Below are 65,211 nucleotides of genomic sequence, written 5' to 3' on the forward strand. Positions count from 1 at the left end.
GAAGATTAAGATATTAACAACGCGCTATCACTGAAAATTTCATGGGCTTCATTACTTGTCGAGGTAATTGGTCGTAAAATTGAACAGCATGCAAAAATAACACATTCTTGAAAAAGAAAGACCGTTTTGATTGCATTTTCCATCATTTTTTATAAAAAAAATTACTGTGACGATTTGATGCATGTGAGGAAAAAAGATAATACAAAAATGTGATTACGGAAAACGACGCAATTTTCTGGCAGAAAATAGCAATCCAAACAGGATTGATATGAAGATTCTGTCACAAAATCAAACGCATTCTACAACAAACGCAATTAATTAATAATTTGATCAAGGACCACCACAACTGTACAAACACATCCTTGTGATCATACTCTCAATTCCTAAATACATACGAGTAATAAATTTTTGAGTCCAAGTCAACAACAATTTCATGAAAATGAAAATGGTGGTATTTGGCAAGGGCAGTATGGAGAATTTAAACTAGGGCAAATGTGAAAAAGAACCTCTCAGCCCACTTCCCCCAAAAACAAAAAAAAAAAAAGAAAAAAGAAAAAGGCATAGACCGTAGTGAGTGAGGGAGGAAGGAGGGACCAGGAGCATTGAAAATGAGTCTGGAATGCGGTTTCTTAATTCCAGACCAAAGTTCTTAAAAAAAAGTGAATGCGCGCATGATAGCATTAGTGGACCTTAATTTTGACGCCTTTATCAATCAATCTTTGTCAAGTGGCAGTAACGCAACGCTGCTGCCAGAATCCTTCCGGCGCAGACAATCGGCGCACGTTATCTCTGGTCGGTCTCTGTTTACGCCGGGATCCGCTAAAATTACTCCTAATTTTTACTCCCTCCCTTTTTTTATAACTGACGTTTAAGAAATTTGCTCTTAAGTACTTTTATCTGTCGTTGTATTATCCCCATGCAGCATTAATTATTTTTTCACAATTTTACCATTTTATCTCTCTTTTCATAATTGGTGAGAGTTGGTTTGCATTGCTTTTGGCCTAGTAAAACAGCACCATTTAATACTCTAGCGAGAGAAAATATGGGTGAATTGGATAATTAATGAGGGTACAAAAGGAAAGTAGTGTATAGATTTAAACAATGAAAAACTTTTCTTAATTGGTGTGCAAAACCTTAAACGTCAGTTATAAAAAAAGGGAGGGAGTACTGGTTAGTAGTACGCTTTTGTTTACATTTGATTTTTTACCTCCTTTTTTTCTGAAATTATGTATACTACTATGTATTTCTTTTTCATAAAAAATAAATTATTATTAACTAAATTACCGAAAATCGTCTAACACGAAATGCTTAATAAAGCTGGGTGAGAAATTCCATAAACATTCCATAAGGTTGAGTATTTCTTTTAGTAGTATAAGGAAAATAAATTTTTAAATTTGTGAGAGGAGTTTTACTTCGTGATAACAATTTTATATCTTTAGAGAATATAGATTTTGACGGGCCTCAAAAGCTAAGATAAAAAGTTAATGTGAAAATAAAGGATGTACATTGAGACGTTCTCTTTGGAAAAAGAAAATCTTTATTTTTTCTTTTACTAAGTAAGTATAGACAAATAAAGCCTGAAGTTGATGCCAAAAAATTTTGATATGCACCGATATCTATTTGATTCTCTAAATCACAAATATATTAGTTTTGGACTATATAATAAACAAAAGTATCGAGTTAAATCCTCTTGCTTGGTACCCAATTTGTGATTTTCTTGGTTATTTAAACAGGGCGTATTTATTAGTAGTTAAAAGGAAACTTTAAGATGCAATTACTGATTGTAATATAGTAGTGGTATTTGTGTAAAAGAAGGGACAAAATCAGAAATGACTATAAAAATTAAAAAAAAAAAAAACAATACTACATAAACGACAAAAAACAAGACAACAGGTTGTGCACTGGATTTAATAATAATAATAATATGGAATTGTGGATAAAAAATTGTGTAAGGCATTGCATTTTCATGCATCAGCTTTTGGCATGCGCAAAAAGAAGAACTCACGTGCGTCCCACACATCTCACTGAAATCTATTTCTAAATTTTGCTTCCCAACACAAACCATTGTTCTGACTTCTGACCAAAAAAAAAAAAAAAAGTCCTATTAAACAAAATACTTTCAAATTAATGCTTTTATTAATTACGAAACAAGACATTTTTTTTTTTTTTTTTTTACTTCTTCCTTTCTTAAAAAAGAAAAAAAATTTGCATAATAAGCAAGCTGGAAAGGAAAAGGAAAGTCGGAGTGTAGGATCATGTAGTATTATATATTTAAGGGGGTCTGGTTAAATTGCATCTTTTGGAATCAATGATTGTGTACCGTCTCAGGAAAATTTTAATCATTTGTTGCGATTAGGTTAGACCTAAATCTGAGTGAGAAAGATAAAAACCCTTAGTTTTACCTTTTTAACCTTAACCTCCTTCCCTTTTTTTTTTTTTTTTTTTTTTTTCTTAACGCTCCTTTCTTTCCCCTACTTTTTCGGTGAGATGAGGATGTTATGCTGTATTAAATTCAATTATCAACTCACTTTAAACATTCGGAATATTATACTTAAGTGGGGGAAAAAAAGTTTGATCGGGATTTCTGATAACCCTTTGGAACTCAATTTCTAGTAGTATTATACTAGAAAGTAGCCTATGTAATTAAAAAATTTTTTTAAAAAAAAGTCCTCGGGATTAGGATATATGCACACTTACGTCGTAACGGATTAGGATATTGACCTAAAAATTTTGAAGTTAGTAATTTTTTCGACTCTTATTTATATATAGTACTTATTCAACATTTTTACACAATTATCTCTCAAACTAAATATGGAGCCAATAACCCGATACATAAATCTAACACTTCTAATCTGGTGGATGATTATTATTTGTAAGAGATGAGATGTTACACAATTATGATGCTGTTGTACTTTTAGTGACATCTTCTATGCCATCGAGTGAGTGTTCGCTCCCTACATGCAATATGGCTATGCATGAAACTAAATGTAGCACGGAGTTCATTACTCAAATGCCATTTTGGAGAATTCCTGTTTGGATTGCTATTTTTAGGAGTTTTTTTTTTTTTTTTTTTGTAGAAAAATATACTATAACGATTTAATATATATATATGAAGTAAAAAAAAAACATTAAAATCCAAAATTATATTTACGATTTGATGTACATATAATTAAGCTGATTGTAAAGGGTATAATTTTCTTTCCCTCTTTTTTGTGTTTTGAGGCGGGGGGTGGGTGGGAGTCGAATTTAGGAAAGAAGTATGGATCATGAAACTGCCCAGCGTCAAAGTGAAAGATTTTCGCAATCTTCCCAGACATGACTTTGAATGTCTCCTTTGGAGCATGCCAACCGCCTAAAACCATGTGGCAAAATTTTATACGAATAAATATATTCAAAGGAAAGAAATCCCAGCCACTTTCGGGAAAAGGTTTTCATGCTTCATATATATTTGTTGCTGTCGGTATCATTGTGCAATATATGTATATGTGTGTATCTCAGATTCAACCACAATCTTCTTTCTCACACTCTGACTCACTGTGTGAGGAGGCTATGCGTGTCCGCGAAGCAGTACTACGTACTACGTAGCAGCAGTAGCGTAACTCAGGATATATGCCCGCACAACTGTTGGTAGTGAGTGTTACTGTGCGACTGTGTGAGTATACTCTTCTTCTTCATATATATATATGTGTATCTATGTATCTATGTGTGTGTGTATATATGTATATATACAGAGAGAGAGAGAGAGAGAGAGAGAGAGAGAGAGAGAGTCGCACACCGCATTGTTGTGGGGATCATGTGCTTTTCTGATACAAAAGAAAAGAAGGGAAGGCTCGATCGAATATGCAGATAATTGCTTGCTTTTCCCTCCCGAGTCCTGATTGCCTAATCACCTATCCATATATAAAAACGTCAGAACTAATCTATTTAATCTCTCATATGGATGGACCACTTGATGATGAGTCCATATCTTATTTCTTCTGGTTACAGACTTATTTTTATTTTTGGTCTGCTGCTAAAGTTAATTATTTTCTTTTTACCTAATTTTAGCTTTTGATCCTAGAAAATCTTTTGCGTAACGTTCTCGATTGCTTTTTCCTTCGCCTTTTAAAAATATTTTTAGAGCTAAAAGGGGGTCAAAAATTAATTTTTATAAAAATCAGAATCAGTTGAGAACAGACCCTTTTTTGTACAATTAAGGTTCAAGACTAGGATAACTGGCAAGTGGAAGTTAATTTTAGCATTCAAGAAGGACAGTAGTTGTTAGACGCTAGGAGCATTAGGGAAAAAGGAAAGGAGGAGGTTGATGTTTGCTACTTCGGCTTTATTAAGGAGAAGATTAATTATCTCCTGTCATTTATACATCTTTTGAAGCTCGAAGGACCAAGAGTGCTCAACTATATCCCCAATTATTGTCCTAGCTACTAGTAGTATAAAATTGGTTACGTATATATATATATATATATATATGTATATATATTTTTTTTGGGGGGGGGGGGGTTGTTGAGGAACTATTGAAAGAAAGACATGAATGAAATACCCCTTTGAATTTGCATCATCATCAATAAAAGAAGTGAAGGAAAAGTAGCAAGTAAGGGACTGCTAGTGTTTTCCAAGGGCATGACACAAAGAAAGATTGACCAAGATAGATAGATGGAATGGAAGCAGAGCAGACAATGCAAGTTCCATCTGCTTAGTACAATCAATGGTTTATGATGAGGAATAACAAAGTCAAATGGACAGATCCCATAAGAGAGATTGATTTGCTTTCCTTTTTACAACTTTAGGTGATGGGATTAACATTCTCCCACTTTGTCTCCTTCACTCCCCTTTGTTTTTTTCCCTCTTTTGTTTCCTTTCACCTTTTTTTTTTATTTTTTTTTTTAAAAAAAATTTTTCCCCTTCATGTTCCTCCTGATGGGTGGAGGGTTCCTATCTCTGCTTTTGTCTTGAGCCATTGCTTTTTTCATAGGGAAGGAATAAATGCCAGTGCTTCCTCAACCCCAGTCGGGCCCCTCTCCCTCCGGTCCAATCACAGTCCCCACCTTCTCGTGGGCCCATCCTGTCTGGGCCGGCCCCAAAGCAGGGGAAAATTTTTTTTATTTAAGCAGGTTGCGTAAATTGATAGAATGCTGACATGGACCTTTGCTTTGATGGGTTTTGGTGTCGTTGAAGTGGAGACTTGGCCCCACCACCTTTAGCCCATTTACACATGGATGTGATATGACTCTCCCTCTCTTTTGCCCTCCTCATGCCTCATCGAGCCTTCACCTTTGCTTGTTTAGTACACTTGTTTCAGCTGTAGCAATAGTCTAGTACTTTTCTTCCCTCTCTTTTTATCACATCACATAACCACCCTTCCCATTTGCATTATATTCCATTCTTCCACTGTTCTTTTTTCCCCGTAAAGAATTTAACCCACAAATGGAAATAGATGCCACCATGGTCATTTTGGGCATTGTCCAAGCACAAAATAGTTCTTTTCACCTCAAACATTTTAACCCACAAATAGAAATAGATGCCAATCATGCCATGGTCGTACACCCCCTCCCTCCCCTTCTTGATTTTGGGCACTGTCCAAGCACAAAATAGTAACTTCAGCCTTGAGACTGAGGAATCGCGTCCATTTCCAATGTGTTCCTATATTTGGGTTGGGATCTACCATACAGAAAGAATATCCCTGTGATTTTCAAATCAGGATGGGATGTATATACAGCCATGCCATGTGTACCTCTATGTTCCCACCTACCATTTATTTGTGGGAACATTTCATTCATATTTCTCAAATGAGGATAATATATCTAATCTACCTACGTCAACTTGACTGTTCTTGATTGTCATTAGGCTAATGCGTGGCGTGCTTATTTTTGCACAACTTTTTAGTGTACTAAGCTGCTAAATGCATCCTATCAACTATGGATGACAGCGAGGGAGGCCCAATTGAAGTGGCCTAACACTCTGCTAGCCTGATTTAGGTACTCCAGAACCAACCATAATACTATCGTTAACAGCAAATATTATTATTAGTTGCAGAATCAAGGAGCATGAAGGCAGGTGACTAATGGATGACCAGTTTTCATGTACAGGTCAACGACAGGGAAGAAAAGTTCTGTACTTTTGACTTTGATACATTTCAGGACGAACGTTGACCAGAACGAAACAACTGATATATAGGGCACGCAGTTTGGGGAGCTCCCATAAGTTCGGGGAGTAACAACAGTAATCATTTACAACTACCTAAGCATTTTCAGGGCACAATCATGAAATCGACCAACATCCATGTTTCCCACATTTTTAGAACCAAGAAAGGTATGCATCATAGATGTTGAATTTGGATGCTAAGGACAATTACCCAGCGGCAGGCAACTTCGCATTCAAATGCATAGAAAATGAATGCACATGCTTTCGTTGCTTATTTAGTTGGCGGATGGGTGTATGACTTATCACTGCATCTTTTAGCGACGTAGCATACAAATTTGGGAAAGTTGCTCAAGAACTTTCACGCACGTTAGCAAGTCTCCAAAATTGTGTTAGCTATTGATTATGTACTACGAGTAACGTTTAGTGGTTGCGATCATTTATTATGCATCTACTTTCACCTCAGAGGCGAGACATTGCATGAGCTGGTACTTGGGAATATATGTCACTGGAAGACACCAAGTTTGGCTATGATAAATGCAAGGAAGGCTGGCTGGCATCATCGATCAAAGTCCCTTGTACGATGCCGAGAAGTCATTATGCTTTGATCACTTGTGGTTACAAGGATTGGACAACTCTTACAGGTCAACTGCAGCAGATGTCCAGTTCTCAACGTGCCTGCTCAATTTAAATCGATTACACAGGATTCTATTCTCGTTGATGGTACCCGTTATTTGTTTGGTTTGCCAAGGGGAAAAAAAAATATTGTTTATGCCTGCTCATGTTGAAGAATAGTATGGGGCTTTGGGGCCTTTCCTGATTTCCCGTTTCCAAATTGAGTTGAGATTCTTGGGCCCATTTAAGCGGAAGATTTGTGCTGGTGAGGATTGGTCTCCATCTATTTTGGTTTGAGCTCCAGGCTCTTTCTTGAAGAACCGGGCTACCCGCCCGCCTGCTCAGCTGTAGTTCTTGGTGAAAAAACTCAAAATGAATCAACTTTACCCCGGTCCAGATTCTCATCGTTTGTTTCTTGCTCTCATGTAATTGTGCTAAAAGCAGCCTCGTATCATCTTAATATCTGCCCACGTCACGATTATATTTCGTAGAAGATGGGAGTAAAACGGTTAGAAAAGGATTACAGAAAGTGAAAATTTTCAAAATCCTGAACTGCGGCGAAAGCACCCAGAACTACTATAGATGTCTCTAACTCTGATAAAGCAAGAAATTTGCTGGGAGTCGACAGGAGTTGCAGCGGTAGAAGGGCGATCTTCTAATTCAGTGGAAAGAATTTCATAAGATAGATAGGTTGTCGATAGCCTTGAGGCCCATTAGATCTGTAGACATGGACCTTAGCAAACATCTCATAATCCGATAGAAGCATCAAAGACGATATTTTTAATCTTAGAAGCAGTGACCCTCTTCCATCATCCTCGCAACTGGGAGAGTTCTGTAACATTGGTACTAAATTGACAGGCAGTAGCTGAAAGTAAACTATGGTAAATGAAGAACACGAGGCACTCGTATCAAAAAGCTGCAAGAGACGGAAATGCAGAGTAAACTCATACACAAAACATAAGTAGTACATTCGTATCTCTCACAGTTACCATCAAATTTCCAGATGTTCCAAGCACTTCAAAACTGTAGATTCATTTATGTCAATGCTTGGCTCACTTCCTGATTCTTCAGCATGAGGTGGTGATTTTTCTAACAAGCTATAAGCTATACTACTTGGTAATTCTCTCTTTGGGGTTGCTGATGGAGCAGCAAATACAGGAATAGCTTGCCTGATACGAACTGGGGGAGCCATTCGCACAGGTCGAGGCTGCATTGCTCGAGGGTGACTTGCAGATGGTGCTGGAAGGGGTGGTGCAGAGTAAACTGGTACTGCTGTTCTGATTGTAACAGGAGGAGCAATCCCTTTGTAAGGTGTCCTGTACTGTGTAATAGGAACATAAGTTGCCCTCTCCATAGTAGGAAGCTTGTGGCAGTGAACTGAACGCGCCTCTGATGAAAGAGACTGTGATAATGGAACAGGGCTGTCATTTGCTACTGCTTGTTTATTCTGAGAAACAATATTTTGGCAAAACAAGGGGAGGATTTTAGATGCGGCTGTGGGACGACACTGTGGACTTGATGGCCGAGGGGGTGGAATAAAAGATTTCTTCTGAAAGGGAATAGTGGTTCTGCTACTGTTAGACATATGAATCTTCTCCTTCAACCTGTAGTTAAGTAGGGCTCTAGCTATTCTGATTTGCTCCTGTTCATCATTATTCTCTGGCTCTGACGATGAACTAGAATCTTCTTGTGCCACTGAACCAAAAGAAAATATGCCCTCTTAAGTTCACCGTAAGTACCCCAACTAGTACAATGAAAATACTGGGAATTGATAACTGGAACCTAACATGTTAGGGATCAAGCATGGTGATCTTTTTTGTACGATATGTTTCCATATATCAAAGAAGTAAAGATTTGTAGTATGATTCTTCAACATGTTTGGTTAATAGTTTTGGAGAAGAGAAATTTGTCATGCATGGGAAACAATACCTAATACTGTATATCTTTAAACTCCTATCACGCCCCCCTGTATTTCATTTTGAATTAATAGAACCTCAAAATGTTTCTGCATTTTAACAGTATGTAAAAGTCCAGCTTATTAAAGTCGAGCATGCAAAAAGGTACACGGAGATAAAAGATAGATTTTCCCTCCAATGTACAAAAGATTTATTTGATATGGCTGGAAGATACAAACATGTAAGAGAAGATCCCTTCTAGAAGTATTCATGATCTAATGGAAATTCTTCCAATTCAAAATGTGAAAGAGAGGACTCACGTTGTTTCAATGATGACCAAGCTGCCAGGGCAGCATTCTTCTCAGCTTGTTTTTTGTTCTTAGCGGGTTCTCCCGTAAACATTATTCCAGCCAGTTCCACTGTTCCTGTAAAGACCGGTAGGTGCCCCAGACCTGACCTGAAAGTTGTATACTGGGGCAAAGGCGATCCAACTCTTTGTGAAATCTCCTGTAGGAGGTTTTTGTAGACACCCGTCTCATCCTAACATGCGTTAAACCGATTGAGACCAAAACAAAATTTCAATTACTCATTTAAATAATCATGCCACTATCAAAAGATGCTAACTAAAGTGAAATATTTTGGAGAGGACAAGGGCTTGCATATTCCAGCATGCATAACAGCAAGAAACTCCATACTAATTTCTTCAAACATACCCATCTGGTACTCATACATAGTATCTGAGTATCTATGCTTTTTTGAGAATCTTTAATTATTTGCTTGGACTATTGACACCCAAATACTGTCAATGGTAACTACCTGCATAGACTATGATCATCCGTGTGCCATCAATGTCAAATGGTAGAATCTTATATGCACAAGCAAGCTACATCTAAGAACCAGAAGCATCATAACAGATACTACAAGTTTGTACTGTATAAGATCAATAATATTATGTTTCAGAATCAGACATGTGGTACGGTACACAACTCAACTTTCTTACTTACACGGAAAATAAGACTTGGTTGCTTGGTCATTTAAAAGCAAACCAAATTTTCCAAACACCAGATAGTAAAATGACAGATATGCACACTGTATATTGCTAACTTAAGGAAAACAGAGACGATCTCAATGATCGTATCTACAAAAAGCTGAACATATTCTACACAGATGGATAACCTCCTAGATCCTTAAGAAAAGAGAAGGGTCCGGGTTCAAGACCTACCATTTACATTTAAAAAAAAAAAACACTAGAGCCTTCCATTAGCAGCTCTTTTTGATCCATTTAAGAGGAAAGAACCTCCTCTAGCTCTCATATAGATTAGTCAGAAAGAAAGAATGGGAAACTTGGAAGGTTCTACGTGCTCGATTAGTTCTGAATCATATAATCCTGCCAGCCATGAAACCTTTCCACTGCCTACACTGAGAATTCCATGACCTCAAAAGCTCAAGCCAGAGTCACATATCTGGAATTAAAATCAGCAGTAACTGAGACATCGATTTCTTTTATGTTGATTATTGAACATGTATCAGTTCTGAATCATATAATCCTGCCAGCCATGAAACCTTTCCACTGCCTACACTGAGAATTCCATGACCTCAAAAGCTCAAGCCAGAGTCACAGATCTGGAATTAAAATCAGCAGTAACTGAGACATCGATTTCTTTTATGTTGATTATTGAACATGTATCCCGCCACGAGAAATTACGTGGGGAAAAGATACTCTCATAAACTTCAAATGAATACATTTTGCAGGTCATAAAGGGCCAACCATCCATGCTAGTGTTAAATAGTCATGTGCAGACTATAGCGTTGTATGTATCTATAAGTACATTAAATTGAGGGAGACAAGACCATAAATTTGCTCTAGACCTCCCACATGTGCCACCATGACTATTCTCCCAGCATAGAGTAATACAAAAATTCATCATTTAATGCTTGACCTGTAGTCTTTTTTTTTTCCCCATATAAATAGTGGTGTATTTTCTTGACTTCATTTTATCATCCTTTTTCTGCACAGAAGTTTCTATTTGGTCTCGGAGAGTAATTTGCATGCACTAACCGGAAAAAACGACCTATGCAAAATAAAAAATCAACCACTAATTTCCAGTCATCACAAAACTGCAAGTTTACTTGGCATGAAATTAATTGCAAACCAGAGAATTCTCTACCACGTGACCAGCCTGAAAGTTGGCTAATCTGAATTGAATACCATAGTTATTATAGTTAGGTAAAAGTGTCCCCCCAAGATTTCAATGTATTCATACTCACATCAACGTCTTCAATTTTTGCGCTTTAAATAAATAAAAGAACAAAAACCCAAAAGTCAGCAAATTCAATTGTCAATCTTCGTCACATTACTATTTTATATCTTCGTTAATTAGTGAATCCGCCCAAAATTCAAGCAAAACCCACTTCTTAAAATGTCATGAATTGCTTAGAAAAAAAAAAAAAAAAGTGTCTCCACTACTACTTTGAACGGTCTCACCAACTATTCCACAGCTAAAACCGTGTGTCATGGAAGAGAAGCCAATTTGGTAGCTTCTCCTTTCACACTCCTACCAGGGCAGGGAGGAAAAAAGGGTCTGAATTATCTAAACAATTACCGCTTGACCAGAATACCCCTTGCTCCAAGATTGGATTACATTTGCAATATAGAAAACAGCTGTTTACCAACATGTAAAGGCAAGATGGGGGCAGTACTACTTAATTAATTGTATTATAGGAAAAAAAAGGGGTCACTCCCATAATCCCCTCAAAAGCTTCACTCTCTTTGTCCCAGAATATGACCAAACACCCGCCCAAATTAAACTTTGCAAAGAAAATCCCACTAATCCGAGAAGCCCAAGAGAGGGCATTTTCGTCATTTCATCATCCGCACGCACTAAACTAAAACAACCGGAGCAAGTACATCTGGGTAAATAAAATTGCCAGTGAAACCGAGAGAGAGAGGGGGGGGGGGAACGAAATTTCAAGAGTAAGAATGGGTATGCGTTTTTGTCATCTCCTTGTCCCCAAACATGAAGCTAAGCAGCCGGTAGAACTACAAGAAGAAAAAGGAAAACTTGCAACGCAATTATTATTTTTTTGGTTTTGGGAAAAGAAAGTTTCTAAAATTAGTCAACTGCAAGGACCCAAAAAAAGGGGGAAAAAAAAAACAAAGAACTTACAATGATTCTAGCAGCGAGGGAATGAGAAGGAGCACGAGTGGCGAGAGAATTGAGGGCGACCTCAGCAGCGGCGTGCTCGGCTTGACGGAGAGTAGAGTGGTAATGGGGACTTTCGAACGTCTCGCCGTTAAAGTTAACGGAAGCCTTGAACCTGGGAGCGTGGTCTGGACCTTCCCTAATGCAAGTGTAGGAAGGCAAGTTAAAGCAGCTTCTCTGCGCCAGCTCTTGCAGCTGGTTCTTATACATAGCTCCCTAATAAGTACAAATTTCTCTCTGTATCTGTGCTTCGGGCTGGGGCGGCGGATCAGAGAGTTTGAAATGGGTTATGGGGTCGTTAATGGAGTTGACGAAGAATGGGAGGAGGTGTGCATGCAGGAAGGAAAGGAAATGGTCCGATGGGTTATGATGGGTTCTGGGAAGGAGAGAAAGGAAGGTGGGGCTGGGGGAGGAGAGGGGTGGAATGGATTGTAGTCAGTCAGCAGTGATTTTTAATGGGGAGAATTAAATGCTTGATGTGGGGTTTCTTTCTTTGCGATGAGTGGGGAACTCTGGGAGTCAACCGAACGTTGGGCTTGCATGTAGGGGTGGGATGTTGTGATTTTATTTCATTTATATGCATATATACTTTTTTTTTTTTTTTTTAAAAAAAAACCACCTTCAGTTTGTCAATCCTTTATTGTATATTTTGCCTGTCATTCTTGGATTTTATGAATTAAATACTCCATATGTTGTTTGTGGACCAATCTAACTTGACCATAAAAATACGAGTTAATATTTTATATACATTAATCATATATATAATGACGGTGTTACGTACATTAACGGATATGAATACATGCAACTTAATTTTAATATGAAATTAAACTCCAAATCTTGTACATTTGACTTGTGTTCTTGCTCACTAACTCGTGTAATTATATATTCACTTAAAATCTTAATTTAGTTGTATAGCTTGCAAAATGTTACATTATTATTGGTCCTATTCCTAAACAGCGCATGTAGTGAAAGGTCGATTGGTGCAAGTGAAAACATGTAATTATGCTACATGGTGGGTTATTCTCTGTATTCATATCTTTATGAATAGCCCACATGAGCATGTGCCCATCTTTGTCAGCAATTAACAAAAATCGTTGTTGTAACGTAGAAAGTTGAAGCACCACCAACTAATTGGACTCATTTTTATTGTCCAGGAATTAAATTAGGACTCTATCTTAATCTTTAGGGATCAACCGCTATTCACGTAAAAAAAATAATAATAATAATCTGATTATCGTTCCAATGTTCTTATCAACGAATTGAACTAAAAGGCAGGAAGACAGAGAGACGAATGGCAGGCACAGCTTTAGTAGGACTTGTTGAAAGTCCTCGGTGGGGCAGGGTGAGTGGATAAATACACACAATTACTGCCGTAAGTTTTACGATGTGGATAAAGCTATGATGACCATTCTTCAACAGTCAAGGTAGGATATTAATATCATTACTGTTACTCTGGTTGAAGTTAGGCCAAATCATAAATGAACCATATATTATATTGTGTGTCATTTACACATTAATTTCCCAAGCCGGAGCTTGGTGCCATTATTGGACATGAAATAATGACTTAAAGGAAGCAAATAATATGACATGATCAAATAATGACTTTCCTCACTTAAAAGGAAGCAATAATACCTCACCGTTAGTTTAACATTTTTCATATCATGTTTTGGGATTAATTTTAATGCATAACAGTTAATCTGAGTTCAAAATTAAAACCAAAATTGTTCATATGTCTCATGTCTCTGGTAGCATATACATTATTAGCATATACTATAAAGTTAATTTTTTTTTTTTTGGTTTAACTATTATATCACTTCCCCCCCCCCCCCGGGGGGCGCCTCAGACAAATTAGAAATTGAGACCGTGAGCATTTATGTGTTTTCGACCGATGTACTTTGGATAGTTACCGATTACGATCCACTCCAGTGCTCAGAAGAGGAAAATAATGGCGTGTCAATATCTAACTCGGCTTAATGTATCGATTCCCATCCATAAACTTGAATCGAATCCCCCAAAGAAACATATATATATATATATATATATATATATATATATATTGCCGGAACGGCTGCACAAATCATTCTCTCGACCACTTTCACAGAATCAAAGGTCTTGAATAACACACACACACACACACTAGCTACCCTTTTGACTCCAATAGCTAAAGGAGTCCCATCATTCCTAAAAGAGCCGTGGAATATTCAACGTGGAGAGAAGTCCAAAGTACAAAAGCATCGCTATTAACCGCGTTTTTTACCAATGCCCGACTCCTCAAACCATAATTCTGGAGGACCATTTTCGTTATTAGTGGGGAACAACTTCATTCCAGTCTCCGAAGAAGGTTAAGTTGACCCCCCCAAAAAGCAGACTATAAAGTGCTCCTAAACGATCTCTGAGAGGGATCTTTTCATTCTTTCTCGACAAATTGAAAGGCAACTCAATGTCAATCATGCGAACCGAATGTCGACTGTCTCAAGAAATCAGCTAAGAAGTGAGATGCGTGCTCTTGAAACCGAAAAGCTTGTCTTGTGAAACCGCATATAGCCGCCCTGCGAAGACAGAACACCAAACAGAGCTTGCCACAGGCATATTCCGCAATGTTGATTAGTAGATTAAGAAGAATATACTATTTCATACCTTGATATACTGAATAAAGGGCTACAAAAGGATCATAATCTGAATACAAAAATGACTCTGCTATAGAATTGGCATATAATGCCGCGTGAAAAATATAAATATGGAAGCCCTATAATACAGAGCCCATCAAAAAATCAGGCTAGATTTTATTAGGACGAGGCAGTAATGAACTCGAGTGCGTCCTGTATACCTATATAAATAAAGAAATATCACCACGAAAAAGGGCTTGCTCCCAACAGGAAAATTTCATTCTCCACGTCTTTCACCCATTGACAAACCCGGTTGCAAGCTTTTATAGCCAAAGCCTGTGAATTATAGTGCATAATAACTTAATAGAAGGAACGACCAACCATAGACGAGATTAAAGGGGAAAAAAAACGGTAGCGTGCCAAACAATGAAAGACACTAACTACAATTCTTGCATATCAAACAAGGTTAAGTTATCATTGTAGATACGCTTTTAATAAATCTATTCAGCAGCTTTTAATCAATTTATTCACTAACAAATGGTGATTTGTCTATTCCGTTATGTGCAGGCATATAATGGTCTTACTCAAAATAATCCTATGCATAACACTCTGATGAACTGCTGACTTCAGACAACTCAGGCTAAGATTTAAGACAAGTTGAACTCAGTCATAATAGAAAGAATCTTCATCATCTAACCTTGTCTGCAAGGGGATCAAATGCCGCATATAGCTCAAAATCTTGAGTGACCCAGCAAAGCAGTGCTGCCACGTTAAAAAGGACCCATTCCAAAGTGAAACTCTTAAATGAAAAGATCAAAAAATAATCTTAAAGAGCACATCAATAAAGTGCATCATTTGACAGAAAACCAAACTAACTGAACAAATGTAAACAATCAGCAGACATGACAAATCATCAAAATCAAACATATGGAGCCTATTCCAGCTAAAACAGAACAGGAAGAAAGAGAAACTCATACTGACAATATCGAAACTCTATTGGTGCAGTATAGAGAAGCATTAATACAGACAGAGATTACCAGAACCCAATATGAAGTCATCTAATTAATGACAAACAACTATACATGCATATTCTCGAAAAGTAATTTGAAGAGATATATGTTAGGGGCAATCATAATGCAGAAAGCTACACCACTACAGAGTTTGAAACTAGGTAATATATGGTGAAAATGCTTACATATCTGAATAATGACTTTCACTAGCTTTCCATAAAAAATCAGTGGCTTAACAAAACCTGGGCCAACTTAAGAAATGCTCATGTATTATTTTATAAAATTACAAAGTGAGAAGTATTTAACAGTCTATTTGTGCCTAACAATGCTTCCTACTGCCATCAGTGTACTCATCAGAAGTAGATTCTTCAAATTGTCCAGTACAAAGACAGGCAAAAGATGCCACTTTCTCAGTTTTGCTTTTCAAGAGTGAGATTCCTAATTTCAGATGCTAACTAGTTCCAACATTAGACCACTTTTAATTTCTTTATTCAAGTAACTGAAAAAGTTTCCACCATCAACTCTTGGGTCAATCTCTAAAAAGAGATCTCACAACTTTGGATACCAAAAGAAGAATAACACAGCCAATTATCCATGAAGAATGCCAACCAAATGGAGCTTCTTCTCACCATAGTTTTCATCCCTTCTGAACTGGGTTTTATGTGGTCCAACATCTTTTTCATGCATGGATGCATAAAGCTTCTGATAAGCTCTATATAACCTACAAAAGAAAACTCACATGTTCACACCAAAAAAAAAACTTTCCGATGAACAAGATTTGTCACTACAATCTCCAGCTAAATAGTACAAAATTACCTTTTCTGCTGTCGCAAGCTATTGATTGGCAATGCAAATTCAGATGATACATACTGGTTAAGATAAATACTGCGGTACATGAAATGCCATAGCCCAGCAGGACCACCAACACCAATAAACTCTGTCAACCTCTCTGTGGAATCAGTTGCAAGCCTAGATTGACTTAAGTGAGGGGATGCAATTCCAGGATGAGAAGCAGGGTTCGTAGACAAATCCTCAACATGCATGCGACCTTCCAGCATGGATTTCTGAACTTCGACGAGTACATTCGACTTCAAAAGTATAGTCTCAATACGAATCCTATGCCATATATAGAAGATATTTCAATCTCGAAGTTCAAACGAGATACTTATTTGAATGGAGCTAGACGGAATATATAACACCAAAAATGAACAGATAGAGGAAGTGACATTTTATTCTTGACCTATCAAGAAGTGTAACAGCCAGCAAAATAAATCACCTGCAATCCTTAAGGTGGTAAAAAGCACCTGAACTTGTAGTGAGCAGTATCAAGTAGGTGTCAACCTGCAAACAAAAACATCTTTTATGTGTCATTTGTTGATAATCAACCAGCAGGAACAGCTTCTTATCCAGAGTTACCAAACTATATTGAATTCAGCAATTTCTTATTTTAGAGTAACTATCAATAGAATAGTTCAGAATACACTGGAAATTTGGGTAACGTACATCAAAATAGTGGACATATGCATATAGAAATGCCATGGGATTATATCTTGGTAGGCAAATTGGTGAGAAAGATTCAGATGTCCTATACAAAGACAATACTGATATGAGAATATAGTCAGGGCAAAAGCAGAAGCGCCATAGAATGACATATAAAAGATCAGTCAGTGATTGCACATACCTAAATGATTCAGATGATACAACAAAATTAGAGAGAAGAAGCATGTCATCAGGATGAAGGGATGCTTTTTGTGCACCAACGAGACAGATAACCTGCATTTATGTCAATTGAGTAGTCTCACCAATAAGTTACTAATATCACATTCCAACCTCTTTCTTAAAGCACAATTAGATAAAGAAGATAGAAAAAGAACCTTGTGTCTACACATTAAAATTGCAAACAGGACACCTGAATCAGCCACATCTTGTAATATTGCACCAGCAGCTTGTCTTGTTGCATAAGCAAGGGGAAGACAAGTGTATGCATGGAGAAAAGTAGCTGGGTTCCTACAAGTTATAGTAAAAACTTTCATCACAACGGCTGAAGGTTGGAAGATTAGGAATGAATTACAATGTCAATTACAATGAATATTTACAAGCAGTATATTAGTCAAAAGGTTGGAAGATTAGGAAGACGGAATTGACATCTTGTCAGCTTTAAAAACTGACGGATAGTAAACAGCATTGAAAACTTTGTTAAGCACAATATGTTTTCTCCATTCATCTTTCAAATTATATTGCATAATCTGAGACCATTCAGCAAGTAAAGTAGCCAGAATTTCTGGAATATAAACATTCCAAAAATTTCAGAATATATTGTTCCTGGATCTCATTTTAACAGCACGACACCCTTTTAAGTCTTAAAATGAAAGGAAAAAGAAGTTTATTAGTTCCTTGCTTAACTGCATTTTTCTTCACACTCAAGAAAGTACTACAATCCAAGTCAATAAAAGACAACTCCTGAAAAGGGAAAATATAAATAAATTGCCACAAGTTGATCTTAAATTATTATGACAGGGAAGAGAGAATAAATAACAAACCAATTGAAAGAATGGATGAGAGAAGAGAAGACCACATCCGTTCCTCCAAGCAAAGGCGTCATATCAAATTTTGGATTCTTCTCGAAACATCTATTTACAGACTTTGTAAGAATAAGTATCATCTGCAATCATATTGAATAATAAGTAGCTGCATTAATTGTTGGAAGACTTCTATTAAATGAATCAATCAGACATAAAGTAGAAAGGTAATTAAAACTTTCAGACAGCAAAGTTTATTTTCTCTAGGAATACATCTCAGAGTCAAATCCAGCAAATTAGGAAAAAAGCTACCTGACCATAGAGAAGCTCCAGTTGCCCCCTCAGTGACTCGTATGGCTCTTCTGTACAGCTTATACAAACGAGGTAAATTGGTCCTTTAACAAGAAAAACAACCTGAAACACGACGGACAAATTAATGAAAAGAAAGAAAGATATCACCCTATTTCTACATCCCATCCCATAATAAACAAAATACCAAAAATAAAAGTAAAAATAAAATACATAATCTACCACAATGGCCTTTACTTCTATAAACACTTATGAGAGTAAAGTGAGGCCAGGACATATGTATGATGCAGATGCGCCCTGGAAAACACTACACAACTTGGGTCGTCCCAAACTAGAAAAATGAAAGCAAGGCATTTGCAAAAGAATTTTAATCTCTCAAATTTGAATTGGGCAAACAAACAGTTGGAGATACTACACAAAAACTTTCCCCTGAAATAGATCTTGAAGCCTCAATTATTCAAGATAAAGAGGGCTAAAGTTCCAGGCAAAGCATCCTTTTACAGCAGCAAATTATGGAAGAATGATTTTTTGCTGTCATATTCGATTACTATAGCAGGATACAGATGAAACCGTGCTAATAATAGCCTCACAGATAAATGCATTTTCCCTCATAGGAGAGAAAGCAACATCTAATGCCTAAACCTATTCTACTTTCAATAATAAGAAACTGTTTAACAAGAGGATGCTGACGACTTGTTTTACGTTTCTTACAAACCATAAGATATTTCCATCCTATTATGGCTCTAAAACTGCAAATTGCCCAAGGACAAAAATCAAGTGCCCTACCAAGCAATTTCCCTCGTTTAATTCATGCTAAACCTATTAAACTTCTCTAATTTGGATTTAAAAAGAAAAATACAAGACTATAGCAGCCAACTACATAACATGAATTGCAGCTCAGCAAATGCATTTTTGGTTACATAAAAAGGTACTACATGTTAGGAGTCATTTCCAAGGATAAGTAAACCACCAAAGTTTTTGTTCTTCCTTTCTTTCTTTCCTTCTTTTTTTGCTGGAGAACTATCATTCACATCTCAAACAGCTCTGTCTAATTCTTAACGTATTCAGATATAAAAAAGAACCTTCAAACAAGTTCATGGAAGCTTGAAAAATTATCCAAGGCTTGGAAAACACACGCACACACAAAGCAATGCTATTTTTTACTTGTGAAGACAATTAAATTCAAAACAGAAACTTATAATCTCTAAAAAAATAAACTTCATGAAGGTCCAGAGAGGAGTTTTACTGACCTGGTGCTTTCCTGCTCTTACCAATTTCACACGATCTCCCCTGAAAAGAAGTCAATGATGCATAACTATTGCGATTTAAGCTAATCTTTGTTGCTAAAAGAGGTGGAACAAATCGATAAGTAGAAAAGATCAACCACAATAGAATTTGAAGTAGATGTAGCTATCAATGTACCCATTCTCCACAAAGGAAATAATGGCCTGTAGAGTCGCAGAGAATCCAGCTAGCTTGTGTTCATCTCCATATCTTTAAACATAATTAAAAAAAAGGGAACTAATTAAGAATGTCTAGATCCAGGACCACACTGTGCTGCAAAATAAAACTCTTAACTCTATGTCCCAACGAGACTAAATTGTGCAGCATATACACACCTCGAATATATGGGTTTTCCAGAGTGACTCAAAATAAAGAAATGTTTCTTCCTTTTTCTCCATGAAACAGAATCATCATCCTGCACTTCATCGATTTATCAAACAGAAAGATAAAGCTGCTAATCAAATAAGATACGAATCAACATAAGAAATTACTACAACCATTCATATAAAGTAAGGGGAAAAGTACGTGCCAAAATTGTCAACATCTTCAGAAAATGGAACTCTTCATGTGTTCCAATGGTACAGCATTAAAGCTATATTCCACAATTCCGCTAAAGGTTTTAATTATGAATAAGTTTACATATATATGCATACATCCCATTTAAGTCAAAACCTTTCCAATTATCAGGAGGGGAAAGAAGAGAGAACCACTATCAACTGATTAGCGAATTAATCTTGGGCAAACACCAACACTTATGACATGATTTCAAGCACAACAAATAGCTTGACACTTTATATTAATTCAGAAGGTTAGTTGAATAAGCATTTACATTACACAAATAATGTCAAATATTATGTACCAAAATCAATTAACCTCCTAATTACTTGAAAGGGTCATTTCCAATAATCTATAAAATCATGCATTGGTCCCAACTTATCTTAACCATACATTAGTTTAAATATAGCTATAAACAAAACAGGATACCCTTCAGAAATTTGAGCCAAAAATTCTAAAATTTCCCGTATACTGACCTCATCGCCATGGCGTTTCCCGGGAGTCCAGGGAGCCGGAGAATGTGCAACTCCGTCAAAATCACCGTTACTCCGAACCTCGACAATCTCGTCGTCATTAAAATCATCATTTCCATACTCCTCAACTCCACTGGTAGCACTACTCCCTCTCTCACCAGCATACCCACTGCTACTCGGACTTGACGGCGCCGCCCCTTCCTCCATTTCCGAAACATTCGCCCATACTCTCGACGAGCTCGCCTTCAACTTCTCCTCTGAGTTCCCGGGCAGCTCTTCGATATCATTTATCGATCCATTCACCAATTCCTCTCGAATTTCATCATCGTTGACACCGAACTCCGACTCGGGCTCCAGCAAGGAACCGGGTTGAAACGTTGAAATTGAGGCTAACTGATTCTCGATAGCGTCGAGGGACTGGTCAATTGAGGGAGGCTTGGGGTTAGGGGCAGAATTAGGGTTTTTCTCGTCGGAGGAGGAAGAATAGGAAGACGAGTTGGAAGGCGAGGGCATTATCGGGAGTGTCGAAGATATTGGATTATAATTCAGAGGAAAATCCTGGGAAGAGAGAGGGAGGAATTACCGATCAAGGCGAGTTGAGCTAGCTACCAGTTGTGGCAATGGAAATGGAGCATCCGGTGAAAGTTGATGATTGAGCTACCAGTCGTGGTAGTTGTTTGACCAATTGTTTGTTTCGGTTCGGTTCGGTGGCGCCCCCGCTCGGGCTTACGGGGGAGCCAAGAACCAAGATTAGATAGCAAGACGACTGACGACGCGACTGCCTGTTTGGTTCTAGCTGTCGTCTTGGGCTGTTTAGATGATGGATCGTGGATTAGGTTTGGGTCTGGACCAGCACATGGGTCGTGACTTTGATGGCATGTCACCAATTCTTACGCGAGGTAAAAGTGTATATACAATTTCAACGTGAAAAGAGGGCAGGTGAGAGGAAAATTCAGGGCTTAATGGAGGGCCGGAGGAAGGAAAAAAGAACATTTTAATTCTTACTTGTTAGTTGATTATAATCACTTTATTTTAAAGTTGAAACATAGTTGTGATACAAGAAAAAAAAAATACAAACATCAATTAAAAGAAGGAAGAAGCATTGCCACGAACATACAAGATGTACGTGGGGTGTGATGGATGAGTATCAAAGATAAAAGAATATTTGATTAATCGAACGTGTTTGATGCATTAATCCTTTGCAATTAAGTTATGGTTGATTGAGATTTTTCTACGTAAGCACGAAGTTTCAGCTTCAATTGAAGGAGAGTTAGGATGGAGGATAAATTAAGGGGAATTATAAATAATAAATTATTTAAAAAAAAAACTTCGACTTCAAGTGTTATCCAATTTGAATAGGTTATATTTGTTTAAATTAAATTCTTTTACCTCCTTCTTAGTTCGTCCTTCTTCTTAGTTTGTTTAGCTTTAAAATGGGGAAAAAAAAAAAGCAACAACTCGGATTGCCTTGGGAAAGGCTCTTAGAATTTCTACACTGTTCAGGTTAAGAATTTGAATTCTATACTTAAACAGTTGGTGTGAGAAAAGACATGCGAAGAGGTTGGAATGGTTTTAAAAAATGATGGAAGACAAAAGAATGTTGAAGTTCGAGTTTTAGTGAAACAAGTTTACTTTAAAAGAAAAAACTAAAAGAGAGAAAAAGTAAAGTGATAAACATCAATTGAATTAGTTGACAACATTGGACGTCTCTTAAAAATGAACAATGTACAAGAATAACATTTCTTCAAGCCAAAAAAAAAAAAAGGCAAGCATAACCTAGCAATTCCTTTCCTGGTCCAATCCATATGCACCATCAACCCAAGAAGTACGCCCATGGTGCTTTTGTACACAAACCAATGTTATACGAAGAGGGCGTTCAGCCACTGTTCTCGCTCACCAAGGAGGGAAAGAATTCTCAGGTGAAGCCCACCCAAATGGCCTCTCAAGCAGAAGAATAAGCCCATTGTCAATCAAACGTGCTCTTCATCGTAAACAGCCCAACTTCTGTATTTCAGTTTTTTTTTTTTTTTTTCAAGAAGCACTGACAAATGACAATTTCACAGCAATCTGGTAGTAGTTTGCTTGTTCATTGCGTATGCATTGTTGGAGTAGATTGCGGTCCTCACATGCATGGGTGTCTCCATTAATCATCATCCAAAGATCGAGGGACCAATTATCAATTTGTCTGAAAACAAGAAATTAACCTAGTTGAAGTACAATACAACTCATTTTTTTCTCTAAAAAAAAACAAAAAGTACACTTCATGGATCTCAGGAAATTACTCGAACCTGATCTTGCTGTCCTAGATTTATCGGAAAGTTCATTTTAGTACTACTAAGAAACTCACAACAATGCACTTAATCGCTTTGGAAACACTCCCAAAGCCCCCTTGAAAGTTGAAAGCCACCCCCTCATTGTGATTGTGAATCTATTTACTTGTGCAAACTGGACAGCACACACCCCATATGCTCTTTCCTTGATTTCCTTCTTTTTTTCTCGTATGCTTCAACTCGATACAAATATCAAAAAGATTTCGTTTAGATTAAAAATCAATCTCAGTACTGGAATTCCATTCCTCTGTCAGTTTTTACTTTCACAGAGAGTGTTGTGATATTTGCGCCATGAAGATAAGCAAATATCTTTCTTTGGACACTGTACAGCCGCCTCAGCCTACAAACAAAATCTGGGTTATTTTTTCCAGATGAATGGCGTACATATGTAGCATATACTAGTAGACAACTTTTGATACTTTTTTGAGGGAAAGTCCCTTTTTTGTCAAGTACTTAAGGATTTTGTCTCATAATAATAATATATAAAAAGCTGTGTTGATGTCTTGCACGTTATGTGATCCTCCCATGCAGTTTAGAAGCCAAACAAAGTAAGTTCCCTTTTCCGGAGAAGGATAGAATTGGACTTTATAGTAATCTTTAAAGTCAAATTTAGCCTAACTTGCTAGATCTTTAAGCACACTAATGAGATCATTTCCTTGCCTACATTCTCAAATCCAAGTTTCTTGAAAATGTTGTCAGCGGATGCGTAGACACCCGTCTGGACCGGTGGTGATTCAGTCCACCCTAGATTGTTCTTGGGTCTCTTCAGATCTCCCTCTCCTTAATATAGAATAGTGTAGGTCTATCGTGTCAGACAAAAAAATAATATTAATAATTAGCTTATTTAATTTGCATTTAAGGACTAATTAGTAAGCTGCATCCAATTCTCAACAGTAATAAATATGTATTAATCCATCATTTGTTTTTTCTTTAAATGAGAGAGTTTGAACTCAGAACCTACTACCACTCGCAATCTCTCTCACCTTATCATTCAATCCAATCCAATCCGATCCAATTATCCAACCCTTCCCTGTATCAATCCATCTTGAATATATATGCTATATAGTAATCTTGCGGGTCAAAAGAGAACAATAGCGTGGCAATGAACTGCTACTACTTTAATATGGTCCAGCTTCACCCACAAACTTTAATTACTTGCACTCGATTGTTGTTGCTCTCTTGTCATTACCTGGATCTCGAGTTTCCTGTTTTTAATATACTTATCTCCTAGACTTTGGCCCCAATTTGGCAGTCTAGCCAGTCATTAACTCCAAATTAAGATGGGTTCTAGGATAATCTTTCTAGCTAACGCAATCACAATTCTCGTAGGCCATACAAACCACATCCCTTTCCTATCCAGACGCAATGCCTGCCGGCCTACCCTCGAGGGACAGGACAACTATCCCCAGATTCCCTCACGGATTAACTCATTATTCACGGGATGCATCTGGAATTAAACCCCCTACTCCACCGATACTACAGATTAAGGTGCGAGAATAGGAATTGATGATTGACCCAAAAAAAAAAAAAACAGATTTAGTAGTATTTTGAAGAGTGTTTTTGGCAGTTAGAGTTAAACTAAAGACTGGAAACTTTGAGTGAAAATGTACAGCTGCTATCTTGCCTTCGGACTGGCTAACTGTTTCGCTTTTGCTATCTGCAACTGGAAGTGGCAAAAAAAGTTAGGGAATTATTGATGAAGCATGCATGTTATCCATTTGTCATCCCAAAAGTTTTTCACTGACACTGAGATTGAGCCCTGTCACAAGTTGCAATTGCTTTCTTTGTAGTTGCAAGTTGTCAGTTGCAATGATAGGCGAATGAGGTCGACAGGCACTTCCCTTCCTCATCCAACACATCTTTCGCCTGAAATGAAGTTCAGATAGAACAGTCGCAAGAAATCTCTCAGATTGTTGATCCTGTAAACAAGCAATAATAATACTTCTACTGTATCTACTCCTAAAAAGTCGTACGTATGCATGTATAGCCGAAAGTTAATGGGCACCCTCCATTAAAAAAAAAAAAGCTACTAATTTTAGGTCATGGATCATCAAATCATGGATGGACTTGGAAGAATCTTTAGGCGCCTCTTTTGGCTTAGACTTGAGTCACCATTGGAGGGTAACGAAGAAATCTGATGAGAATCTAAACTTGGTTCACCATAAATCATGGATGTAGCACTTTCCAATCAAGAACCTTGCATAACTTTTTTTTTTTTTTTTTGTCGCAACAATAGAATTCCTATAAGCTAATTTAACATAATTTAGAGAGAGGGGAGGAGGATTCAATGTGATGTGAATAGAAATTCCATCGAAAATGATCAATTAAGACTGCCATATACAGTGACAACTTGACACCTTGCACAACTTGGAAAGCTAGGTTTTTGATGCATCTCAATCAAGTCAAAATTGAGGTGACTTTGATTTTGTCAATTTAATGGATGCAGAAATTTCATATATTGCAACTCCAATTATTTTTTGGGAAGCTAATATGAGTGTGACACCTCTTGCTCAAAAGAGAAAAATATCACTAGCGTCACCTCAATTTTGGCTAGCTCCGTTGGCTATTTTAAATTTCTAGAAATTCTTAGGAAAAAAGAAAAAAGAAATAAAGGAGAAGGTTGAGCGTTAAAATTAATTTGTACATCTGTGTAATCAATCACGGGAACCAACTTCAAAGAATAATACACCCAAAAAAAAAAGAAAAAAGAAAAAAGAAAACTTCAAGGTTATACAAAATGCAACATCAATGTCGACACTTGTATTCCATTTCCATGTCGCCATAAAGTAAGAGAGGGACTGAACGACGAAAACGACGGGCGAAATTGAATAAAACGCCAACGCATGCCACTGTAACTTGCAAGTTCCAACTTCTAAAATGACGACAACTACGGTCAACTGGCCGTCTCATTCATTGACCCCGCACCCATTTAAATCCAACGGTGCACAACCTCTCAACTTCCCACACAGATTTCTAATCCTACGGCTGCTTTGCCGATCTCCATGAACACCGCGCCGCACCACTCAAGCATTTATTAACGTTATTTAACATTTCTGCTGTGTTGTGAGTAGTAGTTACCAAAACCAAAAAGTAGCAGTAGTTGTTAGCATCATAATTTATATTCCCCTGTTTGTTGAATTCTTCTGCTGGGTTGAGGACATTATGACACCATTTTCCACCACATTTTTTCGCCTTGAATTTACAGTCGGAGGAGATTGATGTCTAAAAAAAAATATCCAGTCATTTTCCTTCAAAAGTAATTTTGATAGGACCCTATTTTGTCTGTTAAAGCTAATGGTGGAGAAGAAATTTGGGTCTGAGATAGGCGTGCTTTTGTGGTAGAGTGGCTTTGTTCCTCCCCCCTTCCGAGTATGTATGGTGATTGATGGTTGCCCCTCTACATAAGGGCCCGAATGCATCAAGTTCTCAGTGTGACAAAATGGTTGGCTTAATTCACGAAGTAATGATTATTAAGCGATAAAAATAAAGAGTAAGACATCTCTCACTTTATTACCATTCCTCGTTTTTGCTCTCTTCCGCGAATGAAATTAATCATAAGATTTATAGTAGGGAAACCTCAGGGAGGTTTCTGATAATTTCAAAATTGAATTCCTGTTTTCGTGCTTGCTGTCTTCATACGACTGTCCCCGAGTACAATACATCCCAAAAGGCAAAACAAGAAGAAACAAAAACGATGTTTTAGTTCACGAATAACTTTTAAGTTCTACCTCTATGTTGTATTAGAGAAAAATACGTTAATTTTTTTTTTTTTTAATTTGTCCTCGCAGTAGCCAAATATTTGGTAGTACTTCCTTTGTGTCTGACTGATTTTGTATCATCTAAAAGAAATTGGGTTTCTCTTAATTAACAATCTGAGAATACATTCCTTCAGGAGAGGCTTGAAATTTTTGATCAGTTAGTCACTCTTCGTCTCTTTGAATCAGTTAGTCATTTCTTGTACGTTGATGCCAACTATATTCCCGTTGTCTTCCAGAGCACAAGTTACATATATTTAGTGTAACCAATACCCGATTTAAAAGGTTCAAATCTTGCCTCCCACCAATTGTCACAATATGTATGTTTGCTTAAAAAAAATCTATACGGGTGCATAATGCATCCGTCTGATTCGGTAGTGGTTCAATCTCCTCTGAATTATCTTTGGATCTCTTTAGATCCCCTCTCCCCCAAATATAAAATAGTGTAGGTCTATCGTATCTGACAAAAAAAAAAAAAAAAATCCCGACCTAAAGAACCTGTTGTTGTCCCTGTTTTTTTGTGTGTAATAATTTGTGTGATTAAAGGAAAGTGTCCATAACATAACATCCATGATTTCTTGTTGGTCCATGATACAAAACAATATGCATGATTTGAATCACTTAAAAAAAAAAAAATCTTAAGAGAGCTGAATTATTCTCATCACTTACAACTTAAGAGAGTTGTCTCACATGGTGGCCCTCCCAATTGCACTTTGTTGGGAGTACTTTCTTTAATTTTTTTGGGATGGATTAGGTTCTTCATCATGGAAAAGAAGCCATTAGGCGTATAAAAATAAAAAAACAATTGACTAGTTCCTAACAATTGTTCCCTTCCTAATGTATCTTAAACCAAATGATTCTTAGTTGATGGCATCCCACAAGCAAATCTACTGCATGCATATTTGTTTATTACAACTGTTGCTAAAAAATTCAACGCACTTTTGATTTCCCAAGGCAGATTGAATGTGATGATTAACTTTTCCTTGTTTTATATTGAATGTGTACTTGAGCATACAGCTTTGTACTGGTATACACTACAAGCATCGCGAAGGGTCCCTTTTTTTTTTTTTTTTTGTGTCACAACGATAACATTTGTACAATCCATTCTAACCTAGTTTAAGGTGAAAAGCAGCTGTCGAAATTTTTTGCTCGAAAGAAGCCACAATTAATTAAGTGGCAAGATGAGAGGCAAGAGTCAGAATTATATACTTTTTTGAAGTAAAAGGATATACTAACCAGTAAAAATAGTTCGTTTATTAATAAACCGGTTGTATTCTTTAAAATCTGAGACTTCCCACCCGAGTGCTACTATCCCTTTTTGAGATACAACATTCCTGTCCTTGCAAGGGGACAAACATAGCAATGGCCATATATTACAGATGGTAATCAGGCCAACCATGCCTCTCATCACTCTCACCAGATGGCCCGGAAAAAGGAATCGGCCATAATAATGCAAGCGGCCATAATGTAGTTGCAGCACTTGAAAGTTGAAAGGATGGTGATGGAGACTAGAGAAGATCCATAATTGGGGGTAGCCATCGCACCACACACTGCAATATATGCCCTTAAAATTGGTAGCTTGTATGCAAGCCAGTTAGTAGCTTGAAATTGGCACTTGGTGGTTGGATCATCTCTGACCAAATTTTAAGGGCTGCCTTCCTATAAGGACTAAAAACAAAAAGAAAAGAAAAATGAAGTACTAGTACTTTTTTTCAGTTTTGGGAGATTTTACGTTCCCTTTTTTGAACATTGTACTTGAACTTAAATTTATGTTGAACTGTGGAATGAGGGTTTTTGACCCTTGTAACAATTTCAGTGATTTATTTAACATAGAAGTCACTATCTTCATTGAAAGATATAAGTAGAGTCGTAGAAGGAATGGAATTTAAAAGGGACCATAGAATTTTTCTTAAATTTCTCAGCAAAAATGCCGAAAAATAAATACTTTACAGTTCCTTGCCATGTCCAAGTGGGAAATGGATGTCCAGCATGTATTCTGGTTTTTGCCTTTTTCGAAGTCTTACTATTTTTACCATCAATGTAACTTCCTCAGATAGATCATTAGGTAAGGCTTGGATAATGAACCAAATAAATTTGCTTTAGTTGGTTATTGTTGGGTGGCATAAAAAGCCAAGATGCACGCACGAGGGACCACACATCAGAATTGTTATGTGATACATTTCCTATAAACAAAAGTTATGCGTTGCCTCCTAAGTGCGTATTTTGCATAGTGGGTAAGTTTTACGCAGCGGCCAGTATAAATAATTTAGATAAATACAATAAGAAACATTTCACTCAATATTTATAACCCAAGGTGGAGATTAAACATTTATAATAAAAAAAAATTTCTTTTTGCCAAGGGAGGGGGGGGGGGGGGGAGGTGAGGCCGTGAGGGAGGTTCCTTAAGCTCAACTTCAGTAATAAACACTGATATATAGACAAGATGTTAATGGCGAGCGCGCGTGCACGCGCACATATACATATATATATATATATATATATGGTAATTGAGAGGATTTAAGCTAAGGATCCGTTTGTTTCGGGTGAAAATGTTTTTCAGAAAAATATTTTCAGTAATTTTTCGTATTTGGTTACATAAAAATTACTGAAAATATTTTTCTATGTAAAATATTTTCACTCATCTTATGAAAAACAACTTCTCTTCCAAACTTACTGAAGTTGTTTTCCGAAATGCATGCATCCTGCCTGTAGTATGTTCCAAACTTACCGAAAACATCTTGTAGTATGTTCTTTTTTTTTTTTGTGTAAACAGGAGGATTCGAACCCAATATCTCTTCCTTACACTCTCTCCCCCATACCACCCAACCCAACCCTCCCCCTAGTATATTCAAAATAAAAAAAAATCTCATCATGCTCATCCTATGCTAGTAATTAATTATGTATAATAGGGACATTCTTTTCTAGAGAAACTTGCAGCAGTAAGAGTGCAAGATATATGTCACAATAAGCATTGCATGTGATTGATATTTGACACTAAATGACCAGCAATTTGTTTATTACTTAAGGAGATATTTTTTATTCATATATACATTTCTCCAAGATTTTTTTAAGTTAAACAATGAGATAAATTTTCTTATGTTGCATGGGAAGAAGTATGTAGTTATAATGTGTAGAAAGTAAAGATAGAGATAAAAGTGAAAATATTTCATAAGTTAAACAAACACCAAAAAAATGAAATAAGAAAATATTTTTAATAAACTAACCAAACACCTGAAAATGATGAAAGGGAAATAATTTTCATGGAAAATTACTTCCACGAAAAATATTTTCCCAAGGAAAACATTTTACTTCCAACCAAACAGACCCTAAATGTATAATCTGTTTCTATTTTATCGCCTAACTTAAAGTAAAAGGATTCGAACTCAATATCTCTTATTTATAATTCCTTCTGTCTTGGCTCCAAACTCATATATTCAATCTATTCCACTTTGATAGTCCTGTTTTTCTTTTTCGTCTGTCTCAAATTGTAGTCTACTTTCTAATTAAAGAATATAGTTGTATTTTAATTTTTCTAAAATACCCTTATTCAATGTATTACGATAAATCTACCTTATTTAATGAGAATTGATTATTTTTTTACCATCAATTCAAGTTCCCATAAAGTTGTACTCTAATTAATGTAAGAATATTTTAGGAAAATAGTTACCTAAATTAATTGTTCCAACAAAGTTAACTACTTTTTATTAAACTGTGTGAAAAAATAATCAGGACTATTAAAGTGGGGCGGAGGGAGTATTTTGTTTGAATAACCAGGAAACAAGCACAAAGCACAAAATTACTTTAGTGCTGATTCTGGTACAGGATTCACAAATTCAAATGTTAATACAACAACTACCTTATCCTCTCTTACAATTCCCAACCCCTAAAAACAAACTACAACGCATAAAAGAATAAAGAAAAATGTAGTAGTACTACTTCATGAACTGGTGTGGAGTACAACCCATTTCCAAACTGATAAAATGCATGGATCTGAACCATTTTTCTCCTTTTATGCTCTTCTTTCATTTGCTTTCCAGTTTGTGACCCCAACTTCTCTCTTCAGAGTCGAAACACTCCCCCAACATGATTGTTTAACAGCATCAATCATTTGACTTCGAAGCAAATAATTCACTAATTTCCCACTTACAACAATTTGATTTTCAAACTTTTTCCAAATTATATTCCGTGGAAATCCTGCTTCAACATTTATCATTCTTTAGCGCGGAATCATATTAGTATTCAGTGCAATAAATTAATAATTAACTGAGATGAAACTGGAAATTAGTGGAACAAAATCCACATTTCTTGATTAATCTCTCAAATAGTTAAAAGAGTTACATTCACCGGTAATCCGATTTCTCATCAAATACTAATACCACTACGGCAGTACCCAATCATCGATATAATACGAGACCGACAAAACCCCAAAAAGGAAAACAAAAAACAAAAAAACCAAAAAAAAAAAGAAGAAGAGAGAGAGAGAGAGTACTCCCATAAAAATGAAGTACGAAATAATCAGAGAAAGAGGGGTGGAAAAACAAAAAAGAAGTAGCCAATCTCTCAGGAAAAATGTACTAAAATCAATCCTCGAACCCAGTTTTTTCCCAAATTGCATTTCTAACCCTACTAAGATCTCTCCCTTTCAAAGTCCTCCCAATTCCTTCGTGCACAGAGAACGATGCGATTCTCGTTCTCGCCAACTGTCTAGCCAAAAACTCGTGCGGCGGAATCCGTTTCCCACCGACGTCCTCCCCATCGTCGCCGTCGAAATCATCATCTTCACTATCTCTCCTCCTATTCTCCCGATACTCATCTTTCAGTATCTTCGACCAGTCCGGCACGTTCACCGGCAACGACGCAGCCGTCCCACCAACAACCACCTTCGCAGCCGATGAAGAGCTTTTTCTCGACGATGACGGTGTACGTGAACTCACCGTCTGTTTACGATACTCAGGCGACGCAGCGGCGCGTCCAGTACTCCAGACATCGGACTCATCGAGCTCGAACATCCCGTCGGAACTTATTCCCGACGGAGCGTCTAAGAATCGGTAGTTTGCTGCTCTGCTAAAGTAGCTTTTCGAAGCCGCCATTGTTGAATAAGAATACGAATCAATATGGGCTTTTCTCTGTCTTTGATTGATTGTTCTGTTTCTCTCTCTAGCAATGAAATCAATTTTTCAAAATTTTCTTTTGGCTCTATATCAATCTATAGAAGAAAGAAATGGGTTCTCCTCCTCAGTTTCCAATCGTCTACGACGTTGGGGGTTTTGATCTGCTTTATAGAAAGGGAGATTTGGCTTTGGGGGTTCTTAATGGATAAGGTCCTCTTTTTCTCTCTCCTTCCCTAACTCAACTGTCTTCTTTCCTTTTTCGTCCTCATTTTCTCTGTAACTTCAGAGTGCAAGAATTACTATGCTACCCCGTTGTGAAATGCGCGGAAATGCCACGTCATATTGTGCATTTATCCAACCCAGACCCGGGTCCCGGGTCCTTTTATTTACTGCTCGGTTGAGTAAACTTGGGTTGACTCCATTGATTTTACCCTCTAAACTAGAGTAAAGCATTTGCTTCAACCCCCTAAAAGTGACGAGTTTCTAGTTGAACCGTCCAAGCCAGATATCTTAGTTGTAAATGAATGCCTTCGTCAATTCAAAATTTGGTCAATAACATTTGACCAAACTCTCTCTATTGATATGTTCGGATAATCGGATCTCATCAGTTATTTAGGCACTCAAACCAATTAACCTCTCGTCTAAATGAATTTAAAAAAAAAATTAAAATAGCGTTCTCTTAATCTGATATTGGAAGATCTAAAACAGTAGCATAACCCTTTTAAAATTAGAATAGTATTATTTTATCTTTCAAAACTCATTTAGACGGGTGATTAATTGCTGCAAAGTCTATAAGTAATTTGTAAGGTTTTAATTGCCAGTAAAATTTGGCCAAGAGTTGTTGACCAAACGTACATTGGTAACTTATGTAGAACATGATTTTCAATTTTTTTTCAATGACCGAAAAAGTGTGAATTTCTCTTAGTCATATTCAATCTTTTTTTATGTCAAAATGATAAATCAAATAGGTTATGTCAAAATTCTCTGGTGTTGACTCAGAGTTTAGAATGTAAAATTACTTATAATAACTTTTATAAGTCACATCAAATTGAAAGTCAATCAAAGTTATTTATCTCTCAATGATAACCATTAAGAGCAAAAAGATTTATAACCTACGTTGGAACAAAGCTCTGCCCAATTTGGGGGATCAACCTCCAGATCCGAAAAAAAAAAAAAAAAAGATAACCATTGAGAGCAAAAAGATTTATAATATTTTATTTCAACGCCCTACAAGTTAAAAATCAAAACTTATTTAAGTAGGATTATGTTGGATTTTTTGTTTTTCATCTTGAAGAACATTGGAGTTGTTTTACAGACACGTATTAGATAAGCTTGCGACACGTATTAGATAAGATTTCCTTGAAACATCAATTACTTCCTCATTGGAATAAACTTTGTTTCATTTTCATTGCATATATACATATATAGGAAATTGGAAAGCAACGTTACCCCTCTAACTTCGTTCACCCCACTGTGCGCGAAGATCAATAGAAACTCATAAACCTGCTGCTCCCTCCGTCTCATTTTAATAGTCTTTTTTTTTTTAAAATTTGTTTTAAATTGTGTAGTTCACTTTTTAATTAAAAAATATAATGTTTTTAAATTTCTCTACAATACCGTTATTCAATGTAGGTTGTTATTAGTATAAATTACCTTATTTAATGTAGATTGTTTCTTGACCATCAATTCAAGTTTTCATGAATAATTAATATAAAGTTATACTCTATTTAATGTAAGGATATTTTATAAAAATAGCAATCTAAATTTATTTTTTCAACAAAATTAACTATTTATTCTTAAACTATGTGGAAAAAAAAAACTATGACAATCAAAATGGGACGAAATGAGTATTACCTTTCCGCAACAAGGTTCGTTCTTAACTATTCCTATCAATGTTAATATACATAAAGTTACTAAATTGAACAATCAAGAAAGTTAAATGTTATCAATCACAATAAACATGTTTTGTTCTGCTTCAATACAAACAAATTATATCAACAACCTCCATGATAAATTCCTCAACAATTATAGGTGTATTTTTTTTTTTCAAGCCAGATTTGGAGTGGTGTAAAAGTATACTTCTCCTTTCATTTATCAAAGTTCTCAATTTATACTTCCAACTTATCCAAATTCCAAGGGATAAAACTTCTTACAATCTTACCCAACTAGCAATTATCGCCCGCTTTTTGCTAATGTATTTATCTTATCAGCAACCGAGTGTAATTTATTGCCAGAAGATTCAAAAGAAGTAGGGGGAAGAAAAACCCGGAATTCCCGCATTCAGAGTATTTTATTTTATTTTATTTTTGATTTGTAATGATAGATCGTACATTTATTCTATACTACGGGGGAGGAGGGATCTGAAGAGGCCTAGAGAGAAAAATCGGAAGGAACTGAATCACCGATTGATATAAGAGGAGTGCGTGGCGGAATTCCCGCGTTCGGAGTATTTTATGACACCACCCAATTGTCTTGCTGAGTCGAGGATAACAGCAAAAGAGGGTAAGGAGGGCAATTTAGGAAAGACAACTTTTGTGTCTTCTGAAGAGGTTTTCAAATTTGTCGCGAGGTGGAGCGAGGGGGCGACTCACCTGGTTCAGGTCCGTTTTTAAGTCCTTCGAGACTGCAACACGTGTGTGTTGATATGCGGAATGTGCCACGTGGCTTCATGCTGCTTCAAGTAACAGTGGAGGGCGTGGTGGCACGTGAATTGGGGCCCCACCAGGGAGCGCTTGGATCCAGCGTATTGCTTTTGCCAGCTGGCTCGCTGTCCTCTCAAATGCGACACACCGGAAGTTCTCGCTAATTTATCGTCATGTTTGATGTCTGTCTCGTGGCTCTTTTGTCTTTATTCGGTTGAATTTATCGCATATGTATTATTTGGGGGAATAAACTGAACTAGTAATAAAGCAGTGTTTGAAATTCGGGCATTACATTGCGTAGTTTGTAGTAATGAGTTTGCTGAGTTCTGAACGGAATATCATGCTTTTCTTGTGAGAAAGATTTATTTATTTTTGGATAAACCCTCCATCTAAAGTGAATTCTTCCCAGGATCCTATCTAAGTTCAACATAGATTGCTTTAAGGTATTAAATCTTCATTTTCTTCTTCGTCACACTATGCCAAGAACTAAAAGGCTGGTAAATACAGCAAATAGGTTCGTGGAATTAGCCCTTTTGAATTACTTTTTTTTTTTTTGGAAATTTGTGTAAAAAAATGTATTATAGCAATTTAATATATAAAAAGTAAAAAAATGATTAAAAAATAAATTCATAAAAATATAATTTTGCATGAAGATTTAACAACGCTATAAAATTGTAGATATTTGTAAATTTCAAGGACACATCCAGAGGATTGTACTGACATATTTTAGAGGGCTCTGGCTCCCCTGGGTTCCCAGTGGGCCGAGTTAACATTCAGAACATTGACGTCCCTCGAGCCTGAACTCTTGGGCATGATTCATGATTCCCGTTTAAAAGAGGCACTAGGCAAGTCTTCGTTTAAAATCCTCACACATTGCATAAAAATAAAAAGTGAAAAATGGTTCGTTTAGCCCCCGCATTGGTATGGCAAAATCGTGTCATTAAGGTTCCATTCTGGGTTACGGTCATTTGTAAAGAAACAATTCTGACAAAAATGCTTTTAAATTACAAAAAAAAGGGACTCTACAACTTACGAAAAATTAATTATCAAATATTTTAAAAGTACTTTTAATACTAAAAAGCGTTTGTCCTTATAAGTGTATTCTCTCGAGACCTTTTTTTATTGTTCGCAATTCCTCGTATAATTCCTCATATGCTTTCATATTTCAACACAATCATTGTCCGTATCAATACTCATGATGATGGGACACGAGCCAAGTTCTAGACTCCGAAAAAGTCCCGTGTATAGTGAATCTTCAAAAATACTAAGGTTCCATTTTGGATTGCACTATTTTTGGTTTTAAAAAAAACACTTTTAGGTGTTAAAAAGTACATTCAAAAGCATTTTTAGATATTAAAAGTATTTTTAAGGTATTTGATGAATATTATCTCATAAAAATAGAAATGGAGCTTTCGATGTCAAAAATCACTTTTAAGTGTTAAAAGTACTTTTACAATCAATTTTAGGTCCCGTTTGGTATTACAGTGCTTTTAATAAAAAAAAAATACTTTTAAGTGCTAAAAGCACTCTTACCAAAAACTCAAATTTGGTGCTTTTAGAATAGTTTTCGTGATTTAAAAAATATAACATCAAACTTAATCATTTATCCTATATTATGAACCAAATAAAGAGATAAGTACTTTTTAAAAATTTCAAATTACACATTATCCAATACAATAAGTACTTATTAAATTATGTTTCCAAACAATATATTTAAAAGCACTTAAGCAGTTGATAAATATTTTTATTAAAAACTCTAATAGGAAAGTATTTTTCAATAAGTTACCGCAACTCCAAACAGCCCTTAGATGTTAAAAGTACTTTTAAGGCGTTTGATGAATATCATCTCATAAAATTAGAAATGAAGCTTTTGGTGTAAAAAGTATTTTTAGCAAAAGTTTAAATTTGCTGCTTTTAGAGTAAGTGTTGTGATTTTAAAAGTATTTAAACATTTAATAAATACTTTTATTAAAAATTTTATTAAAGAAATACTTTTCAATAAGTCGTTACAATCCTAAACAAGCCCTAGAATAGCATAATTGCGTTAAGGGGGAAACAAAGGTGCATGTACAAAACGTTTAAATTTCTTTTGTTTAGAGGCTAATCCAAATTGCCCAAGGTCTCAAGCCCATTACGTGATTGGGCCAATCTCATTGTTTTTAAATTTTACTCCGCAAAACCCTACTTTAACAAACCTCTTCACTTCTCCCCGCCTCCCTCTTCACTTCTCCCCGCCATCCCCAGCAAAAAACCCTAGCCAAATTATCCCCACACAAGCCGCAAAATGCCGCCAAAGTTCGATCCCACGCAAGTTGTAGAAGTCTTCGTCCGAGTAACCGGCGGTGAGGTCGGAGCAGCGAGTTCGCTTGCTCCAAAAATCGGTCCTCTTGGTCTATCCCCGAAAAAAATTGGTGAAGACATCGCTAAAGAGACCGCTAAAGACTGGAAAGGTCTCCGCGTCACCGTCAAGCTCACCGTCCAAAACCGTCAAGCTAAGGTCGCTGTTGTACCATCCGCGGCGGCTCTGGTGATCAAAGCCCTAAAAGAGCCCGAACGTGACCGTAAAAAGACGAAGAACATCAAGCATTCTGGGAACATTTCGTTGGATGACGTTATTGAGATCGCCAAAGTCATGCGACCGAGGTCAATGGCGAAGGATTTGGCTGGGACTGTGAAGGAGATATTGGGAACCTGTGTTTCTGTTGGTTGCACTGTGGATGGAAAGGATCCTAAGGATTTGCAACAGGAGATTGCTGATGGAGATGTGGAGATTCCAGAGAATTGAAATTTCGCTTCTAGTGAATTTTGGGAAGGAGGAAGTTAAATTGGAAAGTTAAGTGCGTAAATTTCATTTTTAAATACTTCTGTAGTATTTCAATCATTAAGGGTGTTTGTGACCACGATTTGGTGGAATTTGGATGGATTATTTATTGGAATCATTGGGGGCATTAAATGAGAATATTTATTGTAGCTTCCATTATTGTTATTTTCTTTTTGTTGCTTAATTTAGTTGCTAATTTGATCTCAACTTATGATGTTATGTTGCTTTCTTATGTTAATTATCTATCTGGCAATTGCTAGTAATTTCAGAATGGTGGTGCTCCTAGTTCAGGCCTTCAGGGATATGTTATTAAGTAGCTCTATTTGGTCTAAATGAGCTTGCATATTGAATGGTTCAAAGCTTGAGTACATATTCAACGTGGAACTTTATTTTTTTAATTTATTTAATTATATAATCATGAATGTGGCTGTGAATTTGCTTTTGCAATTCAAACTGTTAAATTGAATTCTTTTGTACTTGAAAAGAAAGAAGTTGCGTGGTTTGTGTACATGAAAGGATAGTTCTTCGGTAGCATCCTTGTGAAGTTTATCCATTTGCCGGAGTTGGCTGGCCAAATTTCCAATATGCCATCTTTGCCTATGAAATATACTCTAAATATAAGGATTCATTAGTAAGGGTTACATTTTTTCCCCCTTGCTGCCTGAACTCCAACCTACCTTGAAACAACAGTTATTTCTTTATTTCATCTTGTTCTCTCTCATCATCACTGTGTTATCTTCTTTTTCTTCAAAAACTCGGGCTAACTTAAAGATCTTGAAGTAATTGTACATGCTACTCTGTTTTCTTCGGTGCTTTGGGATTTGCTTTAAAGTAAAAAAGTTCTGTATACAAGACAGTTTCAATGAGAAATATTTCTTCTCTCTCCTATTCTTCCCACTATTGTGAATAAAATAGGTATGCCTTGATGGTATGCATATGCCTAAATTTCTTTCTTCACTATGCTTATGAAATTCTCAAGCAAAAGAGGAAGGCAGTTTGCCTTCATAGCTTTTCTTTAGGCTCCATTCTTCTCTCCTCAATTGGGGATAAAAGAAATGGTTGGAAAGAAAAGATTTTTACTTTGGGGTTTTGTTTTCAAGCAAAAAGGAAGAAATGGGATTTTGGATCCCTTTGGGCTCATGTTTTTACTCCATAAGTGGGAAGAATAGGAAAGAAATGGAAAATTCTGAATGATACTCAATAAATTGCCAAATTTACCAAAAAGTACGTCCACAATGGATATAGAGAGAAGCATGGTAAAAGGCATATTTAGTGTACCTTAAGCTCAGTTTTAGGTGATTTAGTTACCTTGGCTCCCTAGCAACCTGTTATTGTTGATTGAGGATAGCAGACTGCTGGTGACTGCTTCATTCATTCGTATAGAGGTATAAAACAGAATTACTGCTCGAGAAAAAGGCAGTAGTACGCCTGATTCGTTAAAAAGAGAAATAAGAGAGTAGGCTTCTTTGTCAGATTTATCTAAAACTAAAAGTTATTGATAAAGTTTTAGACGTTTCTATTAACTTTTTTGGCTGGCATTGTTTTTGTGAAGTTGAACAAAAAAATTTTACTATCTCTTACTTCTGCTTTTCCATTTGGTTATCAGTAACATTGTTCATTTTGCATAGCTTTGCATCTGAAATGATTCTTGTAAATTCCAGTGCCCTTTTTAATCTTTTGCAATAACTGCAAAACTCTCACCATTCTGTCAGTGGTTTTCTACAATTAGATTGCATTTTTATGGTCTCCTTTCCCTTTGCCAAGCAACTTTTTATCTTAGGAGAAAGCCTATTACTGTATCTCATGCATGCTTCTTCCCCTTTTTCTCTTTATCCACTGCCCCTTTTGAAGGGGAAAATACTGGTTTTCATCTCCAAACTTTGGGGTAAGGATACATTTTATCCCTCAACTTTTGGGCACGACATACTTGATGTCTGAATTAATATTTTTTGACCAATGTCATCCTCAAACGGCAATTTAGCCAAATTTTTAACGAAATTGGACATGACCGTTAAGTAAATTTAAATTACATTTTTAACAAAATCTGCCAGTTTCCTGCATGCAATCAGTTAATTTTTTGGCAATTTTTACTAAGCATCCATCAATAAACACTTGAGTCCCGTATGTAAGGGGGGGGGGGAAGCTAAAAATAAGGATAAAATGAAAAATAGGCAAGAAAAGAAATAATCAGCATGAAAAATGAAAAGGGATAATTTCACAAACATCCTTTGAGATTTTTAATAGTTACAAAAAACTCCCCTCAAAATTTAAAAATTACATATACTTTGAATACTTTTACTATTTATATAAAATCAAATTATTTGAGCAGGCATTGAACTATTTGAATAGTAAAAATTTGGCCCTTCAATTATTCATAACATATTTTTACCCACTGAACTATTAAAAGTATAAACTTTGAGTTATTCATAACATATTTTTACCCATTGAACAAGTATGTTTTGTATTTAACATAAAGGAAAAATCGTCCAAAACGTCCCTCATATTTTGTAAAATGATTTTTTTCGTCCTTTACTTTTAAAAGTATAATTTTATGTCCCTTACATATTCACATCGATCAAACTAGGTTTCCGATCATTTTTTGCTGGAATCCATCACGTGCAAGGCGTGTGATCATTTTTGAAGGGTAAATTTATCAAATTATATTTTACATAATCTAATCTATAGTCATCCACATTTTATAAAACAAATTTTTTCGTCCCTCACATTTTATAAAATAATTTTTTCATCCCTTACATTTCAAAAATGAATTTCTCCATCCCTCAATTTCAAAAAATGAATATTTTCATCCCTCACTAATTATGTGTGTGAGGGAAACCCTAAAAAACAAAAATATGTGTGAATACATTTTGTTTAAACACATGTATATGTCTATTTGATTTTGCTTAATAATACGAATAGCATAAATATATGTATGTGTCTATTTGATTTCACTTAACAATACGAATGCCATATATTATACGTGATCATTTGGTTTCATCTGGTATTAGTTAGTAAAAAATATTGCATTCATTGTCAAGTTGACCAATAAAGTTATTTTCAATCAAAATACAATAAGAATATGCAAATTAAGGTTATATTGGTAAATATTAGTCATAATCATGTAAAAAGAGAAGATAGCCCACAAGTTGGGTCCAATTACATACATGTATTTATGCTATTATTATTAAGCAAAATCAAATAGACATATACATGTGTTTAAAAAAAAATGTATTCACACACATAATTAGTGAGAAATGAAAAATTCATTTTTGAAATGTGAGAGATGGAGAAATTCATATTGTGAAATGTGAGGGACGAAAAAATTTATTTTATAAAATATGGAGGACTATAGATCAGATTATGTAAAATATAATTTGACAAATTTACCCTTAAAAAATGATCACGTGCCTTGCACGTGATGGATTCCTGCCAAAAAATGATTGAAAATCTAGTTAAGGACTAAATTTGATCGATGTGAATATGTAAGGGATATAAAATTACACTTTTAAAAGTGAGGGACGAAAAAAGTTATTTTACAAAATGTGAGGGATGTTTTGGACGATATTCCCTAACATAAATTAAATATGTGAAAGTTTAAAAAAATAAATAAATTTCCCATAACATACCAGCTCTTTATGAGAAACTGACAGGTTTTGTAGTATGTTTTGTACCAGCTCTTTATGGAAAACATACCAGTTCTTTATAGGAAAAATTTATGTGTCAGCTCGTCTGCATCAGACTGACATTGACACAGCCTGGCTACCAGTTATTTAAATATATATATATATATATATATATATTTTTTTTTGGCTACCAGGCTTAGTTTGCTCGGCAGCAATAGTTTCGTACGTACCCCTTGCCAGAACAACATTTGTCCGATTTTTTATTTTTTCACCTATATTCTGAGTAATTAGCCCTGGATCTGTTCTTTGCAAGGGCTTTTAGTTGTAGAGTCCTGCTGTTCTGGAGCAAAAGTTGGTATCTTTCTACAGCATTTAAACTGTTTTGTCTGTGTGCCTAATTGTATATAGTTCTATATTTGGAAGTTTCTTGCACTGGGGCTCTTGGTCTGTTCTGATGAGGGATTTGGCCAGCGAAGGGCGTGGATCAGTGGTGAGGATGTTGCCATGCTGCCTTTTAAGTGATCGGTGCTTAAACGTGTCTGAAATTTTGGTACACATGGGGGTACCATTTGGCACTGCTAGTGGTATCCAACAATGAATAATTATGCCTGATTGGTTGTTGGGTGTGAGTACTGCATTTTAATTCACTCCACCATGTGGTTGGACCAATCATTTGTTGGATTTAATCAGGTCTCTAATTTGGTGGTGAAAATCTTTCACGTGTTTGGCATATGTGAGGCTAGCCTTGACCAGATCGTCAAAATCCTTGAATCTTAACGTGGCAGCACTGCTTCCATGAGGCGTGTTTGGGCTGTCTGCATGCATGCCAAATATCCAAGGACGGCATGTATAGGGGAACCTATCTCTATCAGCATAAGTCCTACATGCCGAATGCATTGCAAGTGGAACCAAAACCACATATATGTTTTACAAGTGGAACCGGAGTCGAGTTTCCCAGTTACCCAAACCTATTGAATTGGAAATTGCAATGAATGGCTGGCTGCCCACCTGGAAACGCAGCCTCCAGGTATGCGAGGAGTGTGTTTTAAGATTTTTTTTCCCCCTGTCAAGATCGGGTCGTACAATCAGAGACAGCCCTACAAGTGAGCCCCATGGTTGGGTTGAATTAAGCTATATGATATTGGAATTTAAGAGTTCATTTGAATCATTAACTAATTAAATTTAAAATAAATAAATAAATAATATTGTGTGTTTGATAAAATTTTAAACTTAAACTCAATTAAAATAATATCTATTATTTAGATATAAACAAACTCAAATAATTAGAATTCAATTAAATAAGAAAAATTATTTGATTTTGACTCGATAAATAATAGACACAGGTTCAGACTTGTTAAAATAAATAAATAACCAAATTGGAATATCAGGGTGCGTGACATAATAGGCTCGCCCACATTCTTGCCTACGCAACAATTCATAATAGAATCGGTCGTGTTTTCAAAGAAGAAAAGATTTTTTTTTTTTTTAAAAAAAAAATGATAAAGAAGAATAGAATGCAGTAGTTAAAAAAAGTAGTGGGGAAAAAGGATATTTCTTTAGCACCCTCGCATTATTTTGTCCTACTATTCTACAATTTTCAAGAACTGCCACTCAATTGAATTGAAGCTCCTCCATGCCGTCGCCCATAATCAGAGGAGAAATTGACGTCTCTGTTTCCTTCCCAGACGAATTATTTTCTTGGAACACTCGAAATCCCCGCCCAATCATTCATAACATGCCAAACATCAGCTTTCTTAATGGTTCTGTTCTGTTGTCTTCTGCTAAATTGACGGCACTACTCCCACGTGGTAAACCGTAGAACCGTCGACTAGTTTGATATTTTCCTCGCAGTTGCTTCCTTGTTCTGCTCTGCTCTTCCTATATAAAGCCAACCCAACTATTTGCTCTTTCATCACCGAGTCAGTCAAGCCAATCTCTCTTTAACGTTTTCTTCAAGCTCTGAATTGATAGGCTCTGATCAGCTTCCTTCTTTTCTGCTCTCTTTCTCATCTATTCTTGAAGAGAAAGAGAGAAGTCCAATATCTACCTACCTAGTGTCTACACATTAGCAAAAACCATTGCGAGTTCAATCTGTTCCCCAATTACGGGTTTCTTGGGTTTGTAATTTGAAGACGAAAAATGGCAAAGAAAATGATGCACATGAAGTCATGGATGGAGGTTGCACCATCTCCTTTAGTTCTTCCATTGAAACCTTCTCATTCTCCTAAGCTGGAGACCATCAGAGAAGATAGAGCTGAAGGGCGCGACGACAGCGATGATGGATCATGATTATGGGTGTGGTGCCTTCCCCTTTTCTTATTCTGACGACCTTTTCTGGTGGCAGAATGTTTTCTCGGCCTAAGTCTTATGTAGATAGTCAAGAATATGAAATTATGTAATGTAGCTGGCTCTGATTAGTACAGTACGATCATAATCTAGATCTTAGAGGTTAGAGACATTCTCAATAAAATGTCCAATCTCTGATTTACTATCAACTATCAAGCTCTCTCTCTCTCTCTCTCTTAATTTATCTTTTGCTCATGCGTTCCTAACATGGCACATTGCAAGGGGAAAACATTGGTGTGAGAAGGATTTTGCCTTGTTTGAAAGTACAAAGCAAGGCAGAGTTGAATCTTTAAATACAGTTCATAAAACCACAACCCTTTCTCCCGGTAGCTCCATAAATATTATCATTATTGTGCATGGAATGCAGAACTAAAAAGCTATTGAAATTGTAGAATCTAAGGTCGTGCGCTAGTTAATTAAATCAATTGGTAGATGCTAGAAAAGTCAATTGTTAAACACTAAAAGGGTCTTTTCCTTATGGTTCCACTTGAAGAAAAACGATGAGAAGAGGGGATCGTGAACAATCCCAAAGAAAGAAAGAATGAATTTGGTTGGGTGTTGATGATTTCAATCCTACGTATTGCCTAATGCCGAATCCTGCAGCCATTTCTGCTGATGGTACGAAACATTTCAAATTCAACTGTTACTGCAGAGTTTAGAAAGAAATAATTAATATAATCGAAAGTCCACGATCCAGATGGGCCAGCCAAAACTAGAATCAAAATGCAAAGTTTTTTTTTTTTTTTTTTCGGCGTAGGAGTGTTCGAATTTTTGGCCCAACTAATTTTCCGCGGCTCGGAAGAGGGCGCTCGAACCCACTTCGAATATGTTAATAACTGGACTTGAACACTGGTGGACATGCCTAAAGAGGAACAGCCGCACTGGCCGAGCTACCCCGCTGAGGGTCCAAAATGCAAAGTTCTTACCATACAGCCATCTATTGATTCGATTTTAACGTTTACCAAAAAAGACCCATCCAATAAATTGAATTTTGATACTTGTGGTGTGTCTCATTTTTTTTATCTCTTTTCTTTTGGTAAATATAACTCGTATGTCAGTCTGCTTAGCGGGAAGTAGCCCCTAAAATTTGCATGCTAATAGCGTCAAATGTATTCTCTGATATTGGACTTTGGTTTCGTACCATTAGTATTTGATAATTTGACGTGCATCTCTGAGCTTTTAATTATCCCTTTATTTTGTGTTTATGGGCTACAGTATGCATGTTTGAGCTGATAAGTTAGTACATTCGAATGGTTTTTAACTTATTTCTTTTCTGGGGTGCCAAGGCGCCACCATCACTTAATCCTGTTGAAATTTATATTAAAAGAAGGTTTTGGTCGATCTTTCCAGACGGAAGAAAGTCCTACTCTACTGGACCAATGGATCTGATGCCGACCTACTACAGTATCCGCTCCCATCACGTCTGTAATAATACCAAATGGGCAGAAAATTTCTATTGCTGAGGTTGGTGAAAATTCAGGACCGTTTATTTTAACATATCAATTTGGATATTAACATCTTGTTTTTCTTCATCTCTAGGTCATTATACTTAATCAGGAAAACACTAACTTCACAAGTTCACTCGGCCAAATGTATTTTACGGCTCAGTAACCATGTAATTTACTGATATAGCAAAAGCAACATCCTGTCATAACTTAGGCCAACATTGGTTGTTATGGTTTACCTTTACTTCGTTTTCATTTTTCATTTATATTGAAGGATCTTTTTTTGTTCTTACTAATACTTTTGAGAGACCTGGAAGAATTATGTGTAAGGTTCACGTTCAAAAAATTTTCTTCAAAGAGTAATTACGTCCATTTTAACTCTTGAGTTAGTTTTGTGTACATAATAATAAGATTCTTACTAAGCAGCAAAAGTCAAAACTCGTTTGTTAATATGTTGAGGACAAGCTGGGATTAACCACAAATTGACTAGGTTGTTTTCGAAGAACAAAAGACCTATGAATTAACTTTTTAAATTCATGGAGTGAGAGGGCAATTCCGAATCCAGACCAATCTAGACAACGCTCACAACTTAAAATAAGACCCGTTCGGTACCAGACTTCCAGTACCCTGTAAACTAAGCAAGAATTGAAAATTTTAGTACAGAATTGTGTCCAACCCCTTTGTTAGTAACTCAAAATAAGATATGACTTTTCGTGAACAAGAGATTTGTTAATTAGGGTATCAGGCAAACTATTTAAAATAAAAAAAATCAACAATTTAATAGAAAATAATAACTAGCATGAACGATGAGTAACGCATAGGAATTAACGTGATTCGGGTTAATCACCAAACCTACGTCCACGGAGAAAAAAAAATTGTTCTTACTATGAGAGAAAAATATTATAAGATTACAACTTAGTTCTCAATCCCAACTCTTGTATAACCCTTTCACCTACTAATAACTCTCTTACTCCTTTCTTGTGTGTATTTGTCGTATGTCAATCTACCTATTTATAGAGAACATTATTTGATTAAAAAATCAAATAACAATAGGAAATCAATACTAATTTCTAAACTTATATTGAATAGGAAATAACTTCTAAATCCTAAACAAAATAGAAAAATTTTGACTACTATTTCAAGTAACTAAAATCAATTAGAAAACTAGTTATTTTTCACACAAAATAAAAATCTTGACTAAAAGAAATTAATCCAATTTTCTAACAAATCTCCATTTGACAAATATTTCTTTTAGGAAACATAGCAAATCATCCAAAAAAACTTCATATGCCTTTTTACCACGAAATACTTTCGTGCTTAACTACACACCCGAATTAAGACGATTTTGTTTTCAATTAATTCAATCGGCAAATGAAAGTGTATAATTAATCGAGTCCAACATCTAGTTGACTCGTGAGAGGAACCTCAATTCACCCTTTCCCGTAGCAGGATTTTTCCTCTCACCACCATTTGTAATTTGGGAACATTTTTGGATCCCCTTCCTTGCGCTACGCTCTCAACCCATTGAGATATTCAAATGACATAAATTACCATACTTCTTTTCTATCAATAAAATTGTCTCACCATATGTGATTTTCAAAATTTCACCTGCAACCAAAACATGGTAGCCCTCGGAGTCTATCTGGTTCAAAGAAATTAGATTCTTTTATAACCTTGGAACATAAATCACACCACCAAATGAACGAATCTTTTCATTCAGCATTTTGATTTTCACCATTTCAACATCTTTGATTTCATAAGTAGATCCATCACCTAAGAACACAAAATCTATCTTTTTTCTTTGGAGAGTATCAAAATAGTCTAATTTAGAGCAAACATGTGAAAAATATCCAGAATCTAAAATCCAACCATCACAAGAATAAATATTACTTATTACTTTTGAAGATTGTAAGAATATCTCCACTCGATATATATCCAACAACATCATCATACTTTTTCTCATCATTTTCCTTTCGATGAGAGCAATATCTTTGGACACGGTGAAACTCATGACAACGAAAACACTGGATTCCATTCTTTCTCTTAGCCTTTAAATCATCTGTCTAAAATTCACTGTCAAATTTTTTTCCCTCTTTTATTCTCATTTCGAACAATTAACATAACTTCTTGTGTCACATCCTGATTCACTTTTTTTTTTAAAAAAAAAATTTCATGATCCAACAAAGATGAATGCACATTCTCGAGCTCTAGAGTGTCCTTCCCATACAACAGGGTCGTTACGACACTTTTGTAAGAATCAACGACTGAGGTAAGAAGTAAAAATGCCTTATCTTCTTCATCAATATCTACGCCAACTTTTTGGAGTTGATCCAAAATTTCGTTGAACGTATTCATATGATCCATGAGATTGTCACTCTCCCATCTTTAACGTATAAAGTTGCCGCTTTAGATGCAATTTATTGGATAAACTTTTAGCCCGATAAAGTTTTTTTTTAATTTTTTTCAGAGTTCTGTTATAGAATCTTCCTCATCTATCACATTGTTTATGATGTTGTCTGCAATATAGAGTCAAATCGTGTCTGCACACCTTGCATTCAACTTTTCAAACTCATCATCTTTTATGCTTTCTGACTTCTTGTTCTTACCATTCAATATTTTTGCCAAATCTTATTGAATTAGAGCATTCTTCACTCTTTTTTGTCAAAGAGTGAAACTTATAGTTTTATTAAATGGTTGAATACAAAATTATATAGTTCCAAATGCCATGGTATGCCACCAACCACTTAGTCTCAAATAATTACATAGAATCCTAACGAAACTCTGATACAACTTGTTAGATTATCATTGCCAACTATTTGAGATAAAAAAAATCAATAATTTAATAGAAAATAATAACAATGAGCAACGCACAAGAATTAATGTGGTTTGACTTAATTACCAAACTTACGTCCACAGAGAAAAAAAAAACTATTCTTACTATAAGAGAAAAATATTAGAAGTTTGATTCTCAAGTTCAACTCTTATATAACCCGCTCACCTATTAAGAACCCTCTCACTCCTTTCTTGTGTGTTCTTATAGTATATCAATCTATCTATTTATAGAGAATATTATTTGGCCAAAAAATCAAATAACAATGGGAAATCAATACTAATTCTTAAATTTATACAGAATAGAAAATAATTTTTAAATCTTAACCAAAATAAAAAATTTCTTGACTACTATTTCAAATAACTAAAACTAATTAGTTCTCACACAAAATAAGGATTTTGATTAAAAAAATTAAACTAATTTTCTAACAAGATTAACAATAGACCAATATTGTTAAACTCGAACTGAATAACGACTCGGTTAAACTATTGAAAAATTATTGGTTAGTTGGATGGGTCGGATCGTTCTAAAAAATTCAGTGACATCAGCATGATGTCATGATTATTTTTATATTTTTATAAGTTTTAAAAATATTAAAATTAAGTTCTTGATTATATTCGACCAACCATACAAAATGTTTCAAAAATATTAGATTTGCAATTAAATATACATCTAAAAATTATATATAAAAGTGTGAATTCATGATAAAATATATCCATTCTCCAAAATTATTTGAAACACTAAATTAAAACAAATCATATCGAATTTGAAACCTTTTTGTTGGGATTATAGATTTTATAATACAAGTTAGAATTATTGATGATAAATTGATAAAATGATAGGGATAAAAATTTCTTGATTTAGTTCATCATTAATATTGGTAATTAGGTGTACCTAGAATATGATAAACCAGTGTATTCTTCATCACCTTTAAAAAAAATTTCCTTTTTTCTCTTTTGAAAAAAAGAAAACTTTCCAACCAAAATTTCCTCCAACTCTCTCATGAGAAAGAGATTAGAAAAAAATTTCTGATCTTATCCTATGAGAGGAGGCTCTCTCTAGTTTCGTTTTGTTTATGTGAATAAAGTCTCTTATAGATTTTGTGGTGAGAGTTTATTCTTTCTTAGAGGTTGATTAGTAAGAGCATTCTTTTCTTCAATGTTTGTCATTAATATTAGTAACAAAGTGTATCTAGAATGTGACAAACCAGTATGCTGCTCATTCTCTAAAAAAAAATCTCTTTTTTTTTCTCTTTTTAAAAAACTCTCTAATTAAACTTTCCTCCAATTCTCCAATGTTAGAATCCAACTTTTTATGGAGACATTCATTATATCTAGATAAGATGACATTAATAAATTTATATATGTGTCATTTGAATTCAAAATATTCCCATATAAAATATGCATTGAGATTTTAGTAAGTGACTTTTTTAAATGGCAGGATTGAAAAATATGTAGTACTAAATTTAAAATGATCACTCTTATTTTGACACATAATAAAGTGAAAATATGATATTAATAATGGGAGTAGCACTTGGATGGCAAGGATTGTTTCTTATGTGGGGCTAGGGGAAAAATGTGGTTGCTTCATATTTCAAGGGGCAAAGTGTTATTAACCCAAAGAAAATGAAATTGTAGAAGGACAAGAAAACCCCAAAGCACAACATGAAGGACTAATTTTAGGTCTCATAGAAATTACTATGTAAATAGAATAGATAACCCCAAAGCAGAAATATGAAATCTCCAAATTTTACCACCTTTAGCAGTACCTAACATTTGACAAAAAAGAAAAAAAGAGCAATACCTAACTTATTTATTTACCTAGTATACAGTATGTCAAGTCCTTCTAGAAATACTTCTGTAAGATTCATGGGTCACGGTGGTAGGATAAGTGGTTTTAGAGGCGAAAGCCAGGGTTTAAGAGGTATGCTTATTAATACTGATTTTGTTTGTTCGTTTGTTTGTTTTTCCTTCTTTTAAATATGTTATTTACATAACTTGTGTCTCAATAATGTAATAGATGGTGTGTTGTTTTAATACACATGGTAGTTTGCAAGAATTGCCCTAATAATTTCTTATGATGTTCCTTTTAAATTGAGTTATTTGACTTAGATCTGCTGGTTGAATATGTGAAGGGTTTGATCAACTGGTATGGATATTATTGTTGGGGTTGTATGTTAGTTTGGTAAATCTCTATAATGCTCTCCATAAATCTTAGGGGTTTGGTCAACTGGTATGTATGTTAGTTTGCATAATGCCCGCACAATGCATACAAGAAAAAAAAAAAGGATATTTTCACACGTGAAAAAAAGAATCTCTATAATTTGGTTGTCATGTGAAAAATATCATTTTTCTCTTCCATTAGCTGCAAAAGTGAGTTCCATTTTCTCTGCTTTCTACAAGAAAATGAAAATCTTCATTACTCTTTGTTGTTAGCTTGAAGTTCGGCCTCTTGTCCAGGCTTCACAGTTCATACCCACACAAAAACAATCACTTTGTTAAAACCGGTGCTTAGACCAATTAATTCGAGGTTTATTTGGCAATAAAGAAAGGAGGGTTCACTTTGTAATCAAGAATGGCTAAGCGGAGCTGTCAAGTACTCTAAAAAACTTGAAGTTTATGCAAAGGGTAGCTCAGAAAGAGGATAAAACTAAGAAAGAAGAGGAAGAAAAAGAACTTGTACCTGATGGAAATTTCCCTTCCCGTAGTGGCTCCCAAAAATGTGTTATCATTATGGAAGGGGATCCCCAACCTGGAGCGATCAGAGGTCGGATGTCATTTCTAAATTTTAATCCTTCTATAGATAAACTGAATGATGAAGCATCAAATTCACTTCAACCTGAGGCCCCATCTACCAGTTCAGGCATAGAAAGAGAAACAAATACAGATCGAGGAGATGGCTCTCCCCAAGTTGGGCTTGAGAACGAAGAACTAGAAAATTCGAGCTGCGGTTCCAATGCGGATCTCAAATAGAAAACGGTAGATGCGTATGAGCCATAGTATCCAAATAAATCACAGAAAAATATTCAAGGTGATGAATGGTCATCTCCTCACAATAATCACACTCCTCATAGGCAGCCTAAGCGGGAGAAGCTGGATTGGAATGTTCTAATGCCTCCGAAATCACGAAGCAAAGGAAAGTAAGATTTATGAATAGATTCCTATGGAGTCCAGATGAAATTTTTTTTACTAAATTTCACTTGCATCCATTATAGGATTGGTAGTTGTAACCTGAATTTTTAAGCATATAGTCAGAGGCTGATTTAATTTTAGCCGTGGTAGTTTTTTTAAATTTGCTTGAGAAGTTGTGATTTTCCTTTTTTTAATTTTATGGAACTACAGAAACCTTTTTGCCTTTCTTTTCATCATGGTATCATCTTATTCTGCAAAACAAAAAAAAAAGCTTGAAGTTTCTTATTTTTTATGTTTCTTTTCTTGTTCCCATAGTTACTGTTACTTTTTATGCCTTTTCCCTTGCTTTTGTTTTGCTAGATATATGCCTTTTTATTTTGTTTTCATCGGCATGAACATTTATGGTGTGTCTTCCGTGAAATTTTACTGAATGAAAAGTCTAATTGTTGAAATTTATTTTGTGGTAACCCTGATATTAGGATAAAAATGGTAGAAAAGTGGGGTAGAAAATGGGAAAAATGTTGAATAGTGAGGGAGAAAAAAAGGAAGAGAAAAAACCATTTTAGAGGGTGGAATGAGTCTAAATTGAAAGGATGCCTTGGTATTTAGCACTTGGATTCGTTTTTGGGACTCCTAGGAGAATAGAGAGTGCAGGTTCAACAATTTTTCTTTTTCAGCTGAAAAGTTAGCAGCTTACTGTTTCTTTTTGGCTGAATACTTATAGTTGCAATCCGGTATATTTTCCACCTTCAGAGGAGTGTGTTAGATGGAGTGAAAAACCTGTCAATTGGTTTAATGACATTATTGTGTTGTGTGCTATACAGGAGATGTCTAAGGTGGAAGCAGTATTAAAGAAATTGTCGAAGTTGTTTATATGCTCCGAGGCACAAAAACTAACTAGCGATGATGCTAGGATGCTGAAAAAGTTGTCTAAACTGGAAGTCATCTACGAAAAAGGGTCCTTGAGAAGGGGAGAGATGGTTATCCATGTGAACACTAAGGACTACAAACGGTTGAAGGAGGAGATAAGAAGGGAGAGAGAAGTGATTTCCTCGATTCTATCAAAGGTCAAACAACACATTGATTACCCAACTCTATTGGAGTGGACTGCAAAGTTAAGTATTGTGACTAATGCACGTGCATGTGTACCATCAGTGAGGGAGTCAGATTTTGTTGTCATACCCTCAAGGAAGGATTGAAGAAAGGAATAACACATGTATTTGATAAGTTCATGTTTCCCAAATTAAATGAAATTGAGGAGAAACGAGCTGTTGCAAAGCATTTGGATGGTTTTAAGGTGTTGTTGTTGGATATGAAAACCATGGTTGACAATGATTTGGTTGGGAAGAATACTCAAGATGAGGGAAAGAATGTGGCAGTGGACAAAGGCAAAGGTGGAAAAGATGATGATGAGAAGAATGTGACAAAGGGCAACAGCAAGGGGGAAAAGGATGATAGAACTCCTGGTAATGGCACTAATGGGGACAATGGAGTGGGCAATGGGGATAATGGTGGTAAGAAAAGGGCGTTAATCCATCAATCATCTTTTGGTAAGAGTGTGGTGTTGATTCTCTGCGCTACAGTCTTACGTTATTTAATTTTATCACTTATTTTGGTATCAACTTGTTTAACTTTCCTCTTTTCATCTTGCCGTCAACTTTTCAACGGTCTTCAATGAGTTCTTCATACTTGCAGTAAACCCCACAACCAGTAGAACAAATTTAGCGACATTGCCCAAAGCCAATACTCTCGTCGTTTTATCCACCAGATGATCACTCTTGGATTTTTTTCTTCATGGTTAAAGTGGTTCATCAGTTATCGGTTCAAAACATTCTCCCCAGCAACCTAGGACCAAAAGAGAAGAGAAGAAAACTAATCATAAGATCAGAATAACAGGCATAAACAATTGCAATTGCAAACAAGTTATAACTTTTTCGTTTTACTCCCATAATCCATCAATCAGAGTTTAGTGCTAATTCTCTGTGTTATAGTCTCATATTCTTCAACTTTATCATTGATTTTATCATAACCTTTTTCACTTTTCTCTTATTATCCTGTCGTCAACTTTTCAATAGTCTTGAATGAATTCTTCATAATTGCAGCAAATCCTACAACCTGTAGAACAAATTCAGCAGCAGCACCCAAAAATAAAACTCTTGCCACTTTATCCACTAGAAGATCAATCTTGGATTTTTTTCTCATGGAATTAAAATGCTTCAACAGTTGTTAGTTCAAAACATCCTCTCTCACAAAAAAAGTACCAAAAGAGAAGGAACAAAACTATAATAAGATCAAAATAATATGCATAAGAATTTGCGAATCGAAACATGTTATAGCTATAAGCAAAGGAACATGTTACAGTTGATCCATTTGGATTGTTATTTTTAAAAGTTTTTATAGAAAGATGTACTGTAACAATTTGTTATATGTGAAATAAAAAGATGATTGAAAAATGTGCTCACGAAAAACGTAAAATTTTTTTAGTGAAAAATCACAATCCAAAAGTACATTTTGGAAATATCACATTTTTCATTCATTTTTTATCCCCATATATCAAATAGTTACAGTACATTTTTCTATAAAATTTTCTAAAATAGCAATCCAAACGGGCCAGAGAAACAACATATTTTAGAAAACGGAGAAGCTTTTAATTGCAAATTATCTTTCTAACCTTCATTGCAAACTACTTCCTATTTTATTTCCTAAATAATCGTTGCTAACTCCTTTCTAACCAATAAAAAAAAATGATGAAAAGTTTTTTGAACTGGAGATGATATAATGCACTCGCCTTTTCAATAATTATTTGACTACATTTTCTTAATTAACTATGAAAGACAAATAATCACACAATTCCACGCATGATAGCCTTTCGTGTTCATAAGAATAAAAAAATTACTATGTACAAGAAATTTCTTATGGTGTTCCCTTTAAGTTGAGTTATTTGACATGGATCTGCTGGTTGAATATGTCAAAGGTTTGATCAACTGGTATGGATATTATTGTTGGGGTTGTATGTTGGTTTGGTAAATCTCTATAATGCTCTTCATAAATCTTAGGGGTTTGGTCAACTGGTATGTATGTTAGTTTGCGTAATGCCCTCACAACGCATATAATAAAAAAAAAAGGATATTTTCACATTTGAAAAAAAAGAATTGCTATAATTTGGTTGTCATGTGAAAAATATTGTTTTTCTCCTCCATTAACTACAAAAGTGAGTTCCACTCTATCTGTTTTCTACAGGAAAATGAAAATCTTTATAACTCTTTGTTCTTAGCTTGAAATTTCTTATTTTTTACTTTTCTTTTCTTGTTCCCGTAGTTACTGTTACTTTTGATGCCTTTTTCCTTTGCTTTTGTTTTGCTAGATATATGACTTTTTATTTTGTTTTCATCGGCATGAACGTTTATGGTGCTTCTTTCATGAAAGTTTACTGAATGACAACTCTAATTGTTGAAATTTGTTTTATGGTACCCCTGATATTAGGATAAAAATGATAGAAAAGTGGGGTAGAAAATGGAAAAAATGTTGAATAGTGAGGGTGAAAAAAAGAAAGAGAAGAAACCATTTTAGAGGGTGGAATGAGTCTAAATTGAAAGGATGCCATGGTATTTAGTTCTTAGATTAGTCTTTTGGGGCTCCAAGGAGAATGGAGAAAGCAGGTTGAACTTTTTTTCTTTTTCAGCTAAAATGTTAGCAGCTTATTGTTTCTTTTTGGCTGAATACTTGTAGTTGCAATCCGGTATATTTTCTACCTTCATAAGAATGTGTTAGATGGAGTGAAAAACCTGTCAGTTGGTGTAATGACATTATTGTGTTGTGTACAATACAGAAGATGTCTAAGGCGGAACGGCATTAAAAAAATTGCCGAAGTTGTTGATATGCTCCGAGACACAAAAACTAGTTAGCGATGATGCTAGGATGCTGAAAAAGTTGTCTAAACAGCAAGTTGTCTACGAAAAAGAGCCCTTGAGAAGGGGAGAGGTGGTTATCCCTGTGAACACTAAGGACTACAGGCGGTTGGAGGAGGAGATTAGAAGGGAAAGAGAAGTGATCTCCTCGATTCTATCAAAGGTCAAACAACATATTGATTACCTAACTCTATTGGAGTGGACTGCAAAGTTTAGTGTAGTGACTAAAATAGCAATCCAAATGGGCCAGAGAAATAACATATTTTAGAAAATGGAGAAGCTTTTAATTGCAAATTATCTCTGAAACGTTCATTGCAAACTATTTCCTACTTCATTGGATTTTTTCCAGTTGAGTTATTTGACTTGGATCTGTTGGTTGAATATGTCAAGGGTTTGATCAACTGGTATGGATATTATTGTTGGGGTTGTATGTTAGTTTGATAAATCTCTATAATGCTCTCCATAAATCTCAGGGGCTTCGTCAACTGGTATGTATGTTAGTTTGCGTAATGCCCTCACAACGCATGCAAGAAAAAAAAAGGATATTTTCACATGTGAAAAAAAAGAGTCGCTATAATTTGGTTGTCATGTGAAAAATATCTTTTTTCTCCTCCATTAGCTACAAAAGTGAGTTCCACTCTATCTGCTTTCTACAGGAAAATAAAAATCTTCATTATTCTTTGTTTTTAGCTTGAAGTTTCTTATTTTTTACGTTTCCTTTCTTGTTCCCGTAGTTACTGTTTCCTTTGATGCCTTTTTCTATTGCTTTTGTTTTGCTAGATATATGCCTTTTTATTTTTTTTTATTGGCATGAACGTTTATGGTGCTTCTTCCGTGAAAGTTTACTGAATGACATGTCTAATTGTTAAAATTTATTTTGTGGTACCCCTGATATTAGGATAAAAATGATAGAAAAGTGGGGTAGAAAATAGGAAAAATGTTGAATAGTAAGGGAGAAAAAAGGAAGAAAAGAAACCATTTTAGAGGGTGGAATGAGTCTAAGTTGAAAGGATGCCATGGTATTTAGCTCTTGGATTCGTCTTTTGGGACTCTTAGGAGAATGGAGAAGACATGTTCAACTTTTTTTCTTTTAAATTGAAAAGTTAGCAGCTTATTGTTTCTTTCTGGCTAAAAACTTGTAGTTGTAATCCGGTATATTTTCTACCTTCATAGGAGTGTTTTAGATGGAGTGAAAAACCTGTCAGTTGGTTTAATGACATTATTGTGTTGTGTGCTATACAGAAGACGTCTAAGGCGGAAGCGACATTGAAAAAATTGCCGAAGTTGTTGATAAGCTCCGAGACACAAAAACTAGTTAGAGATGATACTAGGATGCTAAAAAAGTTGTCTAAATTGGAAATTGTCTATGAAAAAGAGCTTTTGAGAAGGGGAGTAGTTGTTATCCCTTTGAACACTAAGGACTACAGGCGGTTAGAGGAGGAGAATAGAAAGGAGATAGAAATGATCTCCTCGATTCTATGAAAGGTCAAACAACACATTGATTACCCAACTCTATTGGAGTGGACTGCAAAGTTAAGTGTAGTGACTAAAATAACAATCCAAATGGGCGAGAGAAACAACATATTTTAGAAAATAGAGAAGCTTTTAATTACAACTTATCTCTCAAACGTTTATCTCAAACTACTTCCTATTTACTTCTTAAATGATAATTGCTAACTCCTTTCTAACCAATAAGAAAGAATGATGAAAAGTTTTGCAGTCGCCTTTTCAATAATTATTTGACTACATTTTTTAATTAACCATGAAAGATAAATTATCACACAATTTCACGTGTGATAACCTTTCATGTTCATAAGAATAAAAAATTTATCATATACAAGAAATATCTTATGATGTTCACTTTCAGTTGAGTTATTTGACTTGGATCTGGTGGTTGAATATGTCAAGGGTTTGATGAATTGGTACGGATATTATTGTTGGGGTTGTATGTTAGTTTGGTAAATCTCTATAACGTTCTCCATAAATCTCAGGGGTTTGGTCAACTAGTATGTATGTTAATCTACGTAATGCCCTCACAACACATCTAAGAAAAAAGAAGTATATTTGCACACGTGAAAAAAAGAATCGCTATAATTTGGTTGTAATGTGAAAAAAATCTTTTTTCTCCTCCATTAGCTGCAAAAGTGAGTTCCACTCTGTCTGCTTTCTACAGGAAAATGAAAATCTTCATTACTCTTTGTTCTTAGTTTGAAGTTTATTATTTTTTACATTTCTTTTCTTGTTCCCGCAGTTACTGTTACTTTTGATGCCCTTTTCTCTTGTTTTTGTTTTGCAAGATATATGCTTTTTTATTTTGTTTTAATCGGCATGAATGTTTATTGTGCTTCTTCCGTGAAATTTTATTGAATAACAAGTCTAATTGTTGAAATTTGTTTTTATGGTTCCCCCTGATATTACGATAAAAATGGTGGAAATGTGGGGTAGAAAATGGTAAAAATGCTGAATAATGAAAGAGAAAAAAAGGAAGAGAAGAAACCATTTTAGATGGTGGAATGAGTCTAAATTGAAAGGATATCATGGTATTTAGCTCTTGGATTCGTCTTTTGGGGCTCCTAGGCAAATGGAGAAGGCAGGTTGAACTTTTTTTCTTTTTCAGTTGAAAAGTTAGCAGCTTATTGTTTCTTTTTGGCTGAATACTTGTAGTTGCAATTCGGTATATTTTCTACCTTCATAGAAGTGTGTTAGATGGAGTGAAAAACCTTTCAGTTGGTTTAATGACATTATTGTGTTGTGTGCTATACAGAAGACGTTTAAGGCGGAAGTGGCATTGAAGAAATTGCCGAAGTTGTTGATATGCTTCGAGACACAAAAACTAGCATGTGATGATGCTAGGATGCTGAAAAAGTTGTCTAAACTGGAAGTTGTCTACGAAAAAGGGCTTTTGAGAAGGGGAGAAGTGGTTATCCCTGCGAACACTAAGGACTACAGGCGGTTGGGGGAGGAGATTAGAAGGGAGAGAGAAGTGACCTCCTCGATACTATCAAAGGTCAAACAACACATTGATTACCGAACTCTATTGGAGTGGACTGCAAAGTTAAGTGTAGTGACTAAAATAGCAATCCAAACATGCGAGAGAAACAACATATTTCAGAAAACGGAGAAACTTTTAATTGCAACTTATCTCTCAAACGTTCATTGCAAACTACTTCCTATTTTATTTTCTAAATGATCATTGCTAACTCCTTTCTAACCAATAAAAAAGAATGATGAAAAGTTTTTTGAACTGGAGATGATGTAATGCACCCGGCTTTTCAATAATTATTTACTACATTTTTTTAATTAACCATAAAAGATAAATAATCACACAATTTCACGTGTGATAACTTTTCGTGTTCATAACAATAAAAAAATTACCATATACAAGAAATTTCTTAAGATGTTCCCTTTAAGTTGAGTTATTTGACTTGGATCTGCCGGTTGAATTTGTCAAGGATTTGATCAACTGGTATGGATATTATTGTTGGGGTTGTATGTTAGTTTTGTAAATCTCTATAACGCTCTCTATAAATCTCAGGGGTTTGGTCAACTGGTATGTATGTTAGTCTGCGTAATGCCCTCACAACACATCCAAGAAAAAAAAAAAATATTTTCACGTGTGAAAACAAAGAATCGCTATAATTTGGTTGTCATGTGAAAAATATCTTTTTTCTCCTCCATTAGCGGCAAAAGTTAGTTCCACTCTGTCTGCTTTCTACAGGAAAATAAAAATCTTCATTATTCTTTGTTCTTAGCTTGAAATTTCTTATTTTTTACGTTTTTTTTCTTGTTCCCGTAGTTACTGTTACCTTTGATGCCTTTTTCCTTTGCTTTTGTTTTGCTAGATATATGCTTTTTTATTTTGTTTTCGTTGGCTTGAACGTTTATGGCACTTCTTCCGCGATATTTTACTGAATGACAAGTCTAATTGTTGAAATTTATTTTGTGGTACCCCTGATATAAGGATAAAATTGGTAGAAAAGTGGGATAGAAAATGGGAAAAATGTTGAATAGTGAGGGAGAAAACAAGGAAGAAAAGAAGCTATTTTAAAGGATGGAATGAATCTAAGTTGAAAGGATGTCATGGTATTTAACTCTTGGATTCGTCTTTTGGGGCTCCTAGGAGAATGGAGAAGACAGGTTCAACTTTTTTTCTTTTTAGTTGAAAAGTTAGTTGTTTATTGTTTCTTTTTGGATAAAAACTTGTTGTTGCAACCTGGTATATTTTCTACTTTCCTAAGAGTGTTTTAGATGGAGTGAAAAACCTGTCAATTGGATTAATGACATTATTGTGTTGTATGCTTGACAGAAGACGTCTAAGGCGAAAGCGGCATTGAAGAAATTGCCGAAGTTGTTGATTTGATCCGAGACACAAAAACTAGCTAGTGATGATGCTAGGATGCTGAAAAAGTTATCTAAACTGGAAGTTGTCTACGAAAAAGGACCTTTGAGAAGTGGAGAAGTGGTTATCCCTGTGAACACTAAGAACTACATGCGGTTGGAGGAGGAGATTCTAGAATGGAGAGAGAAATGATCTCTTTGATTTTATCAAAGGTCAAACAACACATTGATTACCGAACTCTATTGGAGTGGACTGCAAAGTTAAGTGTAGTGACTAAAATAGCAATCCAAACGGGCGAGAGAAACAACATATTTCAGAAAACGGAGAAGCTTTTAATTGCAACTTATCTTTGAAACGTTCATTGCAAACTACTTCCTATTTTACTTCCTAAATGATCATTGCTAACTCCTTTCTAACAAAAAAAAAAAAGAATGATGAAAAGTTTTTTGAACTGGAGATGATGTAATGCACTCGCCTTTTCAATAATTATTTGACTGCATTTTTTAATTAACCATGAAAGATAAATAATCACACAATTTCACGTGTGATTACTTTTCATGTTCCTAAGAATAAAAAAATTACCATATGCAAGAAATTTCTTATGATGTTCCCTTTCAGTTGAGTTATTTGACTTGGATCTGTTGGTTAAATATGTCAAGGGTTTGAGCAACTGGTATGTATATTATTGTTGGGGTTGTGTGTTAGTTGATAAATCCCTATAATGCTCTCCATAAATCTTAGGAGTTGGGTCAACCGGTATATATGTTAATTTGCGTAATGCCCTCACAACGTATACAAAAAAAAAAGGATATTTTCACATATGAAATAAAAAGAATCGCTATAATTTGGTTGTCATGTGAAAAATATCTTTTTTCTCCTCCATTAGCGGCAAAAGTGAGTTCCACTCTGTCTGTTTTCTACAGAAAAATAAAAATCTTCATTATTCTTTGTTCTTACCTTGAAATTTCTTGTTTTTTACGTTTTTTTTCTTCTTCCCGTAGTTACTGTTACCTTTGATGCCTTATTCCTTTGCTTTCGTTTTGCTAGATATATGTTTTTTCTTTTGTTTTCGTTGGCTTGAACGTTTATGGCGCTTCTTCCGCGATATTTTACTGAATGACAAGTCTAATTGTTGAAATTTATTTTGTGGTACCCCTGATATAAGGATAAAATTGGTAGAAAAGAGGGTAGAAAATGGAAAAAATGTTGAATAGTGAGGCACAAAAAAAGAAAGAAAAGAAACTATTTTAAAGGGTGCAATGAATCTAAGTTGAAAGGATGCCATGGTATTTAACTCTTGGATTCGTCTTTTGGGGCTCCTAGGAGAATGGAGAAGACAGGTTCAACTTTTTTTCTTTTCAGTTGAAAAGTTAGCTGTTTATTGTTTCTTTTTGGCTAAAAACCTGTAGTTGCAATCTGGTATATTTTCTACCTTCATAGGAGTGTTTTAGATGGAGTGAAAAACCTGTCAATTGGATTAATGACATTATTGTGTTGTATACTATACAGAAGACGTCTAAGGCGGAAGAGGCATTGAAGAAATTGCCGAAGTTGTTGATATGCTCCGAGACACAAAAACTAGCCAGTGATGATGCTAGGATGCTGAAAAAGTTGTCTAAACTGGAAGTTGTCTACGAAAAAGGACCATTGAGAAGGGGAGAAGTGGTTATCCCTGTGAACACTAAGGACTACAGGCGGTTGGAGGAGGAGATTAGAAGGAAGAGAGAAATGGTCTCCTCGATTCTATCAAAGGTCAAACAACACATTGATTATCTAGCTCTATCGGAGTGGATTGCAAAGTTAAGTGTAGTGACTAAAATAACAATTCAAACGGCCGAGAGAAACAACATATTTTAGAAAACGGAAAAGCTTTTAATTGCAACTTATCTCTCAAACATTCATTGCAAACTACTTTCTATTTTACTTCCTAAATGATCGTTGCTAACTCCTTTATAACCAATAAAAAAGAATGATAAAAAGTTTTTTGAACTGGAGATGATGTAATGCACCCAGCTTTTCAATAATTATTTGACTACATTTTTTTAATTAACCATGAAAGATAAATAATCACACAATTTCACGTGTGATAACCTTTCGTGTTCATAACAATAACAAAATTACCATATACAAGAAATTTCTTAAGATGTTCCCTTTAAGTTGAGTTATTTGACTTGGATCTGCCGGTTGAATTTGTCAAAAATTTGATCAACTGGTATGGATATTATTGTTGGGGTTGTATGTTAGTTCGGTAAATCTCTATAATGCTCTCTATAAATCTCAGGGGTTTGGTCAACTGGTATGTATGTTAGTCTGCGTAATGCCCTCACAACACATCCACGAAAAATAAAGTATATTTGCACACGTGAAAAAAGAATCGCTATAATTTGGTTGTAATGTGAAAAATATATTTTTTCTCCTCCATTAGCTGCAAAAATGAGTTCCACGCTGTCTGCTTTCTATAGGAGAATGAAAATCTTCATTACTCTTTGTTCTTAGCTTGAAGTTTCTTATTTTTTACCTTTCTTTTTTTGTTCCCGTAGTAACTATTACTTTTGATGCCTTTTTCTCTTACTTTTGTTTTGCAAGATATATGACTTTTTATTTTGTTTTCATCGGCAAGAACGTTTATAGTGCTTTTTTCGTGAAAATTTACTGAATAACAAGTCTAATTGTTGAAATTTATTTTATAGTTCCCCCTGATATTGCGATAAAAATGATAGAAAATTGTAAAAATGTTGAATAGTGAGGGAGAAAAGAGAAAGAGAAGAACCCATTTTAGTGGGTGGAATGAGTCTAAATTGAAAGAATGCCATGGTATTTAGCTATTGGATTCGTCTTTTGGGGCTTCTAGGAGAATAGAGAAGGCAGGTTGAACTTTTTTTTTTTCCGTTGAAAAGTTAGCAGCTTATTGTTTCTTTTTGGCAGAATACTTGCAGTTGCAATTCGGTATATTTTCTACCTTCATAGGAGTGTTTTAGATGGAATGAAAAACCTGTCAGTTTGCGCAATGATACTATTGTTTTGTGTGCTATATAGAAATGTCTAAGGCGGAAGCGGCGTTGAAGAAATTGCCGAAGTTGTTGATATGCTCCGAGACACAAAAACTAGCCAGTGATGATGCTAGGATGCTGAAAAAGTTGTCTAAACTGGAAGTTGTCTACGAAAAAGGACCTTTGAGAAGGGGAGAAGTGGTTATCCCTGTGAACACTAAGGACTACAGGTGGTTGGAGGAGGAGATTAGAAGGAAGAGAGAAATGATCTCCTCGATTCTATCAAAGGTCAAACAACACATTGATTACCTAGCTCTATTGGAGTGGACTGCAAAGTTAAGTGTAGTGACTAAAATAGCAATCCAAACGGCCGAGAGAAACAAAATATTTTAGAAAACGGGAAAGCTTTTAATTGCAACTTATCTCTCAAACATTCATTGCAAACTACTTTCTATTTTACTTCCTAAATGATCGTTGCTAACTCCTTTATAACCAATAAAAAAGAATGATGAAAAGTTTTTTGAACTGGAGATGATGTAATGCACCCAGTTTTTCAATAATTATTTGACTACATTTTTTTAATTAACCATGAAAGATAAATAATCACACAATTTCACGTGTGATAATCTTTCATGTTCATAACAATAAAAAAATTACCATATACAAGAAATTTCTTAAGATGTTCCCTTTAAGTTGAGTTATTTGACTTGGATCTGCCGGTTGAATTTGTCAAAGATTTGATCAACTGGTATGGATATTGTTGTTGGAGTTGTATGTTAGTTTGGTAAATCTCTCTAATGCTCTCTATAAATTTCAGGGGTTTGGTCAACTGGTATGTATATTAGTCTGCGTAATACCCTCACAACACATCCAAGAAAAATAAAGTATATTTGCACACGTGAAAAAAGAATCGCTATAATTTGGTGGTAATGTGAAAAATATATTTTTTCTCCTCCATTAGCTGCAAAAATGAGTTCCACGCTGTCTGCTTTCTATAGGAGAATGAAAATCTTCATTACTCTTTGTTCTTAGCTTGAAATTTCTTATTTTTTACCTTTCTTTTCTTGTTCCCGTAGTTACTATTACTTTTGATGCCTTTTTCTCTTACTTTTGTTTTGCAAGATATATGCCTTTTTATTTTGTTTTCATCGGCAAGAACGTTTATGGTGCTTTTTTCATGAAATTTTTCTGAACAAGAAGTCTAATTGTTGAAATTTGTTTTATAGTTCCCCCTGATATTGCGATAAAAATGATAGAAAATGATAAAATTATTGAATAGTGAGGGAGAAAAGAGAAAGAGAATAACCCATTTTAGAGGGTGGAATGAGTCTAAATTGAAAGGATGCCATGGTATTTAGCTCTTGGATTCGTCTTTTGGGGCTTCTAGGAGAATAGAGAAGGCAGGTTGAATTTTTTTTTTTCCGTTGAAAAGTTAGCAGCTTATTGTTTCTTTTTGGCAGAATACTTGCAGTTGCAATTCGGTATATTTTCTACCTTCATAGGAGAGTTTTAGATGGAATGAAAAACCTGTCAGTTGGCGCAATGATATTATTGTGTTGTGTGCTATATAGAAATGTCTAAGGCGGAAGCGGCGTTTAAGAAATTGCCGAAGTTGTTGATATGCTCCGAGACACAAAAACTAGCCAGTGATGATGCTAGGATGCTGAAAAAGTTGTCTAAACTGGAAGTTGTCTACGAAAAAGGACCTTTGAGAAGGGGAGAAGTGGTTATCCCTGTGAACACTAAGGACTACAGGCGGTTGGAGGAGGAGATTAGAAGGAAGAGAGAAATGATCTCCTCGATTCTATCAAAGGTCAAACAACACATTGATTACCTAGCTCTATTGGAGTGGACTGCAAAGTTAAGTGTAGTGACTAAAATAGCAATCCAAACGGCCGAGAGAAACAAAATATTTTAGAAAACGGAAAAGCTTTTAATTGCAACTTATCTCTCAAACATTCATTACAAACTACTTTCTATTTTACTTCCTAAATGATCGTTGCTAACTCCTTTATAACAAATAAAAAAGAATGATGAAAAGTTTTTTGAACTGGAGATGATGTAATGCACCCAGCTTTTCAATAATTATTTGACTACATTTTTTTAATTAACCATGAAAGATAAATAATCACACAATTTCACGTGTGATAATCTTTCATTTCATAACAATAAAAAAATTACCATATACAAGAAATTTGTTAAGATGTTCCCTTTAAGTTGAGTTATTTGACTTGGATCTGCCGGTTGAATTTGTCAAAGGTTTGATCAACTGGTATGGATATTATTGTTGGGGTTGTATGTTAGTTTGGTAAATCTCTATAATGCTCTCTATAAATTTCAGGGGTCTGGTCAACTGGTATGTATGTTAGTCTGCGTATTGCCCTCACAACACATCCAAGAAAAATAAAGTATATTTGCACACGTGAAAAAAGAATCGCTATAATTTGGTTGTAATGTGAAAAATATATTTTTTCTCCTCCATTAGCAGCAAAAATGAGTTCCACGCTGTCTGCTTTCGATAGGAGAATGAAAATCTTCATTACTCTTTGTTCTTAACTTGAAGTTTCTTATTTTTTACCTTTCTTTTCTTGTTCCCGAAGTTACTATTACTTTTGATGCCTTTTTCTCTTACTTTTGTTTTGCAATATATATGCCTTTTTATTTTGTTTTCATCCGCAAGAACGTTTAAATGCTTTTTTCGTGAAATTTTACTGAATAGCAAGTCTAATTGTTGAAATTTGTTTTATAGTTCCCCCTGATATTGCGATAAAAATGATAGAAAATGATAAAAATTTTGAATAGTGAGGGAGAAAAGAGAAAGTGAATAACCCATTTTAGAGGGTGGAATGAGTCTAAATTGAAAGGATGCCATGGTATTTAGCTTTTGGATTCGTCTTTTGGGGCTTCTAGGAGAATAAAGAAGGCAGGTTGAACTCTTTTTTTTTCCGTTGAAAAGTTAGCAGCTTATTGTTTCTTTTTGGTAGAATATTTGCAGTTGCAATTCGGTATATTTTCTACCTTCATAGGAGTGTTTTAGATGGAATGAAAAACCTGTCAGTTGGTGCAATGACATTATTGTGTTGTGTGCTGTATAGAAATGTCTAAGGCGGAAGCGGCGTTGAAGAAATTGCCGAAGTTGTTGATATGCTCCGAGACACAAAAACTAGCTAGTGATGATGCTAGAATGCTGAAAAAGTTGTCTAAACTGGAAGTTGTCTACGAAAAAGGACCTTTGAGATGGGGAGAAGTGGTTATCCCTGTGAACACTAAGGACTACAGGCGGTTGGAGGAGGAGATTAGAAGGAAGAGAGAAATGATCTCCTCGATTCTATCAAA

The 65,211-nt window shown here is 35.3% G+C and overlaps 5 protein-coding genes across 8 annotated transcripts; 2 read left to right on the forward strand and 3 right to left on the reverse strand.

The window, feature by feature from the left end:
• Positions 1 to 7,636: 7,636 nt before the first annotated feature.
• LOC113742389 (double-stranded RNA-binding protein 2-like) lies at positions 7,637 to 12,351 on the reverse strand. The gene is made up of 3 exons (XM_072077067.1): positions 11,813 to 12,351; positions 8,966 to 9,185; positions 7,637 to 8,445 (listed from the first exon to the last, which is right to left on the reverse strand). The coding sequence occupies exons 1-3, from the start codon at positions 12,056 to 12,058 to the stop codon at positions 7,742 to 7,744; spliced, it is 1,170 nt and encodes a 389-aa protein (XP_071933168.1). The 5' UTR covers positions 12,059 to 12,351; the 3' UTR covers positions 7,637 to 7,741.
• Positions 12,352 to 13,917: 1,566 nt separating this feature from the next.
• Positions 13,918 to 21,392, reverse strand: LOC113727706 (vacuolar fusion protein MON1 homolog). Of its 4 annotated transcripts, none has more exons than XM_072077073.1 (14): positions 20,608 to 21,391; positions 19,912 to 19,991; positions 19,715 to 19,786; positions 19,543 to 19,582; positions 18,296 to 18,397; positions 18,005 to 18,126; positions 17,339 to 17,471; positions 16,968 to 17,237; positions 16,741 to 16,805; positions 16,281 to 16,580; positions 16,094 to 16,185; positions 15,152 to 15,216; positions 14,676 to 14,790; positions 13,918 to 14,397 (listed from the first exon to the last, which is right to left on the reverse strand). In XM_072077073.1, exons 1-13 carry the CDS (start codon positions 21,115 to 21,117, stop codon positions 14,695 to 14,697), a joined length of 1,947 nt encoding a protein of 648 aa, XP_071933174.1. In that variant the 5' UTR covers positions 21,118 to 21,391; the 3' UTR covers positions 13,918 to 14,397; positions 14,676 to 14,694. The 4 variants fall into 4 exon arrangements, with proteins under 4 accessions (XP_071933174.1, XP_071933179.1, XP_071933171.1 ...); XM_072077078.1 differs by lacking the exon at positions 13,918 to 14,397 and having other exon boundaries at positions 14,461 to 14,790; positions 16,968 to 17,049; positions 17,146 to 17,237; positions 20,608 to 21,388; XM_072077070.1 differs by lacking the exon at positions 13,918 to 14,397 and having other exon boundaries at positions 14,461 to 14,790.
• A 9,566-nt stretch (positions 21,393 to 30,958) lies between these two features.
• On the reverse strand, positions 30,959 to 32,084 carry LOC113727712 (protein S40-4-like). Its single transcript, XM_072077085.1, has one exon. The coding sequence runs from the start codon at positions 31,777 to 31,779 to the stop codon at positions 31,270 to 31,272; it is 510 nt and encodes a 169-aa protein (XP_071933186.1). The 5' UTR covers positions 31,780 to 32,084; the 3' UTR covers positions 30,959 to 31,269.
• Positions 32,085 to 36,618: 4,534 nt separating this feature from the next.
• LOC113727720 (large ribosomal subunit protein uL11-like) lies at positions 36,619 to 37,470 on the forward strand. The gene has a single exon (XM_072077090.1). The coding sequence runs from the start codon at positions 36,727 to 36,729 to the stop codon at positions 37,225 to 37,227; it is 501 nt and encodes a 166-aa protein (XP_071933191.1). The 5' UTR covers positions 36,619 to 36,726; the 3' UTR covers positions 37,228 to 37,470.
• An 11,869-nt stretch (positions 37,471 to 49,339) lies between these two features.
• On the forward strand, positions 49,340 to 50,479 carry LOC140005957 (uncharacterized). Its single transcript, XM_072047348.1, has 2 exons — positions 49,340 to 49,430; positions 50,091 to 50,479. Exons 1-2 carry the CDS (start codon positions 49,340 to 49,342, stop codon positions 50,477 to 50,479), a joined length of 480 nt encoding a protein of 159 aa, XP_071903449.1.
• Positions 50,480 to 65,211: the final 14,732 nt, after the last annotated feature.

The sequence above is a fragment of the Coffea arabica genome, chromosome 1c (assembly GCF_036785885.1).
Source record: "Coffea arabica cultivar ET-39 chromosome 1c, Coffea Arabica ET-39 HiFi, whole genome shotgun sequence".
Classification (NCBI taxonomy): Eukaryota; Viridiplantae; Streptophyta; class Magnoliopsida; order Gentianales; family Rubiaceae; genus Coffea; species Coffea arabica.

Bases quoted from the DNA above. Each gene is read 5' to 3' on its own strand.
- LOC140005957 (XM_072047348.1), top strand. From the start codon at position 49,340: ATGTCAAGTCCTTCTAGAAATACTTCTGTAAGATTCATGGGTCACGGT. The intron at 49,431-50,090 runs GTATGCTTATTA...AGAATGGCTAAG, and splicing joins CGAAAGCCAGGGTTTAAGAG to CGGAGCTGTCAAGTACTCTA.
- LOC113727720 (XM_072077090.1), top strand. From the start codon at position 36,727: ATGCCGCCAAAGTTCGATCCCACGCAAGTTGTAGAAGTCTTCGTCCGA.
- LOC113727706 (XM_072077073.1), bottom strand. From the start codon at position 21,117: ATGCCCTCGCCTTCCAACTCGTCTTCCTATTCTTCCTCCTCCGACGAG. The intron at 17,238-17,338 runs GTTCTTTTTCTA...ACATAAATGCAG, and splicing joins TTTTAATGTGTAGACACAAG to GTTATCTGTCTCGTTGGTGC. The intron at 16,581-16,740 runs GTGATTTATTTT...TATATGGCATAG, and splicing joins TACCACCTTAAGGATTGCAG to GATTCGTATTGAGACTATAC.
- LOC113742389 (XM_072077067.1), bottom strand. From the start codon at position 12,058: ATGTATAAGAACCAGCTGCAAGAGCTGGCGCAGAGAAGCTGCTTTAAC. The intron at 9,186-11,812 runs GTAAGTTCTTTG...AACGCATGTTAG, and splicing joins CCCTCGCTGCTAGAATCATT to GATGAGACGGGTGTCTACAA. The intron at 8,446-8,965 runs GTGAGTCCTCTC...CTTTTGGTTCAG, and splicing joins TTGGTCATCATTGAAACAAC to TGGCACAAGAAGATTCTAGT.
- LOC113727712 (XM_072077085.1), bottom strand. From the start codon at position 31,779: ATGGCGGCTTCGAAAAGCTACTTTAGCAGAGCAGCAAACTACCGATTC.